A 63,470-nucleotide genomic window follows, 5' to 3' on the forward strand; every position below is an offset into this window, starting at 1 on the left:
AATTAATTTAATTATCTGATTCACTTAATTTTGTTTTACTGCATGCTATTTCTAATTTAAGGCTTTTAAGCCTTACTAACCATTAATGGTTTGAGAGACTTAGATGTCTTCCTCTGCACACACACACAAAGAAGAACAAAGAAGAAGTAAGGTTTGATAGGGGCATTTTTTTTAAGAGTAAAAGGATAAAATGAGTATTATATTAATTAAGGGGTATTTTCGCACAATTCGGAAAGAATATGAGTGTTTTTTGTACACCTTTTTAGATAGGGAATAAAAGTGATATAAAAGGTATACTTAAGGAGTGTTTCTTGCACTTATCTCTAAATTATATACTTATACGTATAAAAATATATATATCATTTCCAAGGCTATTTTTGAAAGAAAATAAATTTTAGAAGGGTCACAAAGTAATTTTTTCAAATATTATACCTATACATATAATAAATTTATGCCCGCGGACCCAAATTGACTCCGTCCTTGACAATATGTAATTTTTTTTTTTTTTTATTAGCGGTCATATTTATTTCTCATTTTTCAACCGGTATAAGTTCGGCCAAAGGATGATAATAGTTTCTTTATTTCAAATGCTTATTTTTATTGGGGTAAAGAGATTATTCATTGTGACGGTAGGTTAAGAGTTCGTCTAGAAAAAAATATATATATATATAACAACTACTCTCCACTACTTACATTTGACCCTTTCTAAACTTACAATAGTGAAAGTCCTATACGGTAGATTAGTCACTTCAAATTGCTTAGCTTAAAAGATGTTTGTCATATTTTAAAGAAGTCTATCATCTAATTAATCATATTTTATACTTATCTATGAATCTTTAGTCAATTTTCAAATCACGCTGCAACGTAATTTTTTAATAGAATTACTTTGATTTTTTATTTTATTTTCGTAAAGAATATTTTAATAGAATATTTTATACCACTAACAATTAAATAATGAAAATAACATGCAATAGATATTTAGAGATATTTTGACATTGAAAGTAATTTTGAGATTGACTGCATATGGCTGGAGAAAACTAAAAATGTCCATTTGGCTTCATGACAAGATTCTCCCTGTCAAAGATTGGGGGCTTTCCAGCACCAATAATTGAGTGTAGGTGTAAAAATTTGTAATAAAAGCAAAACACTCAATAAAATAATAAAAATAATATGCAATAGATATTTAGAGAATTTTCGATCTCTTTTATTATAGGCTCATGGTACTATTTATACAAGATTAAACGATAAATTATGATAGGACTCATTTTGCGTTCCATATAAGGCTTTTTTTATTTAGATTCTTACTTGTGAGGCTCCTAATTGATCTGAATCATAAATAATATTTATCATAGCCTATGAAGCACGGATACTCCTCCCAGGGGTTTCGTACCAGTGTTGGACACCGACACCCGTATTCGAGACTCGAACACGTATCCGACACTTCTGTGAAGTGTAAAAATATTATTTTTTATTGGACACGCGTGTCCGAAGCTCAGACACACGGTCCGACGCTCAGACACACGGTCCGACGCTTCGGTGAGACAAAATTTATTTTCTCTCACTCCTCTCTCAGTCTCTCATCTTCTTCAATTATCTCTCTACATGAACAAGATATATATATATATATATATATATATATATATATATATATATATATATAAAAGTTATATGAATAAGATTTTGTGAAAGACTGAAAGTATATATGTTTATTCATATATATATTTAGTTCATTATAGCTATGTCTCTTCTGCACATCTTTGTTTGGAATTTGGATCAACTTTATTTGTCATTTATTTTCTGTTTTGTCTTGTCTATATTTTTCTTATAATGAAATTATTGAAATTGATTCTGTTATTTGTTGTTATTTTATTTATTTATACAAGATTCTAGTAATTATATTTTCAATATATAATTATATATATATATATAAATAATTTTATAGGCGTATCCCTGCCGTGTTCATGTCCTATTTTTTTGAAATTTGTCGTGTCGCCGTATTCGTATCGTGTCGTACCCGTGTCCCGTATCCGTGTCCGTACTTCATAGATCATAGCTGTATATTTGACCAGAATAGATAAAGCTGATTTAAAGATAGGTTGATGATAGTTCTTTTGAGCTTCGTCAAGTTGGACTTAAAAATCATGTGGTTCAAAAGAAATAGGTTATAATTTATTTAATGACGTAGCTGATGTTTATTGATAAGGGAATTTTTAATTCAATAGCCCAATCTTGACAAATATTATATCTATACATATAATAAATTTAATAGGCTAGCTGCCTATGCACTTTTTTTTTTTTTTTTTTCAATTAGTGGTGACATTAACTTTTCATGTTTCAACTAGGGATGTACGTAACGAACAACATGGACTATTAAGTGTACAGTACAAGTTCAACTAAAGAACTTGCGTAAGATTATTCATTGTGACTATAGGTCAAGAGTTCGGAACCAAAAAAATACCTTTTCACATACGAAAGTAGGGCTAGGCACATAATTAAATAATGGGCTAAACACTGAAAGTAATTTTTGAGATTGACTGCATATGGCTGGAGAAAACTAAAAATGTCCTTTTCGCTTCATTAACACGCCATTCTACGTGTCAAGGTTGGGCTTTCCAGCACCAATAATTAAGATTGCATCACCTTGGCTGCAAGAACAAGAACAAAAACAAAATCCAATTGGTTTACTTTTTTTTAATATTCTTTGCAAAAATAAAATAAAAAATTCAAATAAATATTTTTAATATACTTATTTATTGTTCACTTCTTCCATTATGCCGTAATTTGTGGTTCTTGTGCGTGAACGATACGAAATAATTGTAAGGCTCATCTTTGTTCACGTGGCATTCGTTCGCAGCCTTTCCTGACTCTTTGGCAATCTCTTTGTTCTGTTTAAGTGGTGGGATATGTATGGTTTTCTTTTTGCTATGGTTGTATGTGGTCAGAGTTTCTGCCTTGCCTTCGCAAGGGTAGCCTGTTGTAGTTCTCTTATGTTTTTATAATATGTTCTATGTTTGCCGGGCAAAAAAAAAAAACTTCTTCCATTGATCTTCAGATCAGATAGGTTTGGATATGGAACCAAGGCTGCCCCATTTCAATACGTTATCTTTACTGCCCATACTCACTCCCCTCTCTACAGTTTCACTATCTCTACATGTACTCCCCACTTTTTTTAGTCCATAAAAAAAATAAAAAATAAAAAACATTTTTTGACCAATTTCTCTTACTTATTTGTATAGTTAAAAATTTTTATTTTTTTTAATGTAATGAATAGGACCAACACTTAAGTTTATCTACTATGTCAAAAAGTATAAATTTCTAACCATTATTTTGTTCAGTCAAATAAATAGACTTAAATATCATTACTCTAAAAAAAAAAAAAAAAAAAAAAAAACTTGACTCTGATCAAAGAACTATGAGAGGAAGAAGAAGGTAATTTCGTACCGTGACGGAAAGCATGAATGCTTCGGACTGTGGTCCGATTTGAATCAATACAATTTGTGTCGATGAGATGGTTTTGTGAAAGTGTAAGACCATAAAGAGGGGCTTTCATTATTACAGTGGCATGCTTTCCATTCTAAGTCCTTTAATTTTGGATTGCCAAATCCGTTAATAGATTTACCTGAATTTCATATTTGTAATTGGATGGGAGCGCGTTTGAGATTGATTCTCTACTTGTAAAAAAGTTACCAAATTTAAGTCAATATAATTTTTTAAAGAACTTAAAATTTAAAACTCTTAAAATTTTTAAGTAAAGATCGAATATTTTAGATAACTTTTTTTTATTCCATAATTTTATCCTATTATTTTTTATAAAGATAATTGCACTTTTTCATAATTTAATTATGAAAAGTATTTATTATTATAATGTGTTATCAAATACCTCACATATTTTTTACTAACAATAATTTTTGGACAGCTCTAATGATAAACTATTTTTATTTTATTCTTACACTAACTCCAAACAGAGTCGCAATGCACTCTACTGTCAATTTAATGACGCACATGATGGACACGGAATTAGTGACAAACAAGAGAGATTTGGATCTAATAATAAATAGTTGGGCTTGGGATTTCATTTCAAAATTCAAAAGACATTAACTTATCAAGTTCATAACCTATGTTATAATTGCGGCAAAAAGAGCTTATTAATTTCTTACCCTATCCCACGTATTCAAAGTTTATGACTAATAAAATCTAGACTATAATTTTTTTACTTAGTTAAGTGGTAAAGCCGAAGTTATGAATGAATTAATAATAAGGAACTTTGAATTCACAAAATACATGTAAGGAGAAATTTTAAAATATTAGTAATCAAGAAATATATTTATTCTTTGCTGTACGTGTAGAAAACTGAAAACCTAATAGCATATGGAAAACTAAAAATAAGCCCAAGATGAAATTTTTCCTCAAAATTAAGAAAAAAATATACAATAAAGCTAATCACTAAAAAAATAATAATAATAATTTTAGTCCCTTTAGATTTCTAATAACAATCACAAAATATTCAATAATCCTAAAAACGCAATTTTGGAATTGTAAACGAAGTAATTCATCCGAAAAACAGTATACCAAAGTATAGATTAGGCATTAAGACCTTTGCCTAAGGCCCGATGCATGTATGTGAAGTAAGGCCCCATTTAAAAAATGCATTTTAAATTTTTTTAAAAAGTGGACCATTTTAAATTTTTTATTATTACATAATGTAATTTTTTTTAATCCACATCAAATAAGATTGATTGCTTTTATAAGGTCCTACGTTTTGAACATTTCAATATTTTAAAGTTTTATTTTCATACATATCAAATAGAAAAAATGGTTTTGCATAAAAAATATAGAGTTGATCAAAGTTATTTGTACTAACAATTAAAAGGCCACCTTCAAAGCTTTTGCCTTAGACCTCAACAGTTGACAACGCTTGGTAAGATATAGAGAGGCATGGTTGAAGCATATTTTGATTTGGAAACAAACTATTTTGATAGAACACACTTAACTCTATGTTTTCTCTTCTTCATATTTATTTCTTTTAAATATTTACTAAGATACATATGTAGAATAATATGAAAAGTAGTGCTTCTTCTTAGACCATGTAATTAAGTATGCAAATCATTACATGCATGCATATGAAATTATGAACACATACATATAACATGTATATCATATGATTCATATAAACATGTGTATGTGCCGCGCCCATGAGAGAGAGACTAACCAGGAAAGTGAAGAGCATTAGCAATAACACGAGGCAAATCGAAGTTTATGGCATGAATGTGTGGACAAGCAGAGAATATCTTCCCAATTGAAGTTCCATTGCCACCCCCTACATCCATCAACTCTTTCACATCTCCAAATCTGTATACACCTTGAACACCTTATCAAAGAAGACCTTTGAAATGCTTGCCATAGACTCGTTAAATACACTGCTTAATCTTGGTTCCTTAGCAGCACACTCATAAAAGCTTACTCCGGTTCAAGCACATGATAGTTATTTGACACAGTATTTTTAATTGGGATAAAAATTTATTAAGATGAGTTGGATTGGATCAAGTCGAGTTGAATTTAACTTGGATGGATGGTAGCGGGTATTTTTTAGATTATATAAAAATCTAAAAAATTGTCATAGCATTGCCTCGGAGAACAAAGAAAATATCAACCATTCAACAATGATCTTGACATCACGGCCAAAGAAGAGTTTAATAGTTAAGAAATTCTTTTCAAACCCATTCCGTTTGCTCCCTTCCATGGGCGTGGGGGAGGTGATGGCCTACCTCCCACGGCTGCAATAAACTCGACATATTTTTAATAAGTACATTTTGTAATTTTTTTTTTTTTACGCTACTTTTATTTCTGTTCGGCTAGATTTGCTCATGTTTGATTTGTTTTCGATTCACATAGGTGGATCTGTTATTTTTTTTCTAGATAGATCTCCGATCTAGTTCGGTTTTGGTTTGTTCCCGCCTAGATCTGATCTTTTTCTCCTTGATTTGATCTTGTGCGGGGTTTTGGGTGGTCTTTCCCTTCTCGGAGTGCCTTGTGGTTGTAACTTTAGAGTTGTTGCCTTGATGATGACAAACATTTGGATCACTCTTGTTGTTATTGGTGGTTTTCATTATAGAGTTTTGGTCCTCGTTTATTTACAAATCTGAAACCTGTTCTTTATTATTTTTATTTTCTTTCAAGAATTGTATGTATTTTTTAACTTTATTTTTTTGTCTTTATACAGCCCGTTATGACTTGGCCTTTATGATAAAAAATAAAATAAATAAATAAAATAAAATATTTGAAATTAAAAAATTACCACAATATTGTCTTCTAGAACAAAGAAAATATCAACCATTTAGCAATGATCTTTTGACATAACGGCCAAAAAAACAGTTTAATAATTCAGAAATTCTTTTCAAACTGGTTCAGCAAAAGTCAAAGATTTGAAATTAAAATTTGTGACTATATCAGTAAAATAGTATTTACAAAAGGACATAGTAATATCTTATTTGTACAATGTTGCCCGCAAAATAATGGAATACCTTCTTTCTTTCTTTTGTTTTCTTTTTTTTTTTTTTGGTGGCAAAAGACACAATAACTGGAATTATTCAGAGGATTTGGATTGGGAATCCAGCCATAACAAGGTATTATAGCATATTAAGAATGTCATTTATTTCAAGTTCAATAATCTTTCAAATAAAAATTAAAAAAATACGGAAACTTCCACATAGGTATTATGTCCCTATTTGACATGTGTTGAGCATCGATATTTCATGTTGACATTTCATAGCCATTTTTATTATTCAAAAACAAATTTTATTTTTTAACACATTTAACCGACACATTTTGAACACTGTAAATACATCCACACTCCATCAACACATTTTATATTCTATCCCATATAAAACAAATGCACAATAGTCCTATAAACAACATTACAAACATATATATAAAATGTTCAAGAAACAGAACATAACTATAATTTTTTTCATCACAATATAACTATAATGACAAAATTAAATGGTAATATCATATATAATCAAGGTTTACAGTCGCGGTGTAACGGAATGAAGCATGTATTGACTTTACGTAACGAAATTGGTTATTATAATCACAAATTTTCATGATTTTTTTTTTTACCTCGCACGAAATGCCCCTTATATGCAACTTTTCACCACATAACTCAATATAAATGGATTTTTAATGAATTTTAGTGAATTTTATTGAATTTTTTAAGATTTATTCACAAAAAAAAAAAAAAAAAAAAAAAAAAAACCTATTAACCTATTCATGTAACTCAAATATCTCTTTCAACCTATTGAAACTACCTAAATGAATAATTTAACATTTATCATAGTTTATACATTTTATGAAATAGATGAATATATAGGAATTAAGGGGCATAATACCATGCTATTTTTATAGGGTAAAGTATAGAAAACACCCCTAAAGTATGTTTACAGTGCAAAAATAAGTCTGACAAATTTAAACCCTAAGTTAACTAAATTACCCTTACTAAACAATTTTATAAAATATATAAAAATAAATAATTTTGTAAAATGACCGAAAATGACACTATCGGAGGATGCCTTTATCGTGCAAAAAATACTCCTAAAGTTTTAATATGGTGCAAATAGGTCCCTTTGACAAATTTAAACCTTTGATTAAATTACCTTTACTGAACTATTTTATAAAATATATATAAAAAATTATTTTATAAAATGACCGAAAATGACACTATTGGAAGATGCGGGCAATGGACAAGTAACTATGAAAATATAAAATAAAAGTATAAAAGAAAAAGTAAAGATAAAAATAAAAGGCAAAAATAAACTGTAAACTAAAGAAAACAAAATTTTTCCAAACTATGAAAACCAGTGCACACTGATATTGGGATTTTTTTTTTTTTTAAGTGTTGATACGAAAATAAAAAATAAAAATAAATTAGTAGAAAATAGTAGCTGGAATCTCAAAAAATTCAAATCCTTATTCTACAAATTCTCAAAGTTTTTAAAAAATAATAATAAATAAATAAATAATAAAAATAAATTGGTTAAAGATATATATAGAGAAAAATGTTTTAAAAAAAAAAAAAAGTAATGTGCACATAACACCCCTATATTATGAGATTAATAGCATATATACCCTTTGGGCATTTTTGGAATAGTAAAAGGGCAAAACGGGTATTATAACACTAATTTATGTCAGATGGGGTATTTTTGCACAGTGTGAAAATATTAGGGATGTTTTTTGCACACTTTTCAAATAGGGGGTAAAAGTGCTATGCGGAGTATACTTTAGGGATAATTTATGCCTTTGTCCCTATTTTCATGTCACAAATTGAGTTTGTTTGTTTTGAAAGAAGTCCCTAGTTTAAATTGTTCAAACAAACACCTAAGCAGATGTGCCCCTGGTCGGATGATTTCGAGCACACTTTGCGTTTAAAGACTCGATGGTACACGAGATTTTGCAATTCACAACAAATATAGCATTTCACTTGCAAGAGCTGAGATATCCAATGTCGAGAATCATTCTGTTTCGAAATGAAGATGCCACCCTGCAATTGCACCCGCGGACAGATCTTCATTGGCTCGCTCTTACGTTCATGTTCTTTGGCACATTTCATGCGGGGATTTGTTATTTTTTTAGAAAAGTGCGTGTTAATCTTATTACACTCCTTTATAGGGAGTCAAACCTTAAACGTGATATTTTACGAGGTATCGTGCCCAAGTGACTTACCACTAGAATCAAAATTATTTAAACTTTTTTGCATAAAAAAAACTATTGAATTGATCAAATTTATTTGAATTAGGAATTAAAAATACCTTCTGCAAAGCTTTTGCATAATTAAACCAGGAATGGTCCTGATTAAAGGTGTAATGAAACCCATACCCGATTAGACCGATCAAGCCCGAAACAATCTGGAAAACCCACACCCCATACAATCTCGGACGGATCCAGTAAATCGGATTGGAAATCAAGTCGGGTTATTTCGGCCATATAAATGTCTCCGGTTGGGCCTGGTTCAATTTTAGACCCGCACGATGATTCCTTTATCTTCATCGTCCCACCCTAAAACCCTGAAAATTTTCATTCAAAATTCAACCTTTTTGATGTTCTGATTTCTTAGCCACACACACAATTATAGATTTTATGCAAAAAAAAAAAAAAAATTATAGTGGGTCATCATCAGTACTGACAGAAATGACAGCAATATCACCAACTTGGTTGTATCAAGGTCTGGTACTTTCTTGAAACACAACATTATATTCATATATTATATGTGTCTGTAATATTTTTTTGGTATTTAATATCTTCTTAGTTCGGAAATAGTAAATTGGGGATTCTCTTTGTTAAATTTGAAACTCTATTTCGTGCTGCAGATAGAGGATTGAGAAGTATGGTTCCTTTAGGTGGTTTTGTTGCTGAGAAGTCCAGCTTCCAACACTTGCAGGTTTACTTACATATATTCATATATATACACACACGTATTTGAGTATGCATTCTTATATTCTGGTATTATTTAACTATTTTGTTACATGCACTAGTTTTTCACGCCTGGAAGTGTAATTTTTAAGCTTTTGTTTTCTGCTGAATACTTACTTCTGTAGTATTTATGTGTATGATTTACCACTCTTAATCGAAATTAAGAAATGAAGATTATATATGCTAGCTAAACTATTGTACGAACGTGTTTGATATGATTTGGCAGTTGACACTTCATAAAATTACCCATGAAATTTATATGAAGAGTTCTCTAAGTGGAAGAGGGGTTCATGACTTCCTTTTAGTTTGGTTTGGACGGGTTTTATAATTTTATATGGCTAATGTGTTGTTAACGCTGAAGGTGGACACAAATTTGTGGAGTTTAATAAAATTTGATTGTAGATGGTTATGTTGTGGTTCTTGAACTAAAAGAATTGAACTTTATGCTTTATAAATCATAATAAAGCTTATTAAGAGTTCAGGAAATTGGAACCAACAAGCCATTGGTCCAAGGTGGCATTGGGATCGTGTCATGTGTATTTGGCAGGAAATTGAATCCAGCCTCATACTAGACATCATTAAGGAGCATCACAATTAGGACCTAATGTCATCAAATTCCCATGGTTTAACTTATGAAATCCATTTTCAACTGTTAAAAATTCTTCTGGAAGTTCCGCTTCATTCCAAATCTTAGCAGTCAACTGAATATAATCATAAACGTGAGCCCTCCAATGCACCACCAACTCCAAGTAAAACAATCTCTAAAGAAACACAAAGAGGTGTCTTGTTGGGAAGCTTTTTCTCATGAAATGTCATCTGGGGGCCCATAGTTACATGATCCGGACATTATTTTATAAACTTCTAAACATCCTTGGTAGGATTAGGATGTACAGAGCAAATGACCCTTACCAATTACTGATCCAAACATATCCGTGATTACTTGACCTTATTAATTGACTACCAATTAAGAGGTATACAACTACTGAGATGATAACGGGAAGCCTATTATCCCTGCTTATGGGTCCTCCATCTAGTTGATTTCACAAAGGAACTTGAGGTATAGGATCCCTACAAAATAGCCACCTAACCCCCCTCTATGTGCGTGTGTTTGCGTTCACGCGGCAGCATGTCTTATTCGCAATTCCTGTACTACATTTTTTCTTTGGAATTATTTCTTACTATGATTGTTTATAGTTTTGGTTGAAACATATCTCTGTCTAAATTTATGAGATGGTGCCCTGTAAGCTTTTAGAAATGTATCTTGTGTGTGGAAGTGAAGGTGGATGGTATATTGCCATCTGCCCCAGCCTCCTTTGGCATTCCTCATGTGGTTATGTGATGCTAATTGGTATATGTATGCTATTCTGGGAATTACCAGACAACATTTGCAGGTTCTTTTTCAGCATCAAAATGGTGGCGGGTTAGGATTGGTTTTAGCAGTCGACTTAAAAGGGCTCCTTTATGTCCTTCTATAAAATGCAAGAACGGAGAGGAGGGCTCCTTTGAGCAGGTGTCCGTTGAGCGTGCACCGTATTACAGTTATATGGACTCCACATCTGGGCAGCTTGAACCAGCTTCTGGTGCTCGTGCAAGTATTCCGGGGCAAGAGTACTGGCCAGAAGGCACAGCCAGTCAAGTTAGGGCTGCCAGGGCTCCTGAACCAACTGGTGTTTCAGCAGGATCTCCGTCTTTTGGCAGAAGTCCTGGAAGTAGGAGAAAAAAAAATAAGGCATCTGTTGCTCCTCCTGGCTCTTCAGAGATGACTGTAGTTTTTGATGATCAGGTGGAAGTTGAAACTTCAGATGATGAAATGAAAGAGGTTAAAGATCTCTCTTCAGAATTCATCGTTTATCAGACAGAATCTCAGAAAGTGGAGCTAACTGAGTATGAATTGGACAAGAAACTTGGTCGCCCTCACCCATTTATTGACCCAAAGACAAAGAAGCCAATAGAGCAGGCACTTACAAGTGAAGAACTATGGTGGAACTGGAGAAAGCCAGACAAGGAACAGTGGTCCAGATGGCAAAGGAGGCGTCCTGATGTTGAGACGGTTAGTGCAAAGACATAAAAATGGTGGCTAAGTAATGATATTTGTTAGCAGTTGCATTATGTTGTCATTAATATGCAGAAATGGTTCCTTCCACCTGATGATCCAATTTTCAGCAAAACTGCTACCTCTTTCTGGCCATCCTATTCAACGAGGTTGGAAAGAGCGCATAGTTGAATATATAACTTGACCCAACTTTAAGCTGGGGACGTAGGTTATATCTTTTAAGTATGCCCTCTACGTGCATACTCCTTGTTGATCAGACACTAGGAAGCACATAGTCACAAACACTTCTCCTAGTGGTGTCGTGGTGGTATGATACATGCGTAGGACACGTGTCGGACATGGTTAGAAGTGTCCTAGAATTTGAATAATTTATTTTCTGTTGGACATGGCTAGAAGTGTCCTGAAATTTGAATATTTTACTTCTTGATTGGACATGGCTGGTCACGGCTGAGAAATGGCATGAACACTTTTGGGATATGACAGAGTGATTTTGTAATTATTTTTCTTAGAAGAATGGGATTCAATGCAATTTAAAATATATTATGGGCTAATTAGAAAACAAAAATAACAAACGTTTAGTTGTAAGTTTCAAATTAGCGATTTCATTCATGATTATATAAATAAAAAGAGCAAAAATTATTATTTTATATATATATGATAATATATTTATTTTTTGACGGCCCCCTGCTACCTGTATTCTATATATATATATATATTGCCATATTTGTATTGTGTTGTACCCGTGTCCGTATCCATGCTTCCTAGATCGAATATGCCAAAGATTATCTTTAATAGTGGTTGGACTTGAGAGTTTTCTTTTAGGAAAATCATTTATTGACTGAGGGTTGTAGCCCAGTGGTATCTCCTCTACCTCCCAAAGTGGAAGGTGAGGGTTCGAGTCCTCTTAGAGATAACTGGTTGTGTGAGTTACTTGACAAGAGGAAAAAATATCATTTATTGGAATTGAGAGTTTTCCTTGGACCTTATAAATGAAGATTGTTCTTTTTTATTTATTTTTTATTTTTTTAATGTAAGGGTTTGAAAATTTATGCTGATAAAAGAGATTCGAACAGGCATATTTTTGGTAAAACAAAGGTCTTATGGAACCAAAGTAAGCCCTGGGCATACAATTAGGTAATTTTTATACTGTCCGTAGACGTGTATGTGGCTTGCATTTAGGTGATCTGAGCATTACAGTTAGTGGTGGCATAATCAGGAGTTGGGATCTGTAATTTATGGTCCTATGAAAGGGATTCACATAAAAGAAGTTGAAATTATCATGCTTTTTTAAGTAGAGTACTTCAATTTTTGAAGATATATCTTATCATGTTGGTTTATGAGTTGATTGTCTTGCTGGAATCTAATTTGTGGTGATTTTTCCTCTCTGCATTTGGCACTAATATTTTCAAGATTTATATGCAATTTATGTGATTTAGCTTGTGTTGGAGTCTAGTGACATATCCAGTAAAGTCAGAAGTGCATTCCTTGGTTAATACGTATGTGTAATGCACAAGCACACTATTGAGCATGTGCTCATGACATATTAAGTAGTCTCCTACTATTGACTTAAATTTGCCTAGTTGATTTTTTTCATCAGGTGTTTCTTAAAGCCATGGCAGAAACTGGGCAAATAAAGCTATATGGTGAACATCCAACATTGACTGAGACTTCTCTTTATAGAGCAAGACGGCATATTTACAAAGAGGAAAGGTATAAATGATTTCTCATGTTGTAGCTGAACGAACATGTTTTCCTATAGCACCCACCCTAGCTGAGCAATTTCCAAAAAGTCAGGTCAGATTGCTCAAAAGCCAAAGAATATTCATGAAAGCACTGCAACTATTGGAAGTAACAGTTCCGTGAAAATTAAGTGCAGTTTTATATAGCACATTAACATGTTTGGGTTTTTGGCAATAGTGTTGGATGCTAAGAAGCATGCGAACAGCTACAACACGAGGCAAAGATGACATGGTGCAGATATGTCGAAATGACAAATCTTACAAAGAAAAGTAGGACACAGCACAGACACAATAATAAATATATATATTTTTACATATAACTTTATAATTTACAGAAAACAAATTCGTGATACCTAAATTTAATATTTAATTTGTACATGAAATTTACGACTTTTAATATATAAGCCATAATCACCCTTGTCATTTCATTTAGTAAAAATCATAACTAACCATGAAGGAAGAGTAACATGATCCACATTGAGGGTAATGCTAGGGAAATGGAAGACAAAAGGTAACGTAGGTTAAGATGGCAAGAAGAGATATCATAACATGTGTTTGACTGAGATTATGGTTTTATGTAACTGACTCTAAATAGTTGGGAAAAAGCTTTGTTCAGTTGAGTAGTACCTTTGTCCTGTATATAAATAAATAAATCATAAAAAACACACAACGTATATTTATACAGTTATTATATGTAATTATGTATGCACATATATATATGTATATATAAACATAATTTAGTGACTTTTCTCTGAATGAACCTCTTTACATATATTTTTTTGTATATGATCAAATTTCCAATATATCTTATGTAACATTTAGTTTCAATTTTCCTTATAATTATTATTATTTTTTTTTCCATTCTAAAAGAAATTTCTATGTCCAAAGTTCGATAGTCGCATTTTGCTGGTGTCTGAAAAGTGTGGGCCATGTGTCTAAAATAAGAATTTTTTCGGACCTATGTCCAAAAAGGTCCTAGTAGTGTTGGTGTCAAACACAGATAGAATCCTCTTTAGAAGTGTCCGTACTTCTTATATCAGACCTAAAGAAGCGTTATAGCTAAAAGGTTAAAGTGGATTTAGACTGTCATTGAGGAGCAGAAGAGTTATTAATCTGCTCAGTAGATAATAAATATCCAACCGCAAAACTAGTTGTCTGTGCAATTAGTTCTGATAGTGAGAAGATAAAAGTTCAGAGCGGGACATATACCTGACCATGGAGGACCCGGACTTATCTTGATTCTCAAAGATTCATCCATTGCTAGAAAAGCTGTCAACATTTATGAAGCTAAAAATTGCTGCTTTTACTCAGCCAGGTGTTTAATATGTTGAATGCTACAATCACCCCGAGCAAGCAACTTTAACCTAGTGAGGGTAGGATAGTCTTCAGCCTTTAATTTTTTCTTTTCCAGACCACAGCACCATCAAGTGTTGACAAAGAAGCTTTATTGAGGACTAGCTTGTGGTCTCTACTAGGGAAGTTTTGCAATCGTGTGCTTGTATCACTTCACTAATGAGGTAATTAACAATGAAATTGCTTCTGGTTCAGTTGTCTAGTCTGCAATTATGGCCATAGTTAATGAAGGACTTCTATTTTTGTCAGTTTCTAGGCAATCTGAAGTCTAGACATAGAGAACTGTGTTTGCTTGATCATCATACATTCATAACGCGTACTGTGAAAAGAACAAAAACTGTGCCAATGCTTAATAGTTCAGAATTCATTTTTAAACTTATGAACTGTGGATTACTACCAAGAAGGGATGTTGACCCAGTGAAGCTGTTGTTACTGTATCTAGTTGCATGGTTTTAACTTCTTAGCACATTGTCAGATTCTGTATCTAACAAGTCATCAAATCTCTTTAACAGACTGATGCCTAATATGGCAAGTGATCAGAGCACATGTGATTCTCTGCAATAATGCTTGCTTTTCTCTCTTTGAGGTTTCAAAGTAGCTACTTGCTTTCTGGTCTGAATGATCAAATAGAAGAAGCTTGCTGTTGTAGTTCAGTTTTCAAAAATAAAAATTGTGACGTAATTGTAGTTTTTTTGTAGGCTGCAGGTTGAACAAGAAAGACTGGAAAGAATAGGTCCAATAGCATACTACTCTGAATGGGTTAAAGCATGGAAGAGGGACACTTCGCGTGAAGCTGTTCAGAAACATTTTGAACAGACTGGTGAAGATGAAAACATGCAACTCATTGAAATGTTCTCACATCAAACTGATCGAGAGTATCGCATAATGATGGGGACTGATATGCGCATTCCCAGGGATCCTTTGGCAATGCGAATGCGGGAGGATCAAATAAAGCAAAGTATTTACTTGAAAATTTATGAGTCTGCATTATCTCCATTTCTTGATTTGTCTGCATTATTTTGGTTTATTTTGGTTTATTTTATTTTTATTGAATTAATAATGAGTTCCGGGCTGGAATAATCAGCAATAATTATTATTATTTTATTCACTTTATTGATCCTTGTCATTGTTGCCATATCTTAAAAGAAAAGATAAATTGATATCATCCTCTCTCTCTCTCTCTCTCTCTTCATGTATATATGTGTATATATATTCAGCTGCTTGTTATCTTTTTCCTTTTTTATTCTTGATGAGCATAGTAGCATACCTCCACCTTGAAACATAGGTAGAATTTTCCCATCTGTGTATATCATATTACATTTTCCTCATGTATGTTGTGTGAGCTACAAATTGAGTTCTTGCTTTCCTTATTTTCTTTATGGTACTAGGAAATAATATCCAGGTTTTGACTGGCTTATTATGCATTTTATATAATCAGATCTGATTATTAATCAACTTTGTTATTTTAGCAACAAAAAAATGTTTTTTTTGCAGCTTCTTCCTGGTTTAGTTTACTTGAATATTACTGATACTTGAATAATCTGGTGACCTTTGCAGTATGGGGTGGTGATCCAGTTTACCCAACAGTGAACTATATTCAAGATCCAGATGAGGTGATTGATTTCAGGGGTCCAGATTTTCATGAACCAACACCCAATATGCTGGCTTATCTGAAAGAGGTTATTACTCGCTCTTATGTTCAAAATGTTGTCATTTATTAAGAGTATTTTTTGTATGAAACATTTGTATGAAGTTCAGTTCAAGCAGTAAAAACAGGAAAGGAGTCATAAGCCGTGTGTGTGTGTGTGTGTGAGAGAGAGAGAGAGAGACAGAGTCACTTAATTCTTGAGAGAGAGCACAACAGTCCTATGTTCCAGTTCCATCCTTTTAGGGAGTCAAAAGTAACACCTGTTTGGGAGGATCTAATTATTATAACTGGGGCCTCAAAATTTATTTTTAAACCCTTCAAGAGGATACAAGAATCCTTGTTTTTTAAAGCTTAAATAAAAAAATTCAAAACTCTGGTTTTTCAAGTCCCTTCTACAACCCGAAATCCCTCTTCACACTGACAGCCTTAATGTCTTTCCAAAATCTATAATAAGATAGAATCAGGCAATCAGCAACGTTTTTAACAACTCAACCTTACCCATTTACTTGGTCAACTTAAGGATACTTGCCTACTTGACTTAATTTTCTTTTTGGAAATGTATTAATGTGATAGTTGATGGACGAATTCAGAGTTAATAACTATAATTTAATTGGGTCTGGGAGCATAATACAAGCATAATCCAATTTAGTTCATGTTAATTTTGGTACTTAACTGTTTTCACATAACTCAGTCATGAGGATTTATGGGGTCAAATCTCCTCAGCTTTAATCTCCAATATCAGAATTGATTGCAAGAATGCATATAGTTCCAACATGTGAGTGTCTAATGCATTCAACTTTGGCAGTTTAACGCTCTTACTCTTTTAAACATTGAATCCACTGGCAACTTCTAATTAGATGGCATGAAAGATACTCAGTTTAATTAGAAACTCCATCAGCAAATCAGCAATATCAAGGCAAAAGGCATCAGCAGTGTTTTAGATAATGTTTTCCATGGAGCTGCTCGCATAGTGAAGTCTAGAGAGTTGTCCCAAAATTTTCCACCTCTCTCTGTCTCTCTCTCACTCACTCACTCACTCACTGACTCTCACTCACACACACACACACAGAGACGCGCATGCACATACATACACACCAATGCATACTTATTTCAACCCTGACACCAATTGGAAATGCGTAACCAATTAGAATGTTTGCTGCAGCATTAGTAACTAATGTCTTGATGATGTAAATGCTGACTTTTTTTTTCCCTTTTATCATCTGCACAAATTTGTCTTGTCAGCATGGCAAAATAATATCGAGAGACGAGCTTGAGAAAATCCTGGCCAAAGAGAAGACTGTGGAACTTGAGGTAATCTAATGATAATTATGAACATTGCATCATACATTACCACTTTTATGTTTTGATAAATAATTATCTTTAGGGACAGAAAAGATATGTCCTTGTCTTATTCAACTTTCATGCCAAATTATTTTGTTGACAAAGATGTTCACTCTCTCTCTCTATTGGATATCATTTTGTTTAAATTAGTGCCTGTACATATTGCTTCTTTACTGATATCATGTTATTGTAATGGGAAAACCTTAGGCATCTATCTAGTATGTCTCCACTGTCCTGCAGTGATGGTGCAGTGTTAACATGCCACTTGGCAAATCCCGTTGGTTATATATTTTTAAGCTAATTTCCATCTAATATCATGTTTGTTACCGTATATTTTGAGTTATGTGGACTCCAAGAGTTATCTTCCCAAAAAGTCTTTATATTAGTTCAGATCACCTAATTAGTTCGGTTTTTGGCTGACATGAGAGGCAAGAAGGGAGTTTCTAGGCACATCCATGAGATGGTGTTGTGGGTATCTGACGTCACCTTGCCATGTGTCCTCCAGGTGGAGATTTACATGGCAATTAACACCCTGTCACGTGGGCCAATATAATGCTCCCAGGGACAGACCTACCAAGGGCCGAGTGGTGGCATTCGCCCCCCCTGAAATTTTTGTATTTACATTATGGCCTATAATTTTTGTCAAAATTTTAAAATGTCCCCACTAAATATTTAAAATACCCCACTATATTTTCTTGCCCCCACCAATATTTTGGATCTTAAAGAAAGTAAAGTAATTGAGTGTCTCTCTCGTTTTTCTCACTCTACCACCCCTCATCCATGGTAATTGTCTCTCTCTCTCTCTCTCTCTCTCTCTTTAGCATCTACCACTATATAAAGGACATTTTTTGCTATGAATATTGTGAACAATAAATTGCTCAATCCAATGAAAGATCAATGGATGAGTCATAATTTGAGGTTTAAAAAGGGATATTTAGTAGCATAGATAATGAAGCTATCATATGGCATTCTCAAAATATGAAAACTAGTCGAGAACAATTGTAAATGTACTAAAAAATATCAATTACTGTTAAATTCTTTTGGTTATTATGATAGTTTGAAAAATAAAAATAAAAAATCTTGGCGTTCTCCAGAAAGACAATTCTCCAGAAAGCTAGCTTGATATATTTCCATGAGACACGTGCCTTTCAGACTCATGACCTGTGTCATATTTCCACAATGTTTCTGTTTCTAGTTCTTCAGCCAACACAGGAGGTGCCTAGACCTTGGACTTTGGCAAAGGGGCTAAAACAAGGTTTCTCGTACATAGCAAACCAACAACAAGAGCTATCTCTACCACATATCCCTAGCCGTGCAAGTGGCTATCTCCAGGATTGGTTCGCACCATCCGGATATGATACGACTGTACTCTCAAGCCACATATTTGAACACTTGACACTTGATATACAACCTATGCTAATTAACTTATTCAAAGTTCAAGTTTATTTTATAATTGTAGATAAAACTCTTTTAATGTATTCTTTTACCATACATTGCTTCAAAACGAGTACAGTGTCCATGCTGCATGTGCTATGTTACGAGAGCTTGGACTGCTCAACTGGAGCTCATTCATGTTTGTATGTTACGTTGTATGTGTGTGTATATCACCTCTTTTCATCGTCAATGATGACTGGTTTTGCCTCTCTATGACCGGCGATTGTGTCAGAAAACCAATAGCCTAAGGTTGTATGTTACATTGTGTATGCGTTACTCTAGCCATAGCCTAAGGTTGGCAAAACCCATTTGTCTTTCTCAATCTCATCAAGTGTACAGATTCCATCTCAGTGGCTGGGGCTGGGGTTGTGTGTGAGTGAGAAAGAGAAGGTAATAGAGATAAGGCTTACAATTGGCTGGGTAATTGAGATGGGCTTGGCTTCTTGGGCCCCTTCATATTCAGAAGCAATAAATATATAAGTTATGTTGGGCTTAGACTACTTATAAGTTAAAATAAAGTGTAATGGTTAATAAGCTTTCTTAAAATAGCCTAAATTTATATGTGTGTGTGTGTGTGTATTGTCAAGCTCAAAATGAGCCGTTCAACAAGTTTGTTCACGAACATGATGAACAAACGAGCCGAGCTGGGAGTTGTTTGAGCTTAGTTCATTTAATAATCGAACATGAAAATTTTGTTTGAGCTTGGTTCATTTATTAAACAAACGAACACGAACCAAGCTCTTAGCAAGCCGAGCCCAAGCTGTTCGTCGAAAGTTTGGTTCATTTACAGCCCTAGCGGCCTGGTAGCTAGAATCAATTATGCATCTATATATATTTCCTCCATGGTTTACACCTCTGCCCGTCATAAAGAGAGCGACAGAGCATCACATGACCTTCAAGACAAATGGATATTGTCCCATTATGTAACAGTATCTCCATTTGGCTACGCCATACCAGTTCGTGTACTTGCTATCCTGCACATGCATTTGTCTCCTATAAATAGAGATGACCCTACCCCAATTTCAAGAAAACAGTAACAAGGGGATAGATTTGGATTATTTTCGAGTGGAATATATTTTCTTTTGTAACACTACCAGAAGGGCAGTCTTAACCTCAGAGTTTTCTAAATGTCCTCTCTCTCTCAATGACTCTCCAAAAGATCACTTTGGTTTTAACCTTGGCCCAATCTTTTTTTTTGATAAGTAAAAATACATCTTTTTATGCTACACCTTGGCCCAATCTATTGGGGCTTCCAGCACATTTGTTCTTAATATCCATGGTATCAAAATCGAACCCGAACTACCCATGTGTTATAGGTAGCTTGTTCTTACCAACCATCTGCGCATTGAATACTAAGGAATTCTCATTTCAACCTCTTGCCATAGAAAGTACATCTTTAGCACACCCAAACTTCAGAATTACTTAATCAAGTATATCTTAGAGTTACTCCCACCTGATTTGATTTATTACATCTGAGGTTTTAAAACTAGGAACTGTATAACTTCTCGATGGTCATTTTCTTATTTATTTAATAATTTTTTTAATATCTGGAGTCTACTCTCTTCTACAACAGATACCAGATATGGATGAAGCTATGGCAAAAGCTGTTGACATTGGTGAAAATGATGTGAGTTTGTTTTCTTGTTGGGCTTTCATATTCTTAATAATGTTTTCTCTCACTTCAATTCATTCTGGTTACGCTTGCTATTATGGAGTTATAGATTACTTACCTTGGTTGCATAAGTTATGGCATTCTTTTTTTATGCTTCTTTGTGATAGGATGGAGAGGATAGTGAAGCTGAGGGTGAGGATGAAGAGGAGGAGAAAATTACACGCAATTGGAGTGTTCTAAAAAGTACTCCTGAGCTACGCAAGTCAAAGGTGAGTCAGGTGGCTCAGTTTCTAGTCATTAATATTTTTTTTCTTATTTGTAGTATTCTTGCTTTTGATTTGGCAGTCTATGAGAGATGAACACTAATTTATGCATTACCCTATACTTCACTTGAAGATGGGAAGAACTTAAATATATTAGAGAGCTTCAAGAGAACCAATGAAACCCCCAATGTGCAGTTAAGTATCACTATTCATGTGAATCGTGGTGCTATATCAGTAATAGTTGAAAATGTATAACAAAATATTGAATGGAAATATTGAACCAGACTGAATTTCGTCAGTCTGAGAATGTGTTCCAATGCTTAATTCCTTTTTAGATGACTAGAATCCTATCCTACCAGATAGGGATAGCAGCAGAGAATTCTCTTTCTTCAAGGACCAAGAAGTTGACAATGATCTGTGTGCGCGAGAATTAATTTGTATCTTATATATCTGCTCGCCAACTTAATTTATACATTTCAGGCAACTACATGTAATATGTTCTCTCTCCTCTCCTGTTGCAGGGTAAACCAAAGAAGGAAGACATGTCTATTGGAGAAGCTATAGTTGATTCTGAGAACTTAACTGATTTTCTTATGGACTTTGACGAGGAGTGATATTTCTCAGTTTTTCAATTTTTGAGGTAATTTTATGGAAATCCTCGAAAGGAAAAAGAGGGAAAATGGAAAATAATCCATATACGCATTCACTTGTAATATATAAATATATGTACCTTGTAGGCACTTATGAAAGAAATTCCCAATCCAAACGGTAAACATGCAAGTTCAAAATGAAACCATATTCCTAAAACTTATTTGATATATTAGCCAGAATCTTCCCCATTCCTATCCTTCCAGATAAAAATCGTAAACGCATAATGATTATTACAGGGCAAAGAGATCAACTAAATCCGGGTCAGAGGAGTTTTTTATTGTTATAACTCAGTCCTCTGTCATTTAATTTTGGGTCATCTGGATGATTTAGTTAGCTAGACTTTGCCACTTTTTAGTGCAATCTCTAAAACGTACAGCACTTTCTGTTCTTTTGACTCGCATCTTAGATGGAGCCATGGAGGATCATTGGGCGTAACTCGTACACCCCTGCCATTTCTAAAGCTTATTGGATAACAGCAGTTCATGCTCAAGCCCAACAAGTTAAACGAAGGTTTTCATGTTTTCGTTATTTTTTAATTTACAAAATTCCATTTAAGATTGTCCATATTTGAATTTTCTTGATTCAAGGCCTGGTAATCAGTACACTTAGTCGAGCCACTGTTCCCTAGAGTACATGCTAGAATCAAAAGCTGTACTATTTATGGCAATGGGTGTGGCCAGGATTCGATGTATTTCGATTCTTCGAACAAGAGAGATTTGATTTTCTAAATCCATTGTATTAATTCCATTTCCAACTCGTAGTACACTCTTTATGATCCCGGCTGATGATTCAATTGCCTTGTGTTTCATTGTTTAATATCATTTGTGATGGTTGTGGAGAGGAACTAAGGAAGGTAAAAGTCTTCCAAATTTTCATAGATAATGTCCACCACAGTAAAATTGATCTTCTACGCCTGACTTGGTTTTGCAGCTAGTACCAATGTGGAATTTTCCCAACCTACCACTCTTCTACAAAAACATGTTCCTGCCATCATCCTCTCTCCACTTGATACCTTTGATGTGAAGAGTTTGAGTTTTAAAATGCTCCACCAGACATGAATGGATTCTTGTTTATCAAGATATTTGGCAGTGATGACCCTAAACCATGCAGGCTCATTCTCTTTCAAGAACCTCCACCCAAGCTACGAAAGATGAGAAAGGTTGTCTTCATGATTCACATATTGCCCAAACCCCCATCAGTTTTCGACCTCCATACTTTTGTCCCGAAGGTGAACCTTCTTTCCACTTCATCATCCCCTAGGAAGAAAATCGATTTTCTCCAATGCTGGCTATTACTCTCTGGAAGAAAATTGGTATTATAGCATAACTTGGAATAAAGTGATGGATGGGATGAGAATCATTCACTTCACCCTAGGAAAACTCCAGTCTTTCACCTGCAAGTATATTTTGGAGTAAAATTTTAGAGAATATGAAGTATGTCGATAGAATTCCTAGGTCTTTATTCAAATCTGAATGGAAATATCACCCTTGAAAGTAAGAGCTCGAAATTTATTTTTGTGAATATTAGGAATACTGAATGTGACGAGCAAACATCTGTCCTTCCAACAAAGAAATACTGTGTTGATTAGATTTCTTATTTACAGAAATCATATGATGATGCTTGTTCATAATATATATAAACGTATATTTTATAATTGCGGGATGAAAAGATAGGATTTATTCTAATGGGTGAAAATGTTGTAATGCAGCAAATGCTACTACATACATGGACAGGATCTATGGTTGCTGTGCAATTGGTAACGATTGGGCTCGTGACTACTGAGCATGCCTTAATGTTGCTGTGATGCTTAGATTGCACCTGGAAAGAATCGTTTTATTGAGAGAGATGTAAGCCGGAAGTTCGAAGAAAGTTGCAGCATGTTTCCTCTCCCCTCAGATAAGAGAGAACTAAATCCGCAATGAGAAGTTCTTGTATTGTATATGTATGAGAATTCAGTGATTAGCATAAGAAACAGCATGCAACATAAAGAATACTTTAATCATTTTGGTTCAAGGGAATGTGTAGGTTTGCACAGTTCAAACATGAATTGCAGCTATTGTATGTTTCCTTACTAATTACGGATCGACCATAATTTCTTCGAATTAGTTTGCAATTTTTTTTTTCCCCAGAATTTTCATTTTGAGAGTAATTGTGTCACTAAATTTATTTGGTCAATGTACAACAGGATTCATATGGTATCTGTAATAGGATTTTTATGTTCTTTTATGGTGTAATAGAAGTTTTTAAAAAGTTGATCTTTTCAAGCAATTTGTGAAGAGAACGTCAATTAATTTATTCCACAAAATTTGAATTTTCTTTTTCCTTCCAAATTTCAGAATTGTTACTGTAATTTTGGCATCCAGAAAACTATCCGAGTATCAGACCGTTAAAACTGTGTGATAATTGAAAGAAGTATCTTGTATAACCATCTAATTAATACATCCTAGTATTTATTGTTTCTTAAGTTGTGCACGTGTCTACATGCATGCTTCAACTACAGGAACATTTACTAGCATTGCTTATCTTTTATGTGATTTCCATGAGATCTACCTTTAAACCTGATGTTCTTGTACCGAGTAATATAATTCACTCACTCCCTATGTCTATTTCTCTTTCCTTAGTTTGAACAATTCAATTAGAAGAAAATACGGGTCCTCAAAATAATTGAGTGCAAACTTTGATTTCATATTCAGAACTTAGGGAATAAGATGTTTTCTTATTCAAGAATTTTTAATTTCATTATTATTTAGAATTAATATGAATCGGGTTTCTAAATTGTAAAATTGAGTAGAATACTCAACGTTTGAGCAAATTCCTATGGGTAATTTGGGAAAAACCCTTTTGCTTGTGGTTCTCAATAGTTATGGAGAGTTTTGAGGACTACAATTTAATTGTAAACTTGTAGAGAGCTCAAAATTGTGAATCAGCATACAAAAATCAGTCAATGCCATTTCTACCAAATCATGGTATAACACAGGAACCAGCCAATTGTCAAGTCCCGCCGGTGGAGGTTACACGATGCTAGCGATGCGCAAGAGGATATTCTAGAGTCTTTTGGAGTGATGTAGAATTTGCGACACGGGTGCGCAGAGTAAGATGTTACATGACATATGCATGGAAAGAGGATATTCCAGAGTCTTTTGGAGTAGTGTAAAATTTTGTGGAGGATTCTATAATTGTGCACATATATGTAAAAGTGTAGAGAAATTAAGAGTGTTCTAGAGGAACAATATTCACCGTAGATTATGATGCATCTTAGCCGTCCATTAGGGATGAGGTGCTTATAAATAGGTAGGAGTATTATTTATAATAATAAAGTCTTTGTGTTAAAAGAAAGATTTTTGTAAAATTGTTCTCCTCAGTTTGAGAGGATAGGACTTGAAGACAAATGAATGTGTAATATGTTCTGAGTTTTTTCTAAATAAACTCAAAGTGATCGCTTTCGTATTTTTTCTCTATGAACTCAAAGTCAGTATCATCCGAACAATTTCGGTTGATATTTTTAACGCTCCCCTATTATATAATACAGGATATATCTTAATATTCTACATTAACCTAAAATACTACTACAAATTTGAAAACAAAAATGTAACAGAATTTCAACATGCCTGTAGAACAATAGTGTAACTTACTTAACATACAAGTAAACAAACCTAAGATTTGGCATAACACCATTAAAATTTCAAATATTAGAAAGCTTAAAAGCTGGTAAAATAAATCATTCACATATGTACGAGAAAAAATGATAGGAAATTTAGTGTACAGCAAAACACTCTCATCCTTCACAGATCTACAATTTCATCCATCATACAATGGGAAAAGCATTAGATGTATATACGTCTAGCATACGTATATATGAAGAGGATGAACACCATTAAAAATTAGTAGAATTTTTGTTGTGTATATACAATTTTATAATGAATTTTACAATCCCACATATGCATAAGTATATAATTTTATTTTGTATATACATTTTTTAATTAATGTAATTAAATATGTGTGCATGGAATATTTCAATAAGTATGCAGCACGCTATGACCCTATAAATTAAACAGAGTTGGCAATTACTTTTCATTCTTATGCATAATGGTACTTTCACTTCGCTGTCTTAATTTGGGTTTCATGTATTTTTAATTATTTTATTAATTTATGAGAAAGTAACTGACATATATAATTGAAAAACTCTCCCTTGAAGACATAATTAAAAAAATTGCAATGGCATTTAAGGTATTAAATTTCTATATTTTTCTTAATCTGCAATGGCATTTAAGGTATTGAATTTCTATATTTTTCAATCTTTCTTTATTGTATCACATAATTATAATCAATTTATATATTAACAAGTTATATTTTGTTTCCCAACCCATAGAAAACACTCTACTACTTTAAAGCAAGAATTGAAGAGAATAGAAACGTAGCCAACGTGGTACGAAACCACAGATTGAAATTGTGAATGTGATGTTCCAATAGTAATTAAGATGTGAATAATAGAAATTTATTTGCTTCAATATATTTTATTTTTTGGGTACTATATAAGTATATACAAATTAAAATGTATATATACAATGATGAAATGATTGAGTAGATTTTTTTTTAATAGTAAAATTTAAATGGTCATTATTGTTTAATTAATGAGAAACAATTGGAGGAAAAGTTTAAAAAAACAAATAAATGTTTGATATCTGTACTACTATTAAATGTTTTATTTTATCCAAAAAGTGTACAACTGGAAAAATAAAATAAAAAATAATCTTAAACACAGTTACAAAAACTCCTCATTATATATAATATTATCAATTGTGTTTTCATTATTTTTTAATATAAATTAACTCTTCAGTCTGTCTACTTGCATTGCTAGTTTCCTAAACCAACCACCTCCAAATTTACATGTAGAAATTATTTGTGCTTACTGATGAAATTGGCTGGGCCTCGAGGAGGTAGTTGTATCAGGCAGAGGATATAATGGTACCCAATGGGCTTCTGACCAGCTTGGAAGCAACATGTTTCAACCCTTGCCCAAAGATCATAGGTCCATATCATGCACGACACAATATAAGCCCATTGTTATAAGAAGAGATCTGTCTCATATCGGATCTGAATGAAAAAGTGATTGAATATAAATGGGTGAGTATACAATACTACTCAACAGTTTAAACTTTTGAATAAATAAAAAAACATCCACCCAACAACTCTGTTTGAATAAATAGACAAACGTTCACGAGTTACGCCGATTCAGATTGCCAATGCAATAAAACTACCCATACCCATTTTCCTCCAATTATTCCTATCCCCCACCGGAAAAAATATTTAATACCCCGTGTTAATAACTCTTGGCCAATAAAAAGTTGAAAACACCACATTTTTCTTGATTGTAAGAAATGATAAACTACACTATTCAAATGATGTCTTTGCAGCATCCTAAAAGTGCCCATAACTTTACTATAAATAACTATCTATATATACCGAATCATTATTCACTATACAGTGATAACAAGAATTAATAATAACAATGGACCAATGGTTATTTGTACCAAACCCTAACACATTGCGTTCATTTCATGTAGCTAGTTCAGAGTTGTCCCATTTATGTTCAAAGATTTTTTTTTTTTTGGCCCTTTGTTTATATTATTTATTGTTATTTTGTGGAAGGTATGTGTAGATTTTTACTTGCACTTCAAAAAAACATCTAATGCAGCATTAAATAATCAATATTATTCAATTCCAATCTTTATAAACAACTTATATATTATATAAGTTTTCTAGATTAATATAAAGAAAAAAATAAAAATATTATTATATCTTGTATTTAACAATAGCATCAACTTTGTTATTAGAACAAATTAATAAAGTTCAAACACCGAATTGCCCTTTTGAAAAGTAAAGGTTATACCATCAAAACTAAATTCCAATTGTTGGTATCTCGAGAACTTAATTCAATGAAACTGTTGGTGGATGTAAGAAAAGATAGAGAGAGAGAGAGAGAGAGATTTGACTTTTAGACCGTGGATTAATTAATGTAAATTATATAGGTCCTATTTTATTTGCTTAGGTGATATGGAAATGACTAGAGGGTGGTTAATGAATAATAATACTGATACTTTCCCATTGCACCAAAATGTAGTAGAAATGATTAGAGAGTAGTTAATTATGTAAAACACAACACTTTTTCACTAAGCACAGATGTTATAGAAATGATTAGGGTTGGTCACTGGTCAGCAAGCAACTCAATCAGAACAAAATTGCTATTGAGTTTTGAATTTTGTTGGAGTTTGTGTCACCCAAAACATGTTCAAGAAAAGAAACAAAAGGTTTGTCTTCTTGTTTTTTGGCCTTGAACCCCTAAACCCAAAAAAAAAAAAAAAAAGGACATATGTTCCACCATGTATTTACAGTTCTTAGGTAGGAGGTTTAATGTGAGATGGTCCACTAATGACAACCCCTTTTAATTCTAAATCATCATTAATTAGCCTCCCTTTCAACCTTTCTTTGTCATCCAATTATCAAATATTCTTTCTCACCACACCCTAACATGATTAACAACACTTGGGCTCCACCAATTCACTAAACAATCCTTTGGTAGCTGATGCCTTCCCGTTAGCGTCAAATACTTGTTAAGTTTGTCTGTCAATTTTCTCATTCTATTTATGGCAAATCATGATCATACACATGTATTAATTAATATATGTATATATTTAACTTCATGTGCTTAATTTTAATTATTAAAATATATTGTATAAATTAATTGCCCATTGCCCCACATCCAATATCTTTGCTAGTGTACCTAATTTGGTGAACCTATATGTATAGGCCAAGGTATGATATTTTGGTTCATGAACAGTCATGTAAACTCTCCATTTGCCTTGATAATAGAAAAATTAAGAGTTTCAAGAGATTAATGACGATCCATTAACCCAGGAACCTCGTAAACTTTCTTAACTTTGACGTACAAAATTATATCTTATTTTTATTTTTCTACTTCGGGTTGGAGGAACTCTTACGCATGGCCCGACCCAAATGAATCTGGGCTCTTAAAATTGTATCCAATCCTAATCTTGAGACTTCAAATATGCAATCTAGATCTTGAACATGGATCCTCTTTCATCTCTTATTCTATATTATGCATTAATCATTCAGCAATGCAACACGCTACATCACGAGATGTAACAATAATGTAACGCGTATGTATTACATTTATATCGAAGATGAAATATCCATGTAACATATTATATTGTGCTATAACGTTATAACATCATTAAATTGAGAATTTAAAATCGTTATGTAATTATTGAATTATCGATTTAAACACACAGAATGAACACAACCAAAAAAGGCCCATAGAGGAGACCAACCAAGGGACAACATTGGAGAAGATCCTAATTCCTAAACTTTTCACAGGATTTAGGTTGCTTGGGTAAAATCCCACCTCCAATTTATTGGATGTAGCAACAAGGTGATGGAGGAGATTGAATTGTCCCTTGGTTGGTCTGCTCTATGGGCTTCCAGCCAGGCCCAAACCACCTGTGCTACAGCCCACCACTGTGGGCCCACATAATGACCTCTAATCTCAAGACACGTGAAGAGAATGTGCGGCTTAGCTAGAGTTGAAGCCGAGCCATATTGGGAGGGGTGCTCAAGAAGAGATGAGAAAGGGGGGGTTGTTTTGACGCCACCACCCACCGTCAGCGTCAAAAAGACAGGTCTGTGGGCGACGAAATCTAGATTGGAATTGCGTTGGGACCCACAAATCTAAGAGGTGAGCTGTTGCTTTATTTGGCACCTATCACTTTTCCCTACCTCTCTTTCAACACACTGAGTGAAAGAGACCCCTCTGGACTATATCTACACGTACATATATGTATCTATAATATTTCTATAGTTATGTCAATTTTGAGTATGACCTTATGATCTTTTTTCAGTGTTTTGGTTAGTATAAGCTTCCAAAGTTCAACCTTTACCATCACAAAGCAACATCATTAATCACTAACTCAGCATTTGCCCTCCAACCATCCCTATATTACGGAAATCCCACTTCCATGATTTTTTTAAACGAATTTTATGCGCTAAAATAGTACCCTTTTTATATACAAAATATAAAATTTCATTAATAAACATTATAATAAAATATTCATCAAAAAATATGTAATACTAAATGATGGTACGAACTGAGGGACAATGGTGTGCTTTTTATTTACATGGCCTGCTAAAAGAGTCGGCAAAATCTGGCATTAACGTTAGGTAGCAGAGGATTGGTATCCATTTTATGGGCCTATCTATGCATGCATTATTGAGTTGTGTGACTAGCGACCTATGACCAACCTTTTCTCGTTTAAACTTTGCAGCAAACACCTGCTCATTATTTATTATTTCTAACGTATGATAATGTAGTATAGAATATAGATATTGTATTATAGTATATATGTGGGGATAAAAATCTCTCTTCCCATACTAAAGGATTGGTTATGTTTAATAAGAAATTTGAGAAGCCATATGCCCTTGAAAGCAATGCTTGATGTACGAATGCGTACAGTTCACATTTCCCCGACGACAAGGTGTCAAGGATAATTTTTGCGTTTTTAAGGCTCTGTTTGACGTAATATATATATATTTAATTTTTTGGTGATTGGTAGAAGTCTTGAGGTTAAGGTGGAGATAGAGTGCACCATGTTAAAATTGTCAAATAACTTGACTAAAATTGATGGCTAAATTATTTTTATTAAATTTTAATCAATTTTTTCTTTGTAAATATTTTAAGACAATCAAATATTAAAAAATAAAAAATTTATTTTCTTAATAAATATTTAAAATTCAAACAAACGGAATCCAAAGTTCAAATAAATACACTCAAGTCTAAGATATTGTTCTTATTAAGGTAGGACACTCAACCTTTTTGAGAGAAGAGAGCAGAGAGCGTACCATCGAAATTAATGTACATTATTAAGGATAATTTCTGCAATATATATATATATATAGTCAATCGAGTTGACCATGATATTATGCACAAAGTATGTTGGTTCTAATTAGGTTAAGAGAATATATTAATGCCACATTAAGTATGATTGTGATTACTTGGAACTCTCTTGATTTGAGAGCTTAACAAAGTGCCAATAGAACAAAGCTGTGTATTGTCCTAACACTAGGTCTGAAAACTTTGGTGGTCCAAATTTTTGAGGGTATGATTTACCAACCCCTACGCTAAAACAAGAATAAATCATTTATTAATTGAACTCAATCAGTGGACCCTTTTTAGTTGCATTTTCCATCTTCAACAATATATGACATATGTATGTGTGTGTGTGTGTATAATTTTTATATTTTTTTGTTCAAAATTCAACCAAACATACACCTATTATATATTTTTCCTCCTAAATCATGACCAATTTTTATATATTTTTTTTGTTCAAAATTCAACCAAACACACATCTATTATATATTTTTCCTCCTAAATCATGACCACCTTCTGTGGCACATGTAGTGTGTCACTTATGAAATAGCACATTGTTACGTAATATTAATATAAAGTTGTTACATAAACAAAAGATAACGGTCACATAAATGACTTAAGGTTGTTACATAACCAGTAAGAAATTATTGCAATGGCACATGACGTATTGTGTCACGGGAGAGGATTTAGTTCACTTTGCTCCCACCATCGTCACTCTCTCCAAAGAGAGAGAAGAGCTTGTACCATTCACAGTAGACGGAGTTGATTATATACATATATGTAAAATAATAAATCAAAGCTGATGTAACCTATGTCTTGTTTGGATGCGTCGGCACTGGAGTCTATGGGTCCGGATGTGACTGTTACGAGGTATTGGGTGGTCCAATAGAAGAGGTTGAGTAAGTTTGTTCTTGATCCACAATGATTTCCATTTGATCAAATCCAAGTAAACAATGGTTTCTTTTCCCTCTCCATCTTCTCCTTTTGAACAATATTAAATTTGTAATTTCCAAAAAAAAAATATTAAATTTGTAAAGAGACCAGTGAATTTTATTTTTGAATGGTTTGTACCTAAACTTTCCCACTTTTTTGCAAATTTGTCAAATCCAATATTTTTGGCTTTCCTTTGATTGTTCATGCACCAAATAGAATTTGGTTTTGTGACCTTTCAGTTCCTATTAAAAGAGAGAGTCACATGCCCTATTTTATGAACAGTCTGCATCTTCTTAATTAGAACATCAAAAGCTGAACATGGATTAATCTAGAAGAGGATTAGGGATTGAAAGAAACAACATTTTGTATGGGCTAAAACTATTCGTTTTAGTCTTTCAAAAGTAATCTGACCAATTTTACGTTAACATCTATCTATTCTAAAGATAAAATTTAAACTCAAAATCTTTAATTCTGATACATATACTATGTTAACATTCTAAAAATTTAAATTCTTAAAGAGAGTGTAATTTTAATATTTAAACCATGCATCATATTAAGCTGCTTCTGTTAACTATATTATTCAGAGATTAATTCCATATAATTAATTAATTTGAATAGCTTTCTATCACTTTAAATGAAACTAGAGACAGAATTACTCAAGTATAGACCAATAGGTCACGCCTAGCGGTACCAAACTCCTATTTTTCAAAGAGAGATTAAAGATTTTGAGTCTTCGTGAAGGCATGTGTGTGTTAGCACTAACTAAAAAAAACCCAAGTATAGTAGTTGTGAAATAGACCAGTGAAACAAGAATTATTAATTTAAGTAATTGATTTACAACCTGGACTCAAATTTAGTTTATGAAAATGACCCCTCTTGTTTTTTTCGTCACAATATATAAATCAACTGTCACTTTTTCAAATCCCTTGCCCAAAAATAAAAATATCACTTTCTTGAATGGCCGCAACATTAATGACAAATTGTTGTGATTATGTAAAGTACTTTTAGATAAAGCAAAGTGTCAAAACATTCCCAAATTTGAAGCTAAACTTAGACAAAAAAAAAAAAAAATTGACATTATGACCTTGCAATAGGTATTTATTAATATGATTATTGGATGGCACCCCCTCACCTCCCTTTTTAAGAATAGGTATTGGGCGTACTTGATGTATCGTGTATTGGACGTACTTGATGTATCATGCATTCGACACATCAAAATTGTTTATGTATAACATACGCAAAAATAGACAACTTTAATGATTAGATGAACAGATTGCATCGAGCATACTCAATATATTCTTTTTTTTAAGAGAGGAAAAGTCACGTCATTGAACTGAATGTCCATTAACAGTAAGTTTTAATTAAAACTAACTTAGTTACGGAATAAAATTTTTAAAACATTTTGCCATGGAAACAAAAATGTGACATCTAAAATAGTAAGTTTGATCTAGCTAATGACCACTTAGCATAAAAATTATAAAAAATAAACAAAAATAAAGTAAGAGGCTTAGTTGAGATTCCAAGTCAATAATGGTGACCAACATGTGATCGAATTGAATGACCTTGTGTACTCGCATTATAGACCCATTAATTATCTTCATAACAACTGGAGTATCATATTTTGTACCGGCAATAAATACCAGATTGCATCCATAAAGACTAGTTACATAATATGTTTGAACTTTATTTTTGCCATCTCATAATTAATATCAACCACAAAATCTGAGCTCAATAATTAGCATCAACTTTAACAGCGATTAACATTTCCATACCCTTGTTTCCCCTGGAATGGTGATAGAATAAAGCACGGCCTATCAAACCAGAGGTTATTGCAAGTTCCGAAGTAAAAGTTTGAGGATTCAGCTTTTCGCATGTTATTTGTCTCTCTCTCTCTCAAAAAAAAAAAAAAAAAAACTATGACACATGCAAACATAATTAGGTTTTGCATGGAAATGAAATGACAATTCAACCTTGCATTGCAATTTGTAATATTTTTGAAAATAAATTATATTAACAATTACCGATATAAATCGAACAACAATTCTTGAGTACTTGTACAGTTAGGCACGGACCTAATTAAGGTCCAGTAGGGGCATTGGCCTCCACTGATATATATATATATATATATTTTTACAAATTGAGTGGGAGTATTTTTAAAATTTTAACAAAATATATAAGTACTAATGTAGAAATACATATATATATATATATATATATATATATATGTATTTCTACATTAGTACTTATATATTTTGTTAAAATTTTAAAAATACTCCCACTCAATTTGTAAAAATGCCCCACTTTACCTTCTTACCCTCACTGATTTTTTAAAAATATATTCTCACCCAATATTTGAAAATATCTACTATACAATCTTGCATCCACATATATTTTTTTAAAAAATTCTGGATCCGTTAAAAGTGCCTAAATAAAAACGCAGGTGGAAAATGTGGTGTGGAGGCGGCCAACACATTCTCCAGAATGATTACCATTATTGCAGAAGACAATAGATGGATGTGGGCTTTGCTAAAAATCTGAAACCAAATTTGTTGGTCTCTCTTATCCTTTATGTGAGAAAGGTGGAATGTGCTTTTGGCAAAATTAAAATGGTTGGGATTTTATTTGCACATGGATTTCTCATTTTTTATCACTCTTTTACATTCACATATACTCAAGTGGGAGTTCCTCATCCATGGTTGATACTAGAAACATGCTTTTCTACATCAATTTGGGAGTTTTAATACATGCAACTGTTTTAAAAAAAGGCTCATATGTATGAGTAAGTTTAATAGATAATACGTTTGTCATAAGAGTGCTTTTTTTGAGCTAAGAATCCTCTACTATCCACTAATATTGATTGGTGTATGTATTTATTAGCATTGTGCTACGTTCATAATAAAAATTAAAAATTGACTGTTATTTTCGGAGAGAACCATGATCCCACCATTAGTGAAGAATTAAAAGATAATTTATTTTAAAATAAAATGACAAATATCAAAACGTAGTTTTAGTTGATAATATTATATTTATAAAAATGAAGGAAAAGTACTTAGAGAGTGAGAAAACAAGGACTTGTTATATCATTTTACATATATGTTCCTTTTGTGATATTGTATTTGATTAACCTCATGACAAAAAATTTCCAAATTTCCAAATCATTAGTAATTGATGAATTGATAAAAATAATTCTCCCCAAGAGGGACAAGAATATATAATGAGATATTTTCAAATTTTGAGTGAAAATTTAGTGGGGTCAACTAATTTTAAAAATCCGATGGAGGTATATAACCAAGGGTCCATTGGGGACGAATGCCGCCACTGGGCCCTTGATAGATCCGTCCTGATGAGATTGAATCCCAATTATTTGTGGGAGCTCCATCTTGTGTGTGTGTAATATGGTCACTCCCTCTCTATATCAACAATAAAATTAAGATAAAATTCTCTTACTTTTACCTTGTCATTCAAAGATCTCAAAATTTTTCTTAATTCTATAATTAATAACTCTTGTCCTCTCAACAATGTTACTCCTAATTACTAAAGAACAATAATTCTCCATAATAGGGACAAGAATATATAGGTTTTATTGAATATTTTTAAAACTTTAAATGTTCTAGGTTTTAACTGTTAGCATTTATCTTCTTCCTAATTCTATAATTAATAACTTTTGTCCTCTTAAATTCTTAACAATGTAACTCTTAACTAAAGAACAAACATTTTCTCCATGAAAAATAACTTTTTTCACCCATCTATTTATACAATTTTTTTTTTTTGTCTACATAAGGTCCCGAATCCCTTTATTTCTTTCTTCTTCCAAAATAAAGAGATTATATTATTAAATTAAATATCTTTGGTATAAGATAAAACGTGTTACTGAATATTTTTAAAATTTTAAAATATATAAACATATCTTAAAAATTCAAAATGAACACAATTATTGTGACATTTGGTGTTAGTGTGCAAGAAGTTACACTTTACTTGTAGGTTTTTTACCCACTAGCAATTTATATTTGAATGACCGACCAAAAAATAGTAGTCGTCCGGTGGGAGTGGGTTGAATCAGTTGGGTGAGCTTATTGTCAAATGTGCGATGTGACAATGACCAATAAAAGAGACTGCAGTGGTTAAGGTCAAATTCATCATACCACGTGGGCCCACTATTACCCTTAGTGAATGGCTAAGATTCGTCCTTTTCCATAGTGGGGAAAGTACATATAGATAAACAAAAGCATCCGGAGGAGTGTGTGTGTACAGGACACCCAACTAAGGTCTTCTTCAACCATTCAAGGCTCAGACATACATACCTCGATTAAAATTTAATTTGCTTATGGTAAGAGCATTAATAGTTGAATTTGAATTTGATTTTTGTATCATAACACATTTTTTTTTTTTTTCATTGTTTAAGAAATACACTAACATATTTTGAAATTAGTAAAATTTAATTCAAACTTAAAATTAAAAAATATATATAATTATTAATATATTTTTTTTTGAAGGTGTAAACAAATACACACCCATGCTTATGTGGAGGTTCGGGTTTGTACCAGCTGGATATTACCCATTTAGTAAAAGAATTAATTGTTGCGAATTCCCTTGTTTTTGTTTTTCCATGACTTTTCATTATTGTTTCTTTTTTTAATTTTTCAGGGAAAATTGACTTGCATGAGATTGACCCATCATCAAAGCGTTAGTTGGGCCAACCAATTTTGGTCTATCACTTTCATGCCTGGTTGGGTTCAGCTTGGCCCATGACCCAACCATCGCTACCAACGTTCAAAATCGTTGTGTTTTAGAAGTTATTAACACAAGGTAACAAAACGGAAAAAATTACCATTTGATTAGGAAGAAGAAAAAGAAAGACTGTTTAAAATAAAAGGTAAAATGGCAGATAAAAAACAAAATTAACATATGACGAAATAATAAGAAAGTATATTCATGTGATCCAAACAATAAATAAATGAAATCAAGTCAATAATGATTTAACTAAAAAAAAAAAAAGTCAAGAATGACAGTAAATTGTTTGAGCAAACCTAAAAGTACGTCCATATAGTCTGTGGATCCCATAAATGATATAAAAACTGTGAATGCAGCCTTTTTCTGGAAGGTGGCTGTAATGTATAGTTATAAAGATTTACATAAATTATTCATATATAAATTATTCCTGAATTCCGTTTTTTTTTTTTTTAATTGTATATAAATATTATAATTCTTGACATTTATATAATAGTAGAAAAAAAAATTACAAAAATGTGGAAGTTCCATTATTTATGGACTAAAAGGTTATTGCAATAGTACAATAATGATGTTTGTGATATTGTGGTTCGAATTTGGTGTTGGGTTGCGTTACAACTATTATACAATTCTGAAACTAAAAATTGTAGAGGGAGAGAGTAAGAGATTGAAACTTGTAATTTGAATTTTACACATAGTAAAAATTTTCACCAAACCTTCAACAAACTTTGCCGAATCACGTATAAATTTTTATATTTTTTGTGCGGTGTGTTTATTTTTTATCTTGTTTCGTAATTATTGTTTGATTCGTTACGTTACCGTAACAATATTTAATTTGAAACAAGTCAAACTCCAATTCAATGAGCATTGTTGGAATTAATAGTTATAGAGAATTTAATTTATGAACTTGATCAATCGGATAATTGGCTCGAATAAACTCAACCATAGACTCAAGTGCATCATAAAAATTTAAAATAAATTCACTCCTATAAGTGGACTTATGAGCTGCGAGTTCTCTACTATAGTGTATCTATGCGTTTAACTAAATTAAATTATGTTTCAACACGTCATTTTAAATTAAAAATAATATGTTAAATTGAAAATAATATGTTAAATTAAAAATAATGGTTTTAAGTACACATGTACGATGAGGAATACTGACTCGAGCTCTCTTAGATCAGCCATATTCTACTTTTTCTGATACTAGCTATTTTTATTTCTAACTGTTGATTTTATTTTACTTTATTTTTTGAAAGTTCAAATAAACATATACATATGCCACACAATATATTTTTACCCCACGGACTCCACTCCGAACCTCTTCAAAGTGGCAAATAACTTAAGAGTCTGTTTGAACTTGACTCGTTTTTGTATGGGCTCACCTCATATGCTCAAATAGCTGAGCTACAACTTGGATTGACATTAAATTAAGAAGTACGGACTTGGCTTGTTTAATAAAAAAATTCATTTAGACTTGATTTGAAGTTGTATTCAAGATCATTTTAGTTTGCTCATAAATGTCAACAAGACTATACAAATTTATGTTTATGAACATATTTCAATATTGTTTAGGATTGATTTGTTTATTACACGAGTTCGATCTCTCCTTGTTTACTTAATAAACAAGCCTTAAACAAGTAGAGTTGGAACTGTTCGTAAAGAGTTATGTTGATTTGCAGCCCTAAACCTCTTACAGTAGCCGGAGAGCTTAGGGCTTGTTTGACTAATGCTTTTCTTTCGTATTTTTTGTTATTGCTAGTGTATTGTAGCAAAACAAAAGCACGTAGTATATTTGATAACGTTTGCTATCATTTGAATAATACCGAAACGCTTTCAAAACTGAGGCCAAAATCAGAAATATCAAAATGATACTTTTATTTGATTTCGCACTATAACAAAGCATTGTTCAATAAGAAAATTATTTTTTATTTTTTCTAAATTAATATTTTTAATTAGCCATTCAAATTTTTAAATTTGCAACCTTTTTTATCAAATATGTTGTCATATTTTTATTTTAAAAAATCTTATAATAAATTTACATTACCAATCAAGTTTTAAAATAATATTAAACACACTCTGAAACAAAAATAATAGTTCTCTTTAGGTTAAAGCATCTCCCAAACGGACCTCAATTAGAAACTTTTCAACTGTTGAGTTTCCAAAAGAGAAGTCTGTAAATATGTGCGCTTTAGAGGGTTTAATTATTAGATTCCTAAATTGTCTCAAACATTCGCAAAAAGTCGTAATTTCTCTGTATGAAAAAAAAAAAAAAAAAAAAAAAAAAAAAAAAAAAAATCTAACGTGACGCACTTTTTCCCATCTACTATATACTCCCTCTTTCTCCGTCTCTCTCTTTCCCTTTCAGTCTCTCTCTCTCTCTCTCTCTAGTCTCTCGGTCTATAATGGTATAAAAGGACATCCAGAAATAATGGCAGTTGGGTTAATTGATGAGAGAGAAAGTAAAAGCAGAGGCACAAACAGACCCATTCGGTAGTATTCTCAGTACCTTCCATTTCCATCACTCCAAACCCATTGCAGAAGCCAAGTTTTTTTCCATTCTCACTCCCTTCACACACACATATATATGTATGTGGAAGTCTTCTTTGAAGAGAATAATATTATTGTGTAATGTGTAGCTTGAATGAGCTACGAATATGCTCGATTGCTGACTTGAATCTGTCAATTTTGTGTGGAGATCTGGTTTACTCAAAGGTTTTTCTGCTGAATTAGTTTTTCGTGCCTTTGAAGTCCAAAATTAGGGTATTTCGGTGGTTATTGCTTCGATTGTCTGTGAGTGATCAGTGAAGCTGAAATCTGAAGAGTTCGTCATGTTTTTAGGAATTAGAAGCTCATGACCTTCGGGTAGATGAGAATCGGGAGGTTTCTAGAGTTGAAGCAAGCAATAAGGGTTTGTGTGAGGGTTTTTTTTTGGGGTCTTGACTCTTGAGCTGGAAATGTGCAGGTTAATTAGTTGAAAATTTGTCAACATGAAGTTCTTTATTACAGATTGGTGTATTTGGGTTTGGACGAAGAAGATCAAGAACGGATGAAGCTGAAACCCATCGTGGTTTGGTTGAAGATAATGGAATCATTGTTTCTTAGCACCAAATCTGGTTGGTAGGAGGTGGTAATTTTGCATAGTACATTCAGATTTGGGTGGATTTTGGGAGGGCACAGTTAATGTATGATGGTGTTTTTAAGTGGGAAGGAAGTGGATGAAGCGGTTGTTCAGCTCTGTGGGTGTCTTCTTTTGGGCTACCTAGTACTGAATTGTTGGTGATACTACTAGTTTCGGGTTTGGTTTTGTGACTCCAAATTTGGGGTTATAATTTTTTTGTTAACTCTGCAATTATGAGGCGCTTTTCTAATGGTTTGTCGCCTGAAGGTACGCTTTTTGTTTGCTTGTATATTTGGTGTGTTTCTGGTTTGGTTCATTTACTCGGTTGAACTTGTTTTTTCCTTTCTGTAGTTAAAATAGAGTATGACTTCTTGTTGGGGTGACTTCACTTCATGAGTCAGGTCGCATGGATGTCATTGTTTGCACTTTAGTTTCCTGGGTCTGTCTTTTTCATTTATTTTCTGGGATTAGAGTAAATCTGTAGCACTTAATTCAGTTGCAAGAGATAATTGCTTTAGCTTCTTGCTCTAAACTAAATTCTTGGAGTGAATTCACACTATGTTTTTGGGATCTGAGACATCATTAGCAGCACTGTATTTCTTGGGTTTCTGTCTTCTTTTTTTCTGGTTCTGGTTTTGGTATGTCATCTTCCCTTCATTCATTCAGGTTCAGAACATTTAAATTTCAGCATACAAATGAAATTGCTGCAGCATTTGCATCCTCATATAATAATATGATTACCGTAGGCATATAATTCTGGGAGAATCCTCATAGAGTAGTTAAGTAGGCTGTTCAGCTTGGCTCAAGCTGATGACCCTGAGCAATTGGGACGCATGTTTCCTATCTCCGGAAATCCTTTTCATTATTGAAATTCCTTGAGATGGAAGTTTGTGCAGACTTGGAATTGTCTAATTGGTGTTTCTGTAATAAGACATTGAAACCCAAATTGTTGTTCTTTTCTTGAAATTGATAATGCTATGGATTTAAATTTTCAGGGGAGAATATATGTCTAAATTCCGAACTTTGGCATGCATGTGCGGGTCCTCTCGTTTCCCTACCTGTTGCTGGAAGCCGTGTAGTATATCTCCCTCAGGGTCATAGTGAGCAGGTCAGTTCATGTGGATTGGTGGTTATATTTTGAAATTGATCCATGCAATGTAGGCAATTTGTTTATTTGTATTTTCTCAGCAAAGAGCATATACTTACTCTAATTTCTGGGTTAAAGAAAATGTTGTATCGTGGTGGATCTATATATGCATTCTTCTTTCTATTATTAAAATGAAATCTGTAATAAATTCTATAGTATTTAAGAGTAGTACCCTTCAACTGTAACAAAGGGCTTCAAAAGTTCTCTGCTAAGTTGCTAGTCCTGATCTATTTTCCTTCATGTACCTGTGTTGACGTGATACAATATGGGTATAGGTACAGGATATATGTCCTGCACATGAACCCAGATTGGACACCCTGACCCTTCACTTAGCATGATTGAAGAAGAAGAAAAAATCAAATTTCATAGCAAAGATAAGTTTTCTAGAAGGTTAAGCAAACACACACACCCATGCCTTCACTGAGGCTCAAACTCCTGACCTCCCCTTTTGAGAGGAGGGCTTGTACCAACTTGGCTATTGCAAGGGCCTTGTAGCCTAGTGATACTTCTTCACCTTCCAAAGTAGAAGTTGAGGGTTAAAGTCCCCATAGGGGCAAAAAGTGGGTGTGTGAGTTTGTTTTTTGCCAATGAAAAAATGATAAGTTTCTATCTACGAGATAGATGGAAACCCTTTTCTTGTACCACATCCCAGTTTGAATAATAGTTAAGTATATTCTTATAAAATAATATCATTAAACACTACATTATAGTGAAACATATAATGTATTTTCATGTGTAGTACGTGTCTACATACCTATATCTAACATTTGAACACATCCCGTTATCCCAAGATTTGGACACACACACGCACCCGGTGCACTCACCCGAGCCAGGTAACATAGTCCCTGAGTATAAATATCCACGTCTTCAGCTAAATGATATGACAACTGCATATATATATATATATATGAAAATCTTCAGCTTTTTTGTGTTTATGTATTTATTTTTCAGCAAGTGTTTTTGATATATTTATTTTGACCCTACTTGTCTCCACTCGTGATAATATATGGTGATTTCTTGAAAAGATACAAGATGTTATTAGTTTTCATTTTCTATTCTTAAAAACCGAATCTGTAAGGACTTTAGCAATTTTATGTGCTAATTGTACGCATATGTATATATGATTTCAACACGACTATTTAAAATGATATCAGGTATAGGGGACCTGTTCTAGACACACTGGTCACATATAGAAGCATGTGATATCTTATAATCTGTAAGAACACAAGATGCATACCTTCTACTCCCTTCTCTTGCCATATCATTATCAACTAGAAAATAAAATAAAAAAAATATTTGCCAGGCTTAGCGGAGAGACTGCAATTACTATATTCATCTGTCTTTTGTTTTGATCTGGTCTAAACCAACTTGAACTACAAACCTTTAGGGTAAATATTACCCATTGAATTTTGATTCAAATCATGTAAGTTATTGCAGGCATGCAGTGGGAATGTGATGGAAATGTGTTTTTTTATTCAATCAGTTTTTCTTTTTAATTTTTCCACCAAAACCCATGGTTCCATATTGTTAATATATAGGAACTTTTGTAAACAATTTAGACCAGGTTTTACACAATATATGAGTTTCAAATGTGGCTTTTTAATCAAAACTAAGATTTAGGTTATTTTAACTATAAAACTTTTAATTTTCACCATGTTTTACAAATTAACTAATCATACATCAAAGGAAATTCTTTTCGGAAGAGAACCCCTCAACTAAAAATTCTTATTTTTAATATTGTTCTTACAGTTTCTAGGATAAAATGGTATTTTTATGCAACATAAAGTGTTCTACTTTGACAACTCATTTTGAAGCAAAAATGCAACAAATTGAACATATTGAAATGATTATTAGGTGCATGTACAACCAAAAGTGTCGAGCACATATTTCATACCCATGTCTAAGTCATATATCTGACACGGGTACTTTACGCATTTAGAGGAATCCATGTAACACAGTTCTCAAATGAAATAGGAAAATCTTATACTATTCCCTACTCAATTAAGTGTATTTAACATGCACTGAGCTCAAAGCTTATCTGGTCTCTCCACCAATCAAACATTCCCGTCAATCTGGTTTTATGCAAGCAATTAATATCTTGCTTACATAGCAAAAAATTATTAAAGAATCAATATGGTTTTATTTTAACACTTAATTTTGAGTGCCATATGTTATGCACATTGAAATACAAATTTTAGTAATATGACATCCAACAATTTTATGCATTCTATATAGGTTGTTGCATCGACGAACGAGGAAGTTGATGCCCATATCCCTAACTACCCAAGCTTACCTCCACAACTCATATGTCAGCTTCACAATGTGACCATGCATGTAAGGAATCATTGGTTTCATTTCTTGGTTCTGAATACTTTTACAAGCTGATCTCTGGAGACTCAATTTTTTTTTTTTTTTTGTTCATACAGGCAGATGTGGAGACAGATGAGGTATATGCTCAAATGACCTTGCAACCACTGAGCCAGGTATGCTTGTTAGTCTAAATTAAGTTCTATTTTCGAGTCTTCTTGTCTTCTTTTTTCCCCCTAAATAAACATTTTTTTTAGCAAGAGCAAAAGGATGCCTTCCTTCTAGCAGATTTGGGTGCCCCCAGTAAACAGCCTACAAATTATTTCTGCAAAACATTGACAGCCAGTGACACAAGTACTCATGGAGGGTTTTCAGTTCCTCGCCGGGCAGCTGAAAAAGTGTTTCCTCCACTGGTAAATCTTTTTAGCTGCTCTAGAATTAAACTGTCCAGTTTTATGATTTCCATACACTTGAATCCCTTGTATGTCTGAGATAATACTCTTATCCAACAGGACTTCTCCCAGCAGCCTCCAGCTCAAGAGCTAATTGCACGGGATCTGCATGATAATGAATGGAAATTTAGACATGTATTTCGTGGTGAGTTTTCTAATGAGAACTTATTACCAAAAATAAAAAAATAAATAGAAAGAAAGAAAAGAAAGAGCAGATATGGCATGTCAAATACCTTCTTTGTTATCACTGATATGATCGGCCATTTTGTCCCATCCCCACCTCCTTATGCCTGCATGCATTTACAATCACTCTTTCTTGCTTGGCATTGTCTTCTTGTTACCAACTTTTCTCCCTTGAGTTGTTGGAAATGAAACTCGGAGTGCAGTTGTTATAATTGTACCTTCCAGTTACCGGAGGTTTAAGTTTGAACTAGAAATTCAAACGATTTGCTTGAAGAGTTTGAAAATCTGGTTCTTGAAAGGGAGAATGAATTGCTATGAAGTTGTATTCCTAATTGGGGTGATGTTCTTTTGATTTTTCTTTTTTGCTTTTCTTTTTTTCCTAAATATTGAGTAAAGGAAAATTTCACCTTATATTGAAGTTCAGTCTTCACGCTTATGATCATCACACTCATTGCAACTGTCCCACAATGCATAAAAATGATATAGCTTACATTTAAAATGCACTGTCTAATATCATGTTATTCGTTAGTATGTTATAACTTACATTTACAATGCACAATCTACAGGGTGTCAGCTATATATTTGTTAACTTGATCATGTTTCATTTGGTTACATCATTAATGCTACCTACTTCACAAAGGAACAGAAAAATTAAATTTAATCATTTGTCATTTGTATTTTCTATTCATTATTTCAATTTAGAAGTTTGATTCTTTATTGTATACTGTCTGGAACAGAAAAATTAAAGCATGATTTGTAAGGATCGAGGTTCTAAATAAAAAATTTGAGTCTTCAGGTTTTATTTAAATTCCAGTTGGGTGCCAAATTAAGTCTTCAGGTTTTATTCATGCCATCTTTTGAGAGTGATTTCGGAAACCTGTTTCTAGAATTGACCGAGTATTGGCACCAACTTTCTGAAAAATGACTACTTGAAACCTGTTGTGAGTTCTTAGTAATTGCTGGTTCTACTTTTATGGCAGGCCAGCCGAAGAGGCATCTTCTTACAACAGGATGGAGTGTGTTCGTAAGTGCAAAAAGACTTGTTGCGGGTGATTCAGTCCTTTTCATATGGTAGGTAATGCTGTTTTTCTGTTTTGGCCTTCTCTCCAATGTCCCTTCCTAAAGTTGCGAAGGAATAGAACCATGATTGAGACTATCTCCCATCTGTTTTGTGCAAATGTGGACTTTTGGGTTCACTATAAATCTTCAAAACTGATTTCTTTGACTGATTCTAACTTGGAGACAAAAGGGAAAAAAAGAAAAAAAAAATTTAATAGAGTTTGAGATGTATTTCCTTTGTTGACCTTCGAAGTAACAAATTTTTTTCCTCCCCCTTTATGATAAATCTTCTTTTTTCTTTTCCATATTGTTTCCGATACTTGATAGACAAACCAGTTATGTAGCCAATATTGTTTCTCTTTTTCTTTTTTCTTTTTTCTTTTTTTTTTTTTTTTTAGGAATGAGAAGAATCAATTGCTCATTGGTATCCGGCATGCTAATCGGCCACAAACTATGATGCCTTCTTCGGTTATATCAAGTGACAGTATGCACTTGGGGCTTTTTGCTTCAGCAGCTCATGCGGCCAAAACTAATAGTCCCTTCACCATTTTTTATAATCCAAGGTGTGTTTCGTTGCAAGTAGGCAAATTATATATTTTGAAGCCTTTCATGATTTGTAATTTTCAATCTCTTAAATTCAGGGCTAGCCCATCAGAATTTGTCATACCTCTGGCCAAATATGTTAAAGCAGTCTATCATACTCGAGTTTCTGTTGGCATGCGTTTTCGATTGCTGTTTGAAACTGAAGAATCCAGCGTTCGTCGGTAGGTTTCAAATATATTTAAATTACTATTATGGTTGCTATTATTCTCGCTTTTTTGTGTTTTGTTTCTTATATTTTGAGGATCAGGATTGGAAAATAAACTTTAAAGAGTTGCATCTGGGATATCTCTAGGTGCAAATATTACCAAAGAGATCCCTTGGAACCATTTGATTTCTGGTATTAGTCTTTACGAGGAACAATGGAGTGTTGGATATGACGTAGCTACTCTTCTTTTATTCAATAGGTTTCTGTTGGTAAAATTGTAGCTAGATTTAGTACCAAGAACGTTGTTTGGGTTTTAGTCATTATCACCTTCATGTTTCTGTATCCAAGCTGCTTTTCTTTTTTCTTGTTAGCATCAATTCCTTCTTTTAAAACTAAAAGTTGTGGATGTTTAAAGTTGTAACAACTATGTTCGTTCAGCTGCATGGGCACTATAACTGGCATAGGTGACTTGGATCCTGTTCGATGGCCAAACTCACATTGGCGCTCATTGAAGGTTTGTTCATCACTGCTTTATGATGATTTGTAGTTCATTCTTTTATCGATTTTCAGCAAGACACGGTTGATAAATAACTGTGTTGCTACTTCAATTTCATACCAATATGACGGTTAGAATGAATAAAGTATGATAAACTGTGACGTGACTAATGCAGGTTGGCTGGGATGAATCTACAGCTGGGGAAAGGCAGCCGAGAGTGTCCTTATGGGAGATTGAACCACTAACAACGTTCCCTTTGTATCCATCCCCATTCAGCCTCAGAGTTAAGCGACCATGGCCACCTGGATTGCCCTCTTTCAGTGGTATGCTTACCTTAAAGATGGAAAATGCAGTATATCTCATAATTCTATTACATCCTATCGTAGTCTCATTTTTGCTGTTTATAAAAGATATAATCTTTGCTTCCTTTTTTTTTTTTTTTTTTTCACATCCTGTCTCATTTATTTCAATGAAACATCAAGTATTAAATTTCGAAAAGCAAATTTTATATTTTGATCTGTAACTTTTGTTGCCCCAAGGAATCAAGGATCAAGATCTGGGAATGAATAATCCACTCATGTGGCTTCGTGGAGATAATGGGGACTGTGGGATCCAATCTCTCAACTTTCAGGGAATTGGTGTCTCTCCCTGGATGCAGCCAAGGCTTCATGCCTCCATGCTTGGTATGCAAGGTGACATATATGACGCTGTGACTGCTGCTGATCTTCAAGAGATGAGGGCTGTGGATCCTTTTAGACAGGCACCTCAATCCGTTATGCAATTCCAGCAAGCCCAAAGTGTCCCCAACAGACCACCTGTATTAATGCAGCCCCAAATGTTGCAGCAGTCTATGCCTCTACCCACCTTTCTTCAAGGTGTTCAGGAGAACCAGTCCCATTCCCAGGATCTTTATCTGTCTCGTCTTCTTCCACAACAATTGCAGCACCAGCATTCATTCACTGATCAACAGCAGCAGCAGCCACCGCTATCACAACAACAGCAACAGCAGCGGCAAATGGTTAATCATCAGCACACTTTAGGTGTTGTCTCTAACCCGTCTCAGTTTGATTCAAGCTCTCAAGCCCAGTCATCCTCATTGCAAGCCATCTCTTCCATGTGCCATCAGCAGAGCCTTTCAAGCTCAAATGGGAACCCTGCTACCGGTCCTATTGTTTCTCCACTACAGTGTCTTTTGGGTTCACTCTCCCAGGATGAAACATCCCACCTGCTCAACATCCGTAGAAACGATGCCCTGTTGTCTTCTGCAGGCTGGCCAGCAAAGCGTGTTGCGATCGATCCTCTTCTTCCCTCTGGACAATCACAATGTATTTTGCCCCAGGTGGAACATTTGGGACCCTCCAATACAGACATCTCTCAGAATACTGTTTCATTGCCGCCATTTCCTGGCAGAGAGTGTTCAATTGATCAAGAAGGGAGCAATGATCCCCAGAGCCATACTTTATTTGGGTTTAATATAGATTCCTCAGCTCTTCTAATGCAGAATGGGATGTCCGGCCTTAGGGGAGTTGGTAGTGATAGTGATTCCACAACCATACCATTTTCTTCTTCGAATTATTTAAGTACTACAGGCACTGATCTTTCTTTTAATCCAGCATCCACACCTTCTAGTTGTATTGATGACTCGGGTTTCCTGCAGTCTCCTGAAAATTTGGATCCAGCAAACCCACCAACTAAAACCTCCTATGTTAAGGTGAGTTGTCACATTTGGTTTATGTATGTGTATTATGCTGATTCAATACTTCGGATGTGCTTTATGGATGTAGATTGCTTGTCCTGTTTCTTTACGAGCATTCCTGGTGATTTGATTTGTAGTTCTCATGTAGTCCTCCCTCTCCCAAACCCCACAATAACTTTTCTTGCTAAGTTAGTTTCCTTGTTTGTTGCTATGTTCGTGATCTGGCCACAGCTTTAATAAGTATCTCTATTTCCTTTCTTAGTTTTTAATATAACTGTTATTTTTACTGACAGGTTTACAAGTCAGGGTCCTTCGGAAGGTCACTTGATATCACCAAATTCAGCAGCTACCATGAGCTGCGCGGTGAGCTTGCTCGCTTGTTTGGCCTTGAAGGCCAGTTGGAGGACCCTGTGAGATCAGGCTGGCAGCTTGTATTCGTTGACCGGGAGAATGATGTTCTTCTCCTCGGTGATGACCCCTGGCAGTGAGTTTCCCATCTTTACTGTTTTTATGATGCACAAATTTGACTAATATTTCCACAGCTTGCAAGTTGTTTGGACTATTAATGAAGAGGAATGAGTTGCATCTAATAAGTTTCAGACCTAAATCTTGGTTATTCAAATGCCATCTCTTCACCTCATATATTTTATGCTTCTTTTTTTGCTTTCTTTCAATGGCAGGGAGTTTGTAAACAGTGTTTGGTGTATCAAGATCCTCTCGCCACAAGAAGTGCAGCAGATGGGCAAACGAGGTCTGGAACTTCTAAACTCTGTCCCAAATCTCCCGATTCAGAATCTCTCAATGGCGGCTGCGATGACTATGCAAGCCAACAGGAGTCATGAAATTTGAGCACTCGGTTCTCTTGATTATTGCAACGGTTGAACCAGTTAAAAAAAATCATCTCTACTGTAATATTATCATTTCTTCCAATTCTTACATGATAGGAAGGATCGTGTAATCCTAGATTAAGCTCATATAAGCTTAATACTGTAATTATGCTATTATGATCTCTCCCTGCTTCTATGCTTTTGGAATATACATCAATGGTATTAATTAGCAGAATATGTTTGTGAAGATGGTTGTTTTCATCCTCTGGCAATCTGTTTATGATTGCAAGGGAATTGATTTTAACTCGAATTTAATCGACATCCAATCTTTTTGGATTTGGAGTTGATATGTAGCAAAATGTTTTTAGGAGTCGGGACATGTGGAAGGGTCTCTCCCTCACACACACATTTTTGTATTCTGTGCTTCTTTTCAATTTAGATTAATTTCCTGTACTGATGTGTTCAAATGTATGCACAGACAAGATGTAGCGGTTTTTCAGTGTTCCCATTGAAAAGGAATGATTTGCATGTAATTGATCATCTCCTGAAGTCTTGTGTTGAATGGTTATATAGTTATATACAATTCACAATTTGTCTTGGATGATCTCTTTTACCGTCAAAGCAACCAGACCCGTCTATATATGTGATTACTTCCCATTTGGTGGAGCTGGGTTTCTGACCTAAAAGTTGAATTGAAAATGAAATGCAATCAATTCCACGCGCACACACAAAAAGGGCCCATGCGATCCTTCGTAGATCTGACATTGTAATGGTACCTCATGTGTCCCTACTTTTCCTGTGTATTATTTGTATGCTTACTGTCCACTTCTTTACACACTTGTGTTCATCATGATATTTTCAAGTCAATATATAGGGACATCAAAGCTGGACTGTTTTTAATTGTGGGACAGGCTTTGTGTATCATGTGTATGGTTACTGTTTCATTTCTTTACACACTCGGATTGTGCCTGTGAAGATATATTTTCAAGTTTATTTGGGAGATCAAAGCTGGACCCTTTTTTGTTTTTTTGTTTTTAATTGTGGGACAGGTTTTGGTATGTATGAAGGCCGACTTAGAGCTTATCTTGTAGTAGTAGTAGTAGTATCTTATTATATTAATGTGTGTTGACAGCTCACTCAAGTTGTGGAAATTAGAAAGGACCTTTTAAGAGGAGGGGATGGAATGGTGACAAGGCAGGCAATTATATATCAACAAAACAATAATGGTCCCCAATTAAAGGGGTAGGGATGGACTACCAACAACCCTATTTCTTTGTGAGGGTTGGGAGGCCTTTGTTTTTCAACAAAGGAGCGCTGTGTTGACCCCCAGCAACCACCAAGGTTTTCATCTTGTTTAAATATTTGTGGCGCGTTTTGCCATGTTGGCTGCTTCGTTTCATGATCGGCTGGAAGTGCAAGCTTATTGGATATCGCGGGCCTGCTTGGTTTGTCATTTAGAAAACAGATCTGAACAATTAAAAAATTATTTTCAGATAATTATAAAAGACAGTTTTCTACACATATGTATTTTTTGAATTTAATTTTTAAAAAACTCTCAGCCGATTAGGTTTTTGTATAGTTTTCTAGATTTTTATAGTTCCTAAAAAGCAAAAACTATTCTTAGAAAACTTCACCAAGCAAGCCCGGGTCGGTGATGGTCTTAGGGGAGATGAACACGATGAGGAAAGAATTGGCTTCAGGTGTCCACGGAAAGAGGACAATAAATCAAAGTTTTTTGTGCAAGTGAAGATGGTAGAGAATGGAACTGTATGGAGATGTAGCAAAGTTGAGTTTTGGAGGTTGGAGGTTGGGTTATGATTTATGATAGATTTGTTTTGTCCAAACACAAGGAAGTCAGAATGGTCGTAGTGCAAAGGCAAGGGGTGTTTGTAGGTTGGGTTTGGTTCTTGGGTTCAGCTAGAATAATGGCCAATCTTGAAATTGAGGCTCACAGCCTGAGGACAAAATCATCTCTTTATTTTTCGGAAAGTAAGGACAAAATCATCATCACCCATTGCAATTTGTATACCCCACCCATTGGAAGGGAAAGTTAAAAAACAAACTATACTTTTGATGCAAAGTGACTTTGTCCTCCAACTCAACCATTTTTACCATTGACCAAATCTAATGTGAAGTATGCTTTTATTAATTTAGCATGTATATATATATATATATATATTTTCTTTTTGGGGTTTTTTTTTTTTTTTTCTTCTGTGACTTTTTTGTGCAATTGAATTGAGTTTTCTCGTAAACCACCAAAAAAAAAAAAAAATTGACAATGACATTATTATCGTTACCAATGGATGCTTTGAATCCGCGGTGATTCTTTGTTAGTGTTATAGGCATCTCAATTATTATTATTACCATAATTATTGTGAAAAATGAACCAAGAGTACTGCTGAAAGGATGTTTGCATCGTGTTGATTTCTTTGATTTTGGAAGCTTCAAAATAAATTATTGATTATTATTATTATTATTTTTTTTATTGACAAGAAATATACTCACGCACCCGCAATATCTGGACTTTCTCCTTTCAAAGATAAGAGAGTACCATTAGGCTACACCTTGCCTTTGGTAAATATTGGTTAATTAATCATGGGGATATATGGAAAGGGAAGGGAAGTGCAGTTTCAGTTTGCAATCTCCTTGTGATGTGATATTGTGGGTGAAGGGAAAGTCCAAATACTTGTAATAACCATAAATATAACTTAAGGCCCTCTTATACTTCCACCTTTTGTTCTGGGGAAAACTGAAAAAAATGGAAATCTCTTCCCTACTCATAATATATTGGACTGAAGCCATGCATGAAAAACAGCAATGGTGGTGTCGACAACATGCATGAACCAGAATACTTGTTGGCTTTATTAAAGGTCTATAAACTGAAATACCAGTTAGTTAGCAACGGAGGAGGAGCAGCATGAAAAATGGCTTGGCTGTGGAAAGCTTTTGACAGCAAAAACGAGCAGCATGAAAAATGGCTTGGCTGTGGAAAGCTTTTGACAGCAAAAACAACCAACGAGTCGTGTAGGAGCTCGAATCGGGTTCAAGCAGAGCTCGAACTCTTTGACTACATGACCTAGTTGAGCTATTAGGTCCCCCTTTTCTAAGTTCTCATTGTCCCAAACTCCATCTTTACCCCTACCAATTATTATGGACGATCATGTCATTGCCATCGCATTAGTATTATTGGAAAAACAGGAAAATTGTGGTATATAGGTCACTGAAAATCCAACCAACCATTTTTCATATTCATTCATGTAACATTTATATCATTTAGGTTTAGGAGAAGAAGTCATAATGTAGACATCAATTGCATGATTCACTTTCTGTAAAAACTTACACTCAAGTTGTTCAGTAAGTACAAGGATGGATTGCATAACTACACTACAAAGATGAACCCAAGGTGGATTACAGAAGATGCTACATCAGCTAAGTGGTTGTATAAGAACGGAACATCCTATCTGCTATGTTTCCTAGTTTTATCTCAACCATCCACAACAGACGAAAGGGGATGTAGGAAGTTGACCTGTTTGACGAATGTATTCAGCCTGAGCTGCGGTTTTTTCAGCATGTCGATTTCTTCTGGCTTCTGCTGCAGTCCGTTTTTCTTCTGATCTTTCCCTTGACATTGCAATCTTCTTCACCATCTTTGCTTGAGCATGTTCTCTCATTTGTTCAACTTGTGCCTAAAAGTTGTAACACGTTTTAATTACAGCTCATAAAATTTGAAAATCTTAATGAATCTTCATTGCACTCTGCAGCTTTTACAAGTTACTGAGTTCTAATCAGGTTCATTTTTGTTCAAAGAATATGAAACAAGCTTTCAAATGTCATGATTTATGTTGCGTTAATATAATACAGATAATGGGAAAAGGAATCTCAAAATACCTCTGCTCTCCTCATCTCTGCTTCAAGTTTTGCTTTCTGCTGACTTTCCCACGCTTGAATTCTAATTTCTTCCCGCTTATATCTGAAATTTTTATCACACTATTGTCAAAATCTTTTTTAAAAAGTGGAATATATAGTTTAAAGCTGAAAATGAAACCTTTGGTCTTTACAAGCATAATTGTTTAGATTAGTACAACACTGTACAAGCATGAGGGTAATAAGCAGAAACCTTGCATTGTGTTTAGATTTCTCAGCATCCTCCCAGGCAGCTGCACGTTCTTCGAATTCGATCCTTTTAAGTTCCTCACTGACTTCGACTGCAGAGGCATTCTTTTCCTTCTCATCTTTACTTGCCCAGGCAGCAATATTCGCCTTCCCAAGTTGGACGCCAAGGGCTACTATCTCTCTCCTTGTCTTGAGCTTTAATTCTTGCTCTGACAATTCCTTTTTGCTATTTTCTGTTGCACGTTGTGATTCGTCATCGGTGGTGTGCTCCATAGGTGTGGGTGCCGGTGCTCCTCTTCGAGGTGTAGATGGGACCGAAGACATTGGGCTGCGGAGTGGGGTTGTTGCCCCCTCAGGTGTAGCAGTCCTTGAAGGCTCTTGACTTGGAATGGGTGTCATCTCCGTTCCCATGTCTCTCATTGAAACTGATCTTATGGCCTTTACAACTGCATGATTAATCATCAAAACCAAGCATGAGAAAAAGAATCCCATCCTGAACAATACACAAAAGAGTCCATTGAAGAAATTATGGTTTATCTACAAGAAAGAAAAAAAAAATGAAGCCTAGAAGAAATTTTCTGGGAGAGGAAGTTATGAAGTTTGTGCACACATGAGAATCAAAACTACTAATATCCTTTGCTGCACAGATTGAATGATATGTCGGCCAATGAACGTAGATGATTTATAGCTTCCATATAAACATCAATATAATCTGTGTTACTCTTTCACACCTACAAGCTTAATTATTTTACTCCCCCAGGACCTTTTTGCCCATTTTTGAAAGTCCACAGCACAACAGTTACAAATGGGGACCAAGAAATCTACTTTGGGGATTGAGAGATCAACACCGAGCGTTTGTGTTTAAAGCCACTAGTTTTGGCCTACTGTGGAAGGCATGCAGATTAATAAACTTCTCAATCCACTCTCCCTGATTGATAAGTTTTACCACAAACTTTTCGTACAAGTATGTGTTCTTTACATTGAATGATCAAGTGAAATTCGTATCATTTAGTTAGATGTCATGCATTTATCAAATATATTTATGCAATGCATCTGAAATGAAATTTTCTGAGGAAAATGCAGCTCTGCCCTGCATATATTAACAGAAAATATTTGAAGAAGTGTCTCTAAATTAATTTTTCCAAGAAAGAGAAAACATAAATATCATCAAAAATCAATCCAAAATGCACAAAGAACTCTTTTTCTATTCTCAACCTATGATCTGTTTTAAGTAGAATTACCTGCTGCATCTGCTGTGGAACTCTTTGTACAAGATAAGTCTCTATCATCCACTTCCTTCAAATCCTTACTTTGAGGACACCAATCAATTGACGCATTCGCCCCATTTGTTTGACTCGCCATGGTGTGTGCACCATGGGATTGACAGAAATCAACCCGCTTAATCGATAACTTTTGATCATAACTAGCACAATCAGGAGCAACCCTCATCATGTTTGTCATAGGCAACCGATTTGCTTGACTTTGTAAATGAGTTTTCTTAGAATAATTAGCTTGCACATTTTGCCTATTCATTATCCATTTCTCTGCATCATTCCACTTTGATGACATAGGTCTCGACAGCGACCTTGCCATTGCATTGTGCAGTGATCTCTCCGCTTTATGAAACTCAAAGCTAGATGAACTAGCATTACTATCATAATCAAGATTTTCGTCTTCCAATGCTCTCACTGGGTGAATTGAACTTGAATTACCCCCATCAGTCTTTAAAAATTGTTGCACTTTAACGCGACCACCATCGCCGTTATCCCTCTGTATAAATTCCCTCGGATGACTAGATTTCCGATCGTCCTGACCGGCATCCGACACAGCACCACCGGACAATTTCACTGATGAAACCTCTAAACTGGAAACTGCAAAGTCAAGGCCATAGGCCCAAAATCAGAAAAGTTCTAATGTTTGAAGCAGAGGATTGAAAATTGAAAAAGTTCATTGCTGAGGCCAATAAGAACAAACAACAAAACTAATCTTTGGTGCTGCAATTGAACACATATGTTCTATTCAAGTGATAAAAATTTTAAAAACCATTTTCAATAAGCACCAACAAATAAACTAGTTTGAATTGATTTGGCGCGCGTGTTCTAATGAAAAACATTATTATTTTTACCTAAATTAATGAAAAACAGTTTGCACGCATGGGTTTTGGGGTTAAACCGAGTTGGAGTGATTTACATACCTTCCTCATCAAATTCTCCATCATTGCAGGCTAACAAGCTGTTCTTGAAAAACTCAGAATCTTCAAGCTTAGAAGGGGATGTTCTTGAAGAATTACTATTTGATCCATCTTTCTTTCTCTGATGGTGAGGACCCATTAGCTTCATCCTCAATTTACTTGGAGAAATTATACCAGTCTGCATTAATCAACAAAATGTTCAAACAATTAAATCCAAATTCAACACCTATAAACACAGAGTCTACCAAGAAAATTTCAAAAAGTTTTCAACTTTACAAAAAATCATTTGAGTAGAAACAAACCCATGAATCTATGAAGCCAATTTGAATAGAAAATCAAATTGGTACATTCATCTTAACTATATATATATGTGTATATATATCTTTGGAAACTCCGAATAAGCTTAATCCTATTGAAGAACTCATTTTTCACTCACATTTAATCATTCAAACACAAACCCATATGAGAAAACAACAGAATAAACAACACTGTTCATGAGAAAAAAATGATCAGAGTGACAACACAGATCAATAGCTCCAATTTTCTTGTGTTGGCTTCAAATGTACAGTAAAATATAGACGACTAGTCCTTTATATATTCATTAGCTTGCACAAAGAAGCAATTACCTGGACTTTGTGAATCCTCTCGTACTCCATTAGATCTTCTCTGTCTTTCTCTCTCTAATCTCTCTCTTCGGGATGGAGAAAAGGCAGGCGAGGCCAAGGCTATTTAGAGGGTCGAGAGTAACAGTCTCTGCTCAGTGTTTAGAAGCCGACAGGAGTTACAAGACTAGATCTTGGGTCGGCGATTTTTCACCGATTTATTGACATTTACTCGCCGATTTTTCAGTTATCTTACTTTCCTATCTAGCATATTTATTTCATTTTGACTGAAATAGAAAAGATTTTTGTAATTTCATTTTCACTAAAATAAATAAGAGGAATGATTTTAATACTAGTATTTATTTCATGTTGACTAAAATGAATAGGAGATGTGACTTGGTTGCCTAGATTTTTTATTTTTTAATTTTGAAAATGAAAATATCTTCGAATTTGGTGACTTTTGGTGCACAAAGAACGGCTTTTGATACACGATTGTGAGGTCAAGTTCGAATACGTGCACTGATTTGTAAATAACATATATAATTATATTTAAATATCAATGATCAGTGACTTATTTGGGTTATGTGAATTAAAATTGGGATATTCGAATTTATGATTTGTCTCATAAAACTCTTTTATTGACTAAGTCACTGCAAATTTAAAAATATTAGGGTTGGGCCTAGCTTGAGTTTGTTCAGGCATCACTATTTGCTTAACTTGAGATCGTGAGTTCGAAAGCTGTTAAGCTTAGGCTCGGTTCAGCATATCATTATTTTGAAAAGTTCAAGTTCAACTCGTTTAATAACAAAAGTCGTTCAAATTTGATTTAAATTCTTGTTCAAGATTGTTTTGACTCGTTCATGAACTTATACGAGAATCTACATAAATTTATTTTTATGAACGTATTAATTAACGTATATATATAAAATTATGTTTACAAATATATACGAGATTACACGAATTCATGTTTACGAATCTAAACGAACTGAATTTAACAATGTTCATAGTCGACTTGTTTATTTAAAAACTAAAAATTGAATTCAGCTCCTTTGCTCAACAAACGAGTTGAATTCAACCTTAAACAAGTCGTTTTGGATTCACGCACATTATTGTAAATGTAATTATTTTATAGGCAAAAGTAAAAATAGGCGCCACAGATATTTTGAACAGTGACAAAGATGATGAAGAAGTTTAAATTATACATGTACATGATGATACACGCTTTAGACTTTAGAAGAGTGACAATGAGGAGTAGTTGTTTGAATTTCCAACAGCAGAGTTGCTGTTAAAAGTAAATGAATCATTATCAATCAATCAGATTTTTTTTTTTTTTTTTTTAACTTTATAGTAAGTAGTAATTATGACAGGCGAAGCAAATTGGTCATTAATAAGTTCCAACCCTCCTCTTGTGCCCTAATAATGATCACAACTCATAACTAGTAATCTTTAATTAACTCACAACTTTATTATTTTTGACCATTTGCTCTTCCTAGTGGTCCCCACCTATACTTATTTGGACCCAGGCCTTCTTTCATAAATGGCTTATGGTACTTAACTTTTACATGGTTATACCTCCTCTCAGTGCTCATATTTATATTTTGGAATATTTTAAAATAATTGAGGGTGATAATTCATTGGTTACCTTCAAATTAAAATAGCTAAAGTTCAAAGTTTTTATTTTTTTTTTAATTTTTATTTTTTTCAGTTGCTTTAAATTTTAACTTGCATAATGAAGTATCTTTTAGCCCAATTGTCAAATTGAAACCAAACTCAATCACAAATCACAAAACTCCATTGTGTCATTTAGATTAAGGCAATATTTAGTTTTCTAATTGCTTTATTACACCACTTGCTTATCACTGTTTATAATGATAATTGATAATTAAGGACATATTAGCATTATATTTTTTATTAGGCAAATGATAATTGATCATTAAGGTTTCATTATAACTTAATGGTCATTATCAAGATTGTATCTCAGTACCTGTTTCTAGATTCTATAAATCTCAACTTTGTAACTTTATGCCAACAAAAAGGTAAATACGGACCATCTGGAATCTGAAAAATATTGCAACTGAGAAATTTCTTTTTCAGTCTGCTCTCATTCATGATTCAACTTTTGTTGTAAGGATCACTCTAATTGGTCAGTCAAACCACTCGAAATCCTTTTATCTTTTACACAGGAACATATTAGATTTTTACAATATATTGAATATAATCTTCTATTACATATCTAGTCAGAATCAAATACATATACTAAAATAAATAAATAAATAAATAAATATATATATATATATATTATGGAGCCTCACCATCTACCTCCCCACATATATGTATTAGCTTTGATTCTAAGTAAAGAAATGGTTTTTTTTTTAGTAATTATTTAGCCTTAAAATGTTGTAGGGGATTTAACCCACTGACCCACGTGACACACCTGGTTTGGGCTCAAGTCTGGTACTACCAATGATACTAAATGCCTCAACAAGCAAAGTTCGCCTAACTCATAAGTGTAGTCAAAAGAATGATGAGTCCACGCGCTTCGACTGCAAGACTCATAATCATATTAATGAATCTGAGCTACCGTCGCCTTTGAAAAGATGTGCATTTAATGTAATGGTACTTGTACTCGAGCCAGAAGACCATAATGCTCCTATTAAAGCCTGTAGGGCCATGACGGCTACACTCGATGGAGTCTTGAAGGATTTTGAGACTCATGTAAAAGTCTGAGACTATAAATATAAGTTAGAGGGCACGAAAGAAAAGACTTTTTGGTTGATGCTCCATTGTATCTTGTATTTAGATATCACCCTTTATCATTTGTAATATTGACACATATTCAAGAACCACCACAAATGTAATATTTATATTGTTATTATTTTTTACTTTATTAAATTTACAAATGAACCCTAACGGATTGACCCTAGTAGTGAATGTAAGAAAATTTCTAACTTAAATAGAATTCATGGCCCTAGGTGCATAACCTTGATAAAAAGACATACCAAATACAGAAACTCAGTTTGGAGGGAATACAGCGGAAACGATCTTCAACCCTCTCCTATGTCTGCAAAACTGGATGATGGACTCTAGGATTTCATCTGTTTATATAGTGAGGATTGGGACCGTTTCGATAGTTACGTGAAGAGATGTGTTGGTTCCATTAACCGACACAACTCTTTATATATACATATGTGACTATTCATTCAAATTAATAGCACGTTTAAGGATTAATGTGGTGTAAGACACCCATATTAAATACATGGATAACTGTATATTAATTAATTATAGTTATACTATTATTTTTGCTTACATTCTCCCACTTAGTCTAACAATAATTAATTCCGACCACTTCAAGATCAAAATGATCATAAGTGTACTCCAGAAGTAAATCCATATATTTATAAGAAACACCTCTATTTTTTTTAATTTAGAGTACCTTCGAATTTACTAATATGGGATCAATGACGTCATTATATCATCAATGATATAAGACACCAATGGTCACTGATACTAACAAACTCAACTCCAACGTCACATATATTTTGCATGTGCATCTATTCAATACAATATGCATGCCATGCATCGGTCCTACCATGTCTCAATAAGACACACCGTGTCTCAAAACTGAACACTTAAGTCACAAATTTTCCATACACATGTGCACTACTTTGAAAAATCTAGTAAATGAAGATAATAACTATGATCACAAAATAAAATTGTCTTTACCTGAGCCAAATACAACCTCCCATTAACTAAGTAAATTAATGTTGTCAAAGAGAAATTTGCATGCTTACTATACAACATTAGCGGCAAACCCTTAGTTATGGGATCAACAATCTTTTGTTGGGTATCAATGTGCTCAATTAGACATTAGCTGGTTATGTATCCTTTATTTCACAATAAGGTATTAATGGTCATATTTTAGACCAACTTGAACTCTTGTGTTTCTTTAATACAAGACTGTAGCGGTATTGACTTGAAGTCCAAAACTGATATTTTATAAAGCATGAAATGTGGCCTTATAACATGCGCAATAAACTCCGCTTCTATCACTTATCATAATAGTAAAACAATACTTGAAGTGGATTTGTATACTGTCCTGACAACCAGCAAAGTCAGTTTTCACCACTCCTAGAAATATATGGTTCTTAATTATTTGCAGATACCTTATAAATTTCTTTGCCGCGTACTATAGATCCAAACCAGGATTATTGTGATATCTATCTAACTTTACGATAGCAAATACTATATTATAGTTAACCATATGTAAAATCTGAGCATACATTAGGTTCCCAAAAGCGTAGAAAATGTCTTTTACCTAATCCTGCTCTAGATATTTTCTTGCTCTTAGATTACCAAATTTCTCAACTTTTACAATGGTTGCGATTCTACCTCTATAGTGTTATATGTCAAATACTTTCAGAACTCCATTAAAGTAGATTATTTAACTGTGACAATCCAAATTTTCACAAGATTTATTTAGGTGAAACTTAATGCCACTAAAAAAAACGTCACCAATACATTCATCTCAAATTTTGAGAAGTTAAATTATTTAATCTCATGTACAATAATGTCATTGTCATCCACATTTAACACTAAAGATGAATTTTACTCCCACTGACTTTGAGAATAACTAAGGCCACACATTTATAGTTTAATTGATGGGAATGTCAACTAAACTTTTCAGAGTTAATTAAATAATGCCTCAAAACAATTAACTCTGAATAGGATCAACATAACATATAATAATCTTTCCTTTGGGCCAAAATTATCATATATCAGTCTCCCACTGGTGAAATAACTTTTACCTTTGAAATTAATTAATCATAGAAAACACAATAATAACTTATACTCCTTTGGGCGTAGTGAGTCATCAGTTATATCTTTTACACTTATTACCTCAATCCGCTTAGTTGGACAAACTCAATGACCCACCTTTGGGCTTAATCATTACTCGTCTTTACTAAATGCCAACACAATCCTTTAACTTTAACGAAATAATAATTTTGTTACAAGCTACAAATATCATTAAAATTTTCATAAGTGTGCCACTTTAATGACTAAACACTCAATTAAACTTAATGACACTTGTGCTTAGAATTACAAAATATGATTCAATTTTCCCGAGTGAATCATGATATATATATATTATGCAACAATTTGTAACAATTTATAATATGAGGCACATGTATAATTATATATATAATTTCAATAACATGTATAATTTCATAAACTTAGTTATGAAATTTTAAATTAATCATTGACTATACCATGTATATCATCAAAGATATAAAACATTCAACTAGTGATGATAACTTAATAAAAATGGCATATTTATGAAAATTATTAAAACACTAAATCAGAGCTTAAGCCTTAAAATTTATACATGCTATAAAATTAAGAATTTCGGAACAAAAAATAAATTATGAATCTTATATCTGTCATGTAATTATTTCTAGTAGAATCGTGCACACTCTTATTGAGTTTATAGCAAAACACCTCTAAAATACCATGAGCATAACTCTTGGTGCATAGATCACAAAGCCTACGTACCAGTGCATGCAACATACATGACTTTGTAAGTACAGAGATATGTCTGTTGGTTCAAATCCAAATATATATATATATATATATATATGTTTGTTTGTTTTAAACCCAAAAAGACATGTCTCTTAGTTTAAACCCAAAAAGACATGTCTCTTAGTTTAAACCCAAAACGACATGGAACATTTGTAACCCAAACTGAAAGCACATTGAATGGGAAGTTATGACTTTTGAGAACATTTGTAACCCAAACTGAAAGCATGCCATGGTACGTTGAAGGGGTGTATATTTCAACCTACAACCTTCATCACCAATCATACCTGACTGAGTAACGATTGACAGTGATTGATAGATAACCCTTTACATGGGTTCATGGATAAATTGAAATAGGAAATATTCACGAATGAGAAATATTCATTTTGGCCTATATAATCTACTAGAAACCAAAACGTTGGTGTGCCATGAACACCCAAAAATATAACTGTCCCATAAATATTAATGACATTCACGTTGTTGTCCAACATAATCACGTTGTTCTCCAACACAATTACGTTAAAACATTCTTCTAAAAACTGGTTCATATATATCATATTTCAGGGCATGCATATGCATGTATATTACATATAGTGTGATACGTGTATGTCTTCTTTATACATATCTAATAATTCTGTGTATAAACATAAAGGTGTATAAATAAAGACAGAAAAATAATAGTGTCCTAATTAATAAATATCTTTTTCAGAGAAATTTCATACGTAAAAAATAAGTTTATGCATTAGAGTCCATGTAGGCTCTGAAACCACATGTAAGAAAATTTCTAACTTAAATAGAATTGATGGCTCTAGGTGCATAAACTTGATAAAAAGACATACCTAATACAGAAACTTAGTTTGGAGGGAATACAGCGGAAACGATCTTCAACCCTCTCCTATGTCTACAAAACTGGATGATGGACTCCAGAATTTCATCTGCTTATATAGTGAGGGTTGGGATCGTTTCGATAGTTAAGTGAAGAGATGTGTTGGTTCCATCAACCGACACAACTCTTTATATATACATATATGACTATTCATTCAAATTAATAGCACCTTTAAGGATTAATGTGGTGTAAGACACCTATATTAAATACATGAATAACTGTATATTAATTGATTTTAGTTAAACTATTATTTTTGCTTATAATGAAATCTTGAAACTTAGTGCCTCAAGAAACATTTAAGAATCATATGTTCGAATTTTTGAACTGCAATCAATTCTTTAGGAATCACGACAACGGACATAGTCCGAATTTCACTCAATTCGTGTGCAGGGGTCGCTTTGCACGAGTCAAGTGAATTAGTCGAAACGAATCCAGAACACCCCGGTTATCGAAAAAAAAAAATTTACAAATGCAATATAATAATAACAAATACAAAAACAATCACGAATACATAACACATACAAATAAATGGTCCAGGGAAAAACACGTGTATCCCATGAAAATATAAGATAAGTCTCTTATAATTTTTTTCAAAAATATTGTTCTATATATCGTAGTAATGCCTATAGCTAAGTCCATGTGGAAGCATCTTGTCAATCCTTCATATCACCTCGAAGTGTAAGCAGATGTATGTGTCCAATTGATGGAATGTTGTTGAAAAATATATAAAAACCCAGTAAATAAATAAGTGAGTAATGATATTTAATCTATTTTGGTTTGGGTATGGATATTAGGGTCAAAATGATCAAACTGCATGAAAATTTCATAAGAATGTAAATTTGTGTGATGATGCGTGAAGTGTTTTGTGATTGATTTTTGAAAAATGTACTGATTTGTCTTAATGATATATTTGATTTGAATTGTTTGATTATTTTTGGAGCAAGAATGACTTGTTTTGGATGGTTTGACCGGCACTAATGCTTGAAGGTTTCAGATCTTAATTTTTTTAGAATTTATGAAGATGCTTCACCAAAATTACAATTTATTTCATTGAATTTTTTATTTTATTTTTTATTTTTAACATTTTATACTTTAAATTTATAAAAAATTTCCCACTAAAATTACAATTAGGCTCCACTGATTTTTATTATTTATTTATTTTTTGCATTTCATATTTTACATTTTTTTAAATTTATAAAAAAAATAAATTAAAATTATAAAAATGAACCTATCATATAAGTGGCCCTACAAATTAAAAAATCATCCCCTTCACAGAAATTTCTAATTCCGTCGTTGGACATATGATGCCTGAAATATACATACACATATAACATCGGCTCGGCTGTGACCTTATGTCCAAAAATTTTGATGGTTGATGGGAGCGGCCCCGCCATGGAAGGTTATACCAGCCAGACTACATTAAAGCACATGATAAATAATGTTGTAATTGTGTAGCTTTTAAATGTTCTTTTCGAGTATGCTCCTAGAGTCCGAGTTTGGATTTATATATTATTTTTTACATGTGGATGAATCCTAACCATTTATTGTAAGGTTATTAATTAACTTATAAATAAGAATGTGAGTTCCTTTTTTCCTTGTCAAGCAACCAACTATTTTAAAAGATTCTTCGACTAAAACAATTTACATTCTATTAACTTGTGACACTCTTTTACAGGGTATTATAAAATTTTAGCTATACAAAGTAAGATGGAAAATTTTCTTTGACCACGTATGGATCTAACAAAATCCCATGTATTTTTAGATTGGGAGATAACACTGAGTGATTGAACTCTTTGGTTTAAAGTGGAATTTTGGTGAAAAAGAATAATTTAATTATTCCAAATAATTCATAATAATTTAATAACATAGTAAGATTATTTATTATTATTATTATTATTATTATTATTTGT

General features: G+C 33.5%; 3 protein-coding genes across 5 annotated transcripts; 2 read left to right on the forward strand and 1 right to left on the reverse strand.

The window, feature by feature from the left end:
- The first annotated feature begins 9,000 nt into the window (after positions 1-9,000).
- LOC132313789 (protein PLASTID TRANSCRIPTIONALLY ACTIVE 12, chloroplastic) lies at positions 9,001-23,809 on the forward strand. Of its 2 annotated transcripts, XR_009483469.1 has the most exons (12): positions 9,001-9,217; positions 9,363-9,433; positions 10,844-11,515; positions 13,116-13,228; positions 15,309-15,568; positions 16,168-16,289; positions 17,501-17,569; positions 20,607-20,660; positions 20,813-20,914; positions 21,430-21,548; positions 21,966-22,069; positions 23,268-23,809. XR_009483469.1 is itself a non-coding variant. In XM_059812739.1 (11 exons), exons 1-10 carry the CDS (start codon positions 9,133-9,135, stop codon positions 21,520-21,522), a joined length of 1,641 nt encoding a protein of 546 aa, XP_059668722.1. In that variant the 5' UTR covers positions 9,002-9,132; the 3' UTR covers positions 21,523-21,548; positions 23,268-23,809. The 2 variants fall into 2 exon arrangements, 1 of the variants encoding a protein (XP_059668722.1); XM_059812739.1 differs by lacking the exon at positions 21,966-22,069 and having other exon boundaries at positions 9,002-9,217.
- A 14,735-nt stretch (positions 23,810-38,544) lies between these two features.
- LOC132313800 (auxin response factor 6-like) lies at positions 38,545-47,855 on the forward strand. Of its 2 annotated transcripts, XM_059812751.1 has the most exons (13): positions 38,547-39,546; positions 40,275-40,387; positions 42,662-42,760; positions 42,853-42,909; positions 42,991-43,146; positions 43,246-43,330; positions 44,349-44,439; positions 44,826-44,990; positions 45,069-45,191; positions 45,614-45,689; positions 45,847-45,994; positions 46,211-47,382; positions 47,661-47,855. In XM_059812751.1, exons 1-13 carry the CDS (start codon positions 39,513-39,515, stop codon positions 47,853-47,855), a joined length of 2,514 nt encoding a protein of 837 aa, XP_059668734.1. In that variant the 5' UTR covers positions 38,547-39,512. The 2 variants fall into 2 exon arrangements, with proteins under 2 accessions (XP_059668731.1, XP_059668734.1); XM_059812748.1 differs by having other exon boundaries at positions 38,545-39,546; positions 44,826-45,191.
- A 3,565-nt stretch (positions 47,856-51,420) lies between these two features.
- On the reverse strand, positions 51,421-55,267 carry LOC132313814 (uncharacterized). Its single transcript, XM_059812757.1, has 6 exons — positions 55,125-55,267; positions 54,502-54,676; positions 53,549-54,178; positions 52,312-52,753; positions 52,083-52,164; positions 51,421-51,880 (listed from the first exon to the last, which is right to left on the reverse strand). The coding sequence occupies exons 1-6, from the start codon at positions 55,152-55,154 to the stop codon at positions 51,674-51,676; spliced, it is 1,566 nt and encodes a 521-aa protein (XP_059668740.1). The 5' UTR covers positions 55,155-55,267; the 3' UTR covers positions 51,421-51,673.
- Between the last annotated feature and the right edge of the window lie 8,203 nt (positions 55,268-63,470).

This window comes from Cornus florida, unplaced genomic scaffold, assembly GCF_030987335.1.
Source record: "Cornus florida cultivar Cherokee Brave unplaced genomic scaffold, ASM3098733v1 CherokeeBrave_3.0.0_Hap2_Chr01, whole genome shotgun sequence".
Lineage (NCBI taxonomy): Eukaryota > Viridiplantae > Streptophyta > Magnoliopsida > Cornales > Cornaceae > Cornus > Cornus florida.

What these genes read in the sequence shown, in the direction of transcription:
- LOC132313789 (XM_059812739.1), top strand. Translation starts at nt 9,133, where the DNA reads ATGCAAAAAAAAAAAAAAAATTATAGTGGGTCATCATCAGTACTGACA. An exon ending in CCAGCTTCCAACACTTGCAG is followed by an intron (nt 9,434 to 10,843) that starts GTTTACTTACAT and finishes GGGAATTACCAG; the next exon opens with ACAACATTTGCAGGTTCTTT. An exon ending in AGAAGACTGTGGAACTTGAG is followed by an intron (nt 17,570 to 20,606) that starts GTAATCTAATGA and finishes CTTCTACAACAG; the next exon opens with ATACCAGATATGGATGAAGC.
- LOC132313800 (XM_059812748.1), top strand. Translation starts at nt 39,513, where the DNA reads ATGAGGCGCTTTTCTAATGGTTTGTCGCCTGAAG. An exon ending in AAAAAGTGTTTCCTCCACTG is followed by an intron (nt 43,147 to 43,245) that starts GTAAATCTTTTT and finishes CTTATCCAACAG; the next exon opens with GACTTCTCCCAGCAGCCTCC. An exon ending in CTAAAACCTCCTATGTTAAG is followed by an intron (nt 47,383 to 47,660) that starts GTGAGTTGTCAC and finishes TTTTACTGACAG; the next exon opens with GTTTACAAGTCAGGGTCCTT.
- LOC132313814 (XM_059812757.1), bottom strand. Translation starts at nt 55,154, where the DNA reads ATGGAGTACGAGAGGATTCACAAAGTCCAG. An exon ending in TTCCACAGCAGATGCAGCAG is followed by an intron (nt 52,754 to 53,548) that starts GTAATTCTACTT and finishes TTAATCATGCAG; the next exon opens with TTGTAAAGGCCATAAGATCA. An exon ending in AAATCTAAACACAATGCAAG is followed by an intron (nt 52,165 to 52,311) that starts GTTTCTGCTTAT and finishes TAAAAATTTCAG; the next exon opens with ATATAAGCGGGAAGAAATTA.